We start from the raw sequence: 69458 nt of genomic DNA on the forward strand, positions 1-69458 counted from the left end.
CTGTTTCTTTCATTTCAACACTCGGCTCTGGACCCTGGCTACAGTATGAACAGAACTTCCCTGGTGACTGGCTCCCACAGTGGCTGCTATCTAGAACCTAAAAGGGTTCTTCGGCTGTCCCCATCGGATAACTTTTTTGGTACCATGTAGAACCATTTTGGGTTCCATGTTAAACCCTCTGTGTAAAGGGTTCTACATGGAACAAAAAAGGGTTCTACCTGGAACCCAAAAGGGTTATCCTATGGGGACAGCCGAAAAATACTTTTGGAACACTTTTTTCTAAGAATGTAGAGTTGGCATGATACAGTCTGAAGTGTAATGAGCAGATTTAGTTTGGTCTTGTGTTGTTTATCTCATAACTCAGTCAGCCACAGTGTGATCTAATCTCAATTGATGATGTAATAAAATGGAGATTACGAAATGGTAGATTGCAGAAAAGAGGATTATCAGTAATAGTATTGGTGCTCTTTCCCAAATCATAATCCAATGGTCCCTACATCCAAAACTCCCTATCAGACATTCAGTGAGAAGGAATAGAGAATGACAGTAAAGGTAGAGGATATGGAAATCATGTTGCCCTTTCCTGCCTCACAAGACTCAAAATAAATACATGAGATCATAGTTGACTTCCCTCAGGCAAGTCTGGGGATCCCACCCCAATGACCTGTGTGTGTGTGTGTGTGTGTGTGTGTGTGTGTGTGTGTGTGTGTGTGTGTGTGTGTGTGTGTGTGTGTGTGTGTGTGTGTGTGTGTGTGTGTGTGTGTGTGCGTGTGCGTGCGTGCGTGTGCGTGTGCGTGTGTTTGACAGCGATGGGGCAGTAGACAGACAGAAACCTGTCTCAATGTTGCATGAGGAAATGTCATGCATGAGGAAATGTCATGCATGTGCTTTGAAACAGAAAGCAAATAGGCCTACACATTGTACACTCTTAGAATTAGTGGTGACTCGAGGAACCCTGGAGAACCTCAAGGAACGCCTAGAGTTCCTCATATTTGCATCTTTGACAAGTTGAGGGGTTCTTGGAGGAACCTTTAATGTTTCAATGTAGCAAATGGTTTCTGGAGGAACCCTGGACTGGAGGTGTGGGGTCATGGCTTTCAGATAGATTTTTTTATGCCACCTGTGGGAGTAAATGTCATTCCAGTTCATCTGTTTTGTTGTATTGTCATCACATACTAAGGTTGAACACTAACAGTTTTGTAGCTTCAATGAGGCTTATAGAGGTGTATGACATGCAAATTCGTGAAGCATTCCTTATTTTTACCCCCTCACCTCACAGCTCCAGCTCTTAGACGATGACCCAAACTGGTCAAAAATGTCAAAACGGAAAAGACCAGACAAACAACAGACCAACAACAGACCAGACCAGAAGACCTGTACTGTTTGTCCATTTTGAGACGCCGTAGCCAGTATACACTTCCTCAAAATAGTCCGAATTAATCTACGATAACTCAAGAAATTTGTCATTAACTTTGATGTTTTTGCAGAGGAGATCTTAGTGACTCCATTTTACAGCTAACGAAGATGTTTGGTGCAGTGTTTCGCAATGAAGAAATGTGCATGAAAACGAGTCGTCTCTTGTTGAAAGACAACAAAGACTTTACTGAAAAATCCCTACTGTTGACCTATCACAGATGAAGGGGTGTGGCCTCAAGAAAAAAAATGTATGCACGAACAACCGAAAAAAAAACTTACCAAAGTCCAAAACTAACAGAATGTTGTAATATATGCACAAACTCTTCCGAACGGTTTTGGCTGGTACTCCCCTGGTCTGGTTCCCTCTCACAGAACCAGACCAGAACCATTCATCACCACACAAGAAGAGGAGGAAGGTCCAAAACTCTAAACCTACGCTTAAAGCAGGCGACAGGGGAGTACCATCAGCACCAGACCACCAGAAGAGGCGTGGAGAAGGGACCAAACACCAGACCTTCACTCGAAGCGAGCAGGCCACAGGGAAATTCACAGGGAAATTCCACCATTGACCTGCAAGTCTAGGGCTCCCTTGTGTGTCTGCTTGCTCCTCAGGTTGTCCTTCCTGCCCTCTATAGATGCCAACCCAGCCCCCGTTCCTGGTTCTTGATTCCCAATTCCTGTTTTTCCTGTTTCTTCCCAGGTCCCCAGTCCCAGCACCAAAACCAGCACCAAAACCAGCACCAACCCCTGGTTTCCAGCCCTGGTACCAGCACAATTTCCAACCCGGCCCCAACACCAACCCAGGTTTTCCTGGTCCCAGCCCCAACAGCAGCACCAACCCTGGACACAGCACCGACCAACCACAACTACCACCTCCATCCAGCAACTGCCAGCCCAGACCCCCCCCCACAGCTTCTCCTCCCCAACACAAAGACACTAACACACCGGCAACTACTCCACCAGACCAACCATGACTGACTGACTAACTAATATATGGACTGATTATTGATACCTGTTAATTCACTGAATATATTTGTTTTTTTTCTTGCTGTTGTTTATTTTGATCTGTTTAGCTTAAGTTGGTTTGATTACTTATTGTTTGAATTGTTTATTGTTTCGAATTTTTACCAAATTGATTTGACATTTTTACTTATAATGTATTTTGAAACACTGCACTGATAAGTGAAATTAAATCTTTACACAGGAGTTCCTCAAAGACCCGTTTCAGAGGGTTTTTGAAATATAAAGGTCCCGCCTGTATGGCAATTTTTGCAACCCCCAAAGGGTCTTCCTTTACTTCTAAGCGTGTATGCTACAGCATCACGGATGCAATACTATCGGCTTGTCACCGTGGGCTGTACAGTCGAAATCATGTTTTGAAAAATTTAAGTGTGCTGGTTTGAGGCCAAATGCAATCCTCTCTCATTATTCAAATCCTATTTTCCCTCGAATAGTCTACACAATGTGCATCATATCATAGATTTGGCATCTCCAGTAGAAAACTCTAAATGTTAAGTTTGTAATTCTCTGCACTTTTTTTAACAGTAGCCTAACAAAGCATGCATAGTCTCATAATTGCCAGAACACCTACCTTACTGAAAATGCTCCGGTCCTCAACAGCTTGCTCCACCTTGTTGGTCGGACTCGGATGAACAATATACCGTGTAAATCAAGTCACTTCATGACTCAATCATGCAACTGACATATACAATATAACCTATTTTAAAACTGCATCCGAAAGGGGGGATTCTGTCACTCTCACAAACTGTGTCCTCTTCGTTGCTTTAACAGAGACACTCTCCCACCGCTGGCTCTCACGAGTCGGCTCTGCTAATTCCGCGGGGAATTTCAGTCCGTCGGTACAGTTTCACTCCCGGGAACCGGCAACGGACACGCGAGGTTGAATGTGCTGTGCTGGAGAGAAACCGAGAGTTGTCAAACGTCACCGCCAAACGGTGTGCCCGCGCTATAGCAGGCGCGCGTGCGTCTTCTTTACGCGTGAGTATGAAATAGAATACACCGTTCTACCATAGAGAGCCAGCCATATGTGGTTAATGTAGTCGTGAGAGCATGTTATATTTGTCCTTATCCTTTAAAAACTCATTGCAGCCCCTCACTTCTGATGGGCCATGGATACCTCCAGATACTAGATATTCTAACCAGTGAAGCCAAGAATAACACCACAGAACCCCTCCTGGCAAAACCCTATCCAGGTGGGCTCTCTTCTCCCTCCTACAGAGCCTGCGGGCTGGGTGTCCATAGGTTTTCTGTTCTGTCTAACGGTCCTCCTTTATATCTGGTTTACTATTTCTGTCAAATCAAAAAATCTAAAATCAAATCAAATGTATTGCTCACATACACGTGTTAAGTAGATGTTATTGCGGGTGTAGCGAAATGCTTGTGCTTCTAGCTCCAACAGTGCAGTAATATCTAACAGTTTCACAACATATACCCAAAATACACATAAATCTATGTAAGGAATGGATTAAGAATAAATACATATATGTCAGAGCATCATTGGACTAAGATACAGTGCCATAGTATAGAATACAGTATATACATATGAGATGGGTGATGCAATATTTACACACAATTAAAGTGACTAAGATACCGTAGAATAGTGTAGAGTACAGTTTATACATATGAGATGAGTAATGCATGATATGGAGGCATTATTAAAGTGGCTATGTCACGAATTTCAAGGTAGCAGGAAACGGGTGAGTCAGGCGCAGGAGACTAGAGGTCCGTAGAATATATGTTTAATAAAGTCCAGAGTGAATACAGCGACTAGGCAGGGTGCAAACCACAAACAGGAGGGAGAACAGCTCCAAACTCCAAAATACACGGGGCGCAGCCCGGCAACCCTAAAGCCTATCAAAATAGTCACGTACACAAACACATAGAAAAATAATCCAGCCCACTACCATCGACGTAACACAAAACAATCCCGCACAAATCCCAAACAAAAAACGGACAAACGAAATACCCCCCCACTAATTACAAACAAGGAACAGGTGCGTAGTAAACAGACATAACCAACAGACACATGAAACATGGATCGGTGGCAGCTAGTAGGCCGGCGACAATGACCGCCGAGCGCCGCCCGCCCGAGGAGTAGCGCCACCTTCTGTGGACGTTGTGACAGTACCCCCCCTGACGCACGGCTCCCGCAGCATGCCGACGCCGGCCTCGGGGACGACCCGGAGGATGAGGAGCAGGGCGATCTGGGCGGAGGCCGTGGAATCTCTGCAACAGGGCTGGATCCATAAATGTCCCCCACCGGGACCCAGCACCTCTCCTCCGGACCGTACCCCTCCCAGTCCACGAGGTACTGCAGGCCCCCTACCCGACGTCGGGAGTCCAAGATGGACCGGACTGTGTACGCCGGGGCCCCCCCGATGTCCAGGGGGGACGGAGGGACCTCCCGCACCTCAGCGTCCTGTAGCGGACCAGCTACCACCGGCCTGAGGAGAGACACATGAAACGAGGGGTTAATACGATAATGTGAAGGAAGTTGTAACCTATAACACACCTCGTTTATTCTCCTCAGGACTTTGAACGGCCCCACAAATCGCGGACCAAGCTTCCGGCAGGGCAGGGCAGGATGAGGGACAGGTTCCGGATCGAGAGCCAGACTCTGTCCCCCGGTTTGTACACGGGGTCCTCACTGCGGCGGCGGTCAGCGCTCTCCTTGTGCCGTCCTACAGCTCGTTTAAGGCACTCCTGGACGGCACTCCAGGTCTCCTTCGAGCTCTGAACCCATTCCACCACCGCAGGAGCTTCTGTCTGGCTCTGATGCCAAGGCACCAGGACCGGCTGGTATCCTAATACCACCTGGAAGGGCGACAGGTTAGTAGAGGAATGACGCAGAGAGTTCTGCGCCATCTCGGCCCATGGCACAAACTTCGCCCACTCCCCTGGCCGGTCTTGGCAATAGGACCGCAGAAACCTGCCCACATCCTGGTTAATACGTTCCACCTGCCCATTACTCTCGGGGGGAAAACCCGAAGTCAAACTGACCGAGACCCCCAGCCTCTCCATAAACGCCCTCCATTCCCTGGACGTGAACTGGGGACCCCGATCAGAGACGATGTCCTCGGGCACCCCGTAGTGCCGGAAGACATGCGTAAACAGGGCCTCCGCGGTCTGTAGGGCCGTAGGAAGACCGGGCAAAGGGATCAGAAGACAGGACTTAGAGAACCAATCCACAACGACCAGGATCGTGGTGTTCCCCTGACAACGCGGGAGATCCGTAAGGGAATCCACCGACAGGTGGGACCACGGTTGCTGTGGAACAGGGAGGGGCTGTAGTTTCCCTCGCGGCAGGTGCCTAGGAGCCTTACACCGGGTGCACACCGAACACGAAGAGACATAGTGCCTGACATCCTTAACCAAAGTGGGCCACCAGTACTTCCCTCTCAGGGCCCGCATTGTCCGTTCCACACCAGGATGACCCGAGGAGGGTAGAGTGTGCGACCACCGCATCAAACGATTGCGAACACCGAGCGGGACGTACTTCTGACCAACGGGACACTGAGTTGGAATAGGTTCTGACTGCCCCGCCCGCTCGATGTCCGCATCCACCTCCCAAACCACTGGTGCCACCAGACAGGAGGCAGGGAGGATGGGAGTAGGATCGATGGTCCGCTCCTCAGTGTCATGGAGACGCGACAGTGCGTCGGCATTCCGGTTCCGGGAACCTGGAATGTACGACAAGGTGAATTGGAACCTCGTAAAAAACATGGCCCACCTGGCTTGACGAGGGTTAAGTCTCCTCGCTGCCCGGATGTACTCCAGGTTACGGTGATCAGTCCAGATGAGGAAAGGGCGACGTGCCCCCTCAAGCCAATGTCTCCACACCTTCAGGGCCTCGACCATAGCTAACAACTCCCGGTCCCACACATCATAGTTGCGCTCTGCCGGACTCAGCTTCTTAGAAAAGAACGCACACGGGCGAAGCTTCGGAGGCGCGCCCAAGCGCTGCAACAGCACCGCTCCTACCCCAGCTTCGGACGCGTCCACCTCCACTATGAATGGCAAAGAGGGGTCCGGATGAGCCAGCACCGGGGCGTCGGTAAACAGAGCCTTCAGACGACTAAAGGCTCCGTCCGCCTCTGCCGACCACTGCAGCCGCACCGGCCCCCCCTTCATCGGTGAGGTAATGGGAGCCGCTACCTGACCAAAGCCCCAGATAAACCTCCGGTAGTAATTGGCAAACCCCAAGAACCGCTGCACCTCCTTCACCGTGGTTGGAGTCGGCCAATTACGCACGGCTGTAACGGTGTCACATTCCACTTATACCCCATTGGTGGAAATGCGATATCCCAGAAAAGAGACGGCTCATTTGAAGAACTCACATTTGTCAGCCTTGACGTACAGGTCATGCTCCAGCAGCCGCCCAAGAAATGTACGCACCAGAGACACATGCTCGGCGCGTGTGGCGGAGTAGATCAAAATGTCATTGATGTATACCACCACACCCTGACCAAGCAGGTCTCTAAGAACCTCATCTACAAAGGATTGGAAGACGGCGGGAGCATTCTTTAACCCATACGGCATGACGAGGTACTCATAATGCCAGATGTGGTACTAAATGCGGTTTTCCACTCGTCTTCATCCCGGATACGCACCAAGTTATACGCGCTCCTGAGATCTAATTTTGTGAAGAAGCGTGCCCCGTGAAAAGACTCCACTGCCGTGGCAATGAGAGGTAGTGGGTAACTGAAACCCACCGTGATGGGATTTAGACCTCTATAATCAATGCACGGGCGCAGACCTCTCTCCTTCTTCCTCACAAAAAAGAAGCTTGAGGAGAGGGGTGACTTATATGGCCGAATGTATCCCTGTCTCAAGGACTCATCGACGTATGTCTCCATAGCCGTCTCCTTCTGAGACAGAGGATACACGTGACTCCTAGGAAAGGCCGCGTCAGCCTGGAGGTTTATCGCACAATCCCCTTGACGATGAGGGGGTAATTGAGTCGCCTTCTTTTTACTGAAGGCGATAGCCAAATGGGCATATTCAGAGGGAATGTGCACGGTGGAGACTGGTTCTGGACTTTCCACCGTGGTCGCACCGATGGAAACTCCTATACACCTGCCTGAGCACTCCCTCGACCACCCCTTAAGAGCCCTCTGCCTCCATGAAATCTTAGGGTTGTGAGTGGCCAGCCAGGGAATTCCCAGTACCACCGGAAACGCCGGGGAATCAATGAGGAACAGGCTGATATGTTCCTCATGACCCCCCGCGTCACCTTGACTAGTGGCACTGTGACTTCCCTCACTTGGCCGGACCCTGGTGGTCGACAATCTAGGGCGTGCACAGGAAAGGGTTGGTCCAGCTGAACCAGGGGAATACCTAACTTAGTGGCGACCCCACGGTCCATAAAACTCCCAGCTGCACCTGAATCGACTAGTGCCTTATACTGGAAGTGAGGGGAAAACTCAGGGAAACAAACAGAGGTGTACATGTGATCGACAGGGGGCTCTGGGTGTGACTGGTGCTGACTCACCTGGGGGGTTGATGTGGTGCTCTGCCTGCCATCCAAACTCCCGGGTGGACCTCTCCAGCCCCGGTCCGCAGTGTGCGCTCTATGACTACAATGGGCGCAGGAGAGGCCCCCCCCTCTGGCCCTCCTAGCTGCAGCCCCTCCGATCTCCATGGGCGTTGGAGCAGGAGGGCTGGGAGGTGGAACAAACAGACCCCGACTAGAACGCCCCCGGGCAGCCAGCAGGTTGTCCAGCCTGATGGACAAATCAATAAGCTGGTCCAGGGTGGTCGTATTGTCCCGGCAAGCAAGCTCCCGGCGGACGTCCTCACGAAGACTACATCTGTAGTGGTCAATCAGGGCCCGCTCATTCCACCCCGATCCGGCGGCAAAAGTCCGGAAATCCAGGGCAAATACCTGAGCGCTCCTCGTCTCCTGCCTCAGGTGGAATAATTGATCACCCGCCGCCTTGCCCTCCGAGGGATGATCGAATGCCGCCCGGAAGCGGCGGGCGAACTCCGGGTAGTTGCTCCTAGCCGAGTCTGGGCCCTCCCAGACTGCACTGGCCCATTCTAGGGCTCTACCCGTGAGGCATGAGATGAGGACGCTCACCCTCTCTTCGTCCGAGGGAGGGGGCGAACGGTCACCAGGTACTGATCTAATTGTAGCAAAAAACCCTTGCACCCGGCGGCCGCCCCATCAAACTCCCTGGGAGCCATGATCCAGATCCCACTTGTGCTGAGTTCGGTGGGTGCTGGTAGGGGCGGAACTCTAGGGAGCAACTCTCTCCCAGCTCTCCAAACGGGCCAGCACCTGATCCATGGCTGTGCCCAGGCATTGAAGGAGGCTGGCATGTTGTGACACTTGATCTGCCATGGATGGTGCTTCGGCTCCTGCTGACTCCATCTTGTGGTGCGGGATTCTGTCACGAATTTCAAGGTAGCAGGAAATGGGTGAGTCAGGCGCAGGAGACTAGAGGTCCGTAGAATATATGTTTAATAAAGTCCAGAGTGAATACAGCGACTAGGCAGGGTGCAAACCACAAACAGGAGGGAGAACAGCTCCAAACTCCAAAATACACGGGGCGCAGCCCGGCAACCCTAAAGCCTATCAAAATAGTCACGTACACAAACACATAGAAAAATAATCCAGCCCACTACCATCGACGTAACACAAAACAATCCGTTGCCATACCAGGCAGTGATACAGCCTGACAAGATGCTCTCAATCGTGCATCTGTAAAGGTTTGTGAGGATTTTAGGTGTTAAGCCAAATGTATTTAGCCTCCTGAGGTTGAAGAGGCGCCTTCTTCACCACACTGTCTGTATGGGTGGACCATTTCAGTTTGTCAGTGATGTGTACATCGAGGAACTTGAAGCTTTTCACCTTCTCCACTGCGGTCCCATCGATGTGGATAACACCTGAGAGCAGAATACCCCATTTAATCTATTCTGATCACTGTTACTCGTCATCTTGACCAATCACTGTGTGACTCACACAAGGGCATCATGCAACCCCAAAATCTGAGGTGGTACAAAGTACGTAATGGTCCAGAAGTATCATTTTTTTTCATTTTTCCAAAAGACTGAAAAAAAAAAATTCTGCAATCTAGAGCCATAATCATTATGCTTAATTCTATGTAATATATAAGCATACCTCTTAAGCTGTCTGTATCCTCCTGATTGGATTATTTTTTTAAAGTAACTATGTTTCTCTGCATCGCTGATAAAATCTGGGTAAAAGATTGAAAGGAATGTCTTATTCAGTACATTTAGTAATTGGTTGATTTTCTGAAGTCTACCAACCTTGCCAGCAGCAGTGGCGATTTTAGCATGTAAATCTTGGTGGGGAAAAAAATATATATTACAAGTTTGATGCATGCCAGCAGTCCCAACATCTTACCACTGCTACATCTGGCTATCAGCGAGCCATGTCTGGCAGCGAAACAGTTTATTCAGCCTCATTTACTGCCTTTAAAAAAACATAGCTGATATGGCTGACCTGCTTAAACAAACGTGGTTTCTATTGACAATTGAGATGTACAAACCTTTTTTAATATATATATTTTTTGCAAAGAATGTGGGGCTCAAATCAGGTGGGGCTCTGCCCCCTCCTGCCCTGAATGACGGGCCGCCACTGGTCAGCAAGCATGTCAGCTAAGATTGTTAGACAAGCTTGAGAAAGAAAGAAAGAAAGAAAGAAAGAAAGAAAGAAAGAAAGAAAGAAAGAAAGAAAGAAAGAAAGAAAGAAAGAAAGAAAGAAAGAAAGGACAGAGGCAAAGCAGGGACTTGATCCAATTTAAAAAATCTGTTTGTGTCTCGGGAAAACAAACATCTGCTTGTTAAGAATAATATCTGTTTTAATGTCTCTACAAGCCTGCCAGGTGCATTGAGTGCATGACTGCTTTTGGAGCAGGTGTCAGAGAATGTTTCTGAGAGAGAAAACATGGATATGGCATGGAGAGAGGGAAAATTATAAACATCAGCCAGACACCGCCTCCAAATGCTCTGTAGCATGATACCATCCTGGCTGCATGGTAACACAAATATTGTATCTTAAAGAGTGGCCGTGTCCAGTATAAATATTTTAATTCTTCACTGTACAAATACTTCAAGAGCCTCTCCAACCATTTCCTTTAACATCCGCTGACAGGGTGATAGAGTCATAGTGAATACAGCACAGACTCATTTCTAGAGAAATGTAAATCACATTGAGCCTCTCATGCAATTTGCTCTGACGTCTACTGAGACTGTGGGACAGTCAAAGAAAATAATAGCTTTAAAGTAAAATACACCTCATAACAGGTTGTTATACTATTACCCTATGAAGACAGGCCCAACCAATCATCAGGTTGACCTTGCGAACTCTGTCAGAACCTAAATATAAAGAACCAGGGAGACTTCCAACAAATGATTTAAACCTCTTTACATCCTAGCATCTATACCCCCAGGACTGCTGAGTGTGTGTGTGTGTGTGTGTGTGTGTGTGTGTGTGTGTGTGTGTGTGTGTGTGTGTGTGTGTGTGTGTGTGTGTGTGTGTGTGTGTGTGTGTGTGTGTGTGTGTGTGTGTGTGTGTGTGTGTGGTGTGTATTCTACTTCCTCCCTGCAGACCTGTTTTGGGATGCCTGATGTTCGGTAACACACCGCTGTGCGACCGCTTCAAAGCTCCCTTCCTCCTGCCGGAGCTCTGAGGCTCTGAGCAGGAAACAGCTCTGGCAGCCCTTCATAGAACACAGGGTCAGAGAGCTGGGGAACTGGGGCTGCTGCAGTGTGGCTACACACATACACCACCACCAACCACTACAAATATACACTGAACAAAAAATATAAACGCAACATGTAAAGTGTTGGTCCCATGTTTCATGAGCTGAAATATAAGATCCAAGACATTTTACAGATGCACAAAAAGCTTATTTCTCTCAACTTTTGTGCACAAATTTGTTTCCATCCCTGTTAGCGAGCATTTCTCCTTTGCCAAGATAATCCATCCACCTGACAGGTGTGACATACCAAGAAGAAGATTAAACAGCATGATCATTACACTGGTGCACCTTGTGCTGGGGACAATAAAAGGCCACTCTAAAATGTGCAGTTTTGACCATTTTTTTAAGGTGTCTGTGACCAACAGATACATATTTGTATTCCAGTCATGTGAAATCCATATATTAGGGCCTAATGAATTTATTTAAATTGACTGATTTCCTCATATTAACTGTAACTCAGTCAAATCAATGTAATTATTGCATGTTGCGTTTGTATTGTTGTTCAGTATACATACAAATGCACACACAGATACTGTATACACAAACACAGACATACCATAATTAACCAGAGCCCTCCGATGTCTGTGGAGTATGTCCTGTCATCATACAGTAGATTTACTGGGAACCTCTGCTGCTCAGATAATTGGCCAGAACAGAGAGAGAACTCTAGTTTCTGATGGTTTATGGTTCTATGGTGGTTGGAGGGCCACGTCTGTGAAGTACGAGACAGAGCCACTTGGACAGGCCAGTCAGTCCCAGTGGAGCGCAGCTGAACTGGAATAACAAAGACCCACAGAGGTCAGAGAGGGAGCAGAGGGGAGAATTCTCATGCTTTATGGTACCTGTTTCTCAGCCGTTGTCATTGTGTGTGACCCACACACACACATGCCAGGGGGTGGCTGGTCTGGTCTTTTGAATAGTGTATGGTCATGTCATCACAAGCAGCCACATTCACGGCCTAACTGTCTACTGTCAGACCCATAAAATACTGGGGCCAGTGGTGACAGAAGGGACGAGATGAAACCAACCAGAAGTCCATGCAAGGGACTACCATAATGTATTCTACAAGTCAGCTTTTACACAGTCACATCCATTGATTATTAGATCATTTCAAATACTTTATGGCCTAATGCTAGCCTACAATATTTCCTTATTATATAGTGCAGCTTGAGATGTTAATGAAAAGCCTATGTAAGAGATATTATGGCTGCAGGGTAGATAGTAGCTAGGGTCTGAGAGACTTACCAGACTACATTAAAACCTAACAGAGCAACTACCTTCTCAGCAGAATCCCGCCCTGACTTTTTTATTGAGGAAAAATGTACTTGCTACAACTGTGATTTGTGGTTGTCTTACCGAGGTATCTTAAGATGAATGCCCTAACTGTAAGTCGCTCTGGATCAGAGTGTCTGCTAAATGACTAAAATGTAAATGTATTACCCAGAGTCAATAATCCTCAAGGGACACCACTTTGTTTAGTTATTTTTAAAACTTTTTTCCCCTCTCTTCTCTTTCTCTTTTCATCTCTCCATTTCTCTCTCCCTCAACTTCTCTTTCTTTCTTTCTTTCTTTCTCTCTCACTCTCTCACTCACTCTTTTTCTCTCTCTGTATAGACACATTAACTGAGGAAAGAGAGGGATAGTGAAATAGAATGCCTGACAGAGAGAGAGAGAGAGAGAGAGAGAGAGAGAGAGAGAGAGAGAGAGAGAGAGAGAGAGAGAGAGAGCAAATTTAACCGTGTAATAGCTTTTATAAGGCATGCAGGCCTTTCCCCTCCCTTTTAATTGTTTTGTAGCCTGCATGAGCCCTAAACTACGTGCAGGAAATTCAGAAAGCCACTTCCCTTTTGAATAAGCTGAATACAATGCACAACCAGAACAAATGAGCTTTCAGACCAATCTATGTTGGTCAGGATGGAGTGAAGGCTTACAGGATATAGTGGAGGAAAACACATTGAGATATTTTTTCTTTGTAAATTAGAGGAGTATAATTCTTCCATTCTAAAAGTTACCGTACAGAGATACGTTTGCTATAGCTTTCTAGACACTTCTCCTCAGTGGTCCTCCTCAGTATAACAGCTAAAAACTAAAGTGTTAATCCAATAAGAAAGGGTTGGACCAAACCATCAAGTATTCCTGTTATTTGTTTCACATAAAATCCAGTTATTTGTTTCAACTTCAATCCTGTTATTTGTTTCAACTAAATGTCTGTTATTTGTTCCAACTAAAATCCTGTTATTTGTTTCAACTAAATTCCTGTTATTTGTTTGTGGGTCCCACTTTGCTCTCGAGATCCCAAGGCGTTAACAAGGCATTCTGCCTTATCCCAAGGGTTCTCAGCTATAAGCACTGCTTACCAGTGGGACGATGTGAACTACAATCCCGACGCTCTGTTTTAACGTTTGGAAACTTTAATAATCATGATACGGTGATACGGTTTTCAAAACATATGGAACTATGTTTCATATCAGTGAGAAATAATCTTTCAAATAAAGATGTACACTTACTGTAGCAGGTCAGATCCATACGGCGTGTACCTCCAGCCGATGAACTACACTTCCGCTACACTTCCTCCCAAGTTACGCTTACACACAGGTGTTAGTAGTTAATAGATTGTTAATTACCACAGGTGGTCATCTCTGTCTTCCGTCTGTCTTTTGTAAACAAGCACTGTAACATGGAGATTTGGCACTGTGGGAACACTAACCCTAACCCTATAATTTAACCTTGAGTTCATTTTAGGGTATTTTTCATTGATATGAAAGATACGTTTCCAAAAACTTACCGCAAGCGATGCATGTGAAGCGTTGGGGCTCTTAACAAAACTCCCCCGGCCATACGATACCTTCATGAATAGACGCTGAAGGTACTTAGCGTCTATGAAGGGCCTAGGTCCCACCTATCTTAACGTTTAAAGTCTATTTTTAGCTTTCAAAGTGGGTTGTGTGGGTTTGTGTTTTCGATGCATGACTAGCACATTTAGTCGCACATGGGTGGACCGTGAGATGAGTCATCACCTGACAGATACTGAGGTCGCCAGTTGACACAGAAAACTAGGTATCACCTCACCTCTCACTAAAGGAGAGACCAGGCAGGGAACGCAGTTAGAGAGAGAGATAATTAGAGAGTGGGAGAGAGGAGAGAAGGGGGAGAGGAGAGAAAACAAGATAAAGAGAGAGAGAAGGAGAGAGAAGGAGAGAGACAGGAGAGAGAGAGAAGGGAGAGAGAGAGAGAGAGAGAGAGAGAGAGAGAGAGAGAGAGAGAGAAGGAGAGAGAGAGAGTGAGCGAGGAGAGAGAGAATGCATTCCACCTGTTTCTTACATTTCAACACACGGCTCTAGCCCATGGCTACAGTATGAACAGACCCAACCCATCCAACAGCAACACAATAGTGAGATAGTCATCTTGATTAGGGGAAAGGCTGGCTGTTGTTCAGTCCTCCTCCTTCTCCTCCTCCTTCACACTCCCTCTATGATGCAGGAAGAGCTAAGAGAATGCATAGCACGCTCTCACCACTGATTTTGTGTGTGTGTGTGTGCGTGTGTGTCTGTGTGTGTGTGTGTGTGTGTGTGTGTGTGTGTGTGTGTGTGTGTGTGTGTGTGTGTGTGTGTGTGTGTGTGTGTGTGTGTGTGTGTGTGTGATCTCACACATAGCAAAATCAATGGTGTACATTTAACTCTGAAAAAGTTAAATGTACATTATTTTCAATTAACTTATGAGTCCCACTGTACTGGTGTTAAAATAACACTTTTGAAAGTGTTAAATATATAACTCTGTTTTCCTCTTAAAGTGTTCAAAGGAACTTGATAGTGGTGTTTGCATAGTACTACTGTAGAGTATTACGCAATACCTACAGTGTAAAATATAACACTCAATTTAAATTCAACTGGACTCACTTTTCTTAGTGCTGATGCTGTTACACTTTCTCAGTGTAGTAAATGAACACCTGTAATGTTACAGTAAATCTTTTTGGGGGTGTTGTTTTAACACTGTATGGTGTAAAGCATAATTTGCATATTTCCAAGGGTGCCTTTTCTTTTTGAGTAAATTGTAGAGTTAACACCCATGACTGTTAGTGACAGAGACATCATTGTTGAATTCTTTCCTTTTAAAGACCTGTGGCTTTCATCAAGTGAGTTCCTAGGCAAATGTTATCAATAAAAATGGAACTCTGACAATACGTGTTAGGAAACTCATAGTTTGCAGGCCACATCAGGCTTGCAAGTCACATTATACTGGCTTGCAAAATTATGTGTAATTCCTATTGGAATCCAGCCAAAATTAGGATATCCAACCATTGGAATTTGTATTCAACTGCAACCTGCATTCAGAATGACTGTCAGGGTTAGGAAACCTGATCTAAAAAAAACTACCTAAACCATTTAAACCGGAACAACCATTTCAGTAACGGGTGTAACAAGTCTAACTAACTGATTGGATTAGTTAAGAATGTTATTTATCTTTGTGTAGCATAAGATTAATAATTCAATCAATGTACATAGATATTAAAAACAAAGAAGATTCAACCTGCATTAGAACATGCTGGGAAATATGATAATGATGGGGGTGGTTTTGATGGAACTGTTTTACTCTCCACAGTGTAAAACAATAACTCTGGTTGCTAACACAAACTCGGATGGTTATTTTACACCACTGACTGTTAATTTCACTCTTACAGAGTGAATTTCACTCCTGAATCAACACTAGAAATGTTACACTGAAATATTACCAATTTGCTGTGCACACTGATTGTTCTGTGTCCGGCTGCATGACAGAGGTCAGAGTTAATCTCCTATGGATCAGTCACCAACATCCTTCCTGTCTGCTTCTCATTCTGAAAATCTTCACAGATGTCCCATCATGCCCTCTTTCTTTTCTCAGATATTCCACTTGCTGTTTTGTGTTTGCTATAGCCCCTTGGGAGAGTTAGTTTGTTTTTACGACAGAGAGCCATCTCCATTCCTGTAATAAGTCTTATTTACCTGCAACTCTTATGATTAAATTAGACAGATAGAATTATGTAGACGGAGGAGAGAGGACAATTCTCATACACCAGCGATATGCCGAGCAGAGGTCTGTCAAGGACTTGGAAGTCTTAACACAATGGTGTCACCTGTTGGACACTCATTGTAACTGCACTTTGTTTTTGCATCCCAAATCGCACCCTATTCACTAAAAAGTGTGCTAATTTTAATGCCTTTAATAAGGCAGCAAAGCTAGACCTTGACCTGAAAGGTACAACAGAAACCTCCATCAGCAGGGAAATATAGTGAGACTTTTTTCTCATGAAAGTGCAGTTTTTTAACAACAATATCACGTTGCAGGATTCATCTCATGGCTGTCCTCTTTCTCCATGCAAGTTGATGGGTCAAGTGGGCTCATGACTGTATCCATCCTGGCGGGTCTACGAGCTACAGGCAGGAGCAGGCAGACTCCGCTGTAGGTGATGCTGTAGGTGACTGCAACTAAAACAGTGTGGATACAAATGCTATGACAGAGTGTTAGATGAAAACACAGTATTAAACATTAGGATTAGATAATAAAATTATACAATGAAATAAAAAGGTTGTAGATTGGGCTAAAATAACATTAGGCTAAAATCAATCTAAAAGCTTGAGTGCCAAACAATTCAGAACATCGGCAAACATCAGCCAGACATGAGTTAGATCACTAGCTATAACTAGCTAACTTTATGAGGCCTAAAATCATGGTTGAATTACAACAATTGAAGCATTTTAAAACATCTAGAAGCTACTGTATGCATCTGTCTTTATGTGTTTCCCAGAGTTCATTTTGACAGTCTCTGTTCAGTAGCTTGAGATGTGATGAGAAAACAGTGAAGTGAGAGTCTGTATGAAGGACATCTGCACCATCTGTATAACTCATCTCTGTATTTCATTTATTTATTTAATCAGGGATCTGTCTGAATTATCTTCCACTAGCTGTGAAACACAAAATACACTGAGAATGTAGGTTTGACATGAAGTCTGGGGTTGGCTTTCAGTACATGGAAAGTACTCTGGAGAGTGGAGTGTTGGTGGGTGGGGTCTGATTAAACGCAGACAGGGCCAGGCTCAGCTGGGCATTGGTTGGCATGAAATGATGACAGACAGCCAATGTGGAGGGGCTAGATGCAGTGCTAAAGACAAAACTAGCTTATAATGGAATTGTCATTTTGACCAGGAACAGCAGCTCATCCAACTTGTAAGGGATTTCTTAATTAACTCAATGTTACAGGAAAATATGGATTTTTGTCAAGCGATTTGATCTCTATTTTCATGGATATGGATACTGTGCTTTCAGACTGAGGAAACATTTAAACAGATGACAAACCAGAAACATGTACATATTCTGTCTTATAGCATTGGATATTTAGTCATTATTTTGTTGTTTTTAAGTTGCTATTTAGTCAGGATTATGTAATTATTTTGTAATGACCTTTTAATTTCATTTAGAAGTCAATATTAAGTAAATAGAAACATAGCAGTATGTTATTGTTTCATCTGGCTCATCCCATGCTCTGTAGTTAGGGTAGCAGAGAGATCCCTCTTTCTGCTAACTCATGCTTCTGCCTGTAAACACAGAATATGTAGAAGTTGCCCTAACCACTGATCTAGGATCAGATAAGGTTTAAACTCCCTAGGGGTTAGGGTTAGAATTGGAGTTAGGGGTAATCTGATCCTAGATCTGTGTTCAGGGACTTCAACCTACTTCTACACAGTGCGTCACAGCGCCCTGGCCCCCTGCCCCGCCCTGAACAGAGCCCCCAGTCTGGTGCTGCTGATAGGGGCAGCTGTAGGCCTTTATCAGCCCCCTCCCTCCCTTTCTGAGAAACCTGGGCTGACTTCTCCCATACCTGGGCCGTGCCCACTGGAGTTCCAACCATAGATATACAGACAAATGTAAAATAGGTACATCTGGTTTTAACAAAAAGTGTGTGGTTCTATAGTAAATAAAGCAATAAATACACACATAAATGTATCTTAGAGCAGCTTATTTGTTGTTTTCTCCATTAATGTCAGTATAAGATCTAACCCTGGGCTGCTGTTGTATCAATACGTATGATGTACATGTAGAGCCTATGTATAGCCTACTGTACACTACTGTAGAAGAAAGACTATGATCCTACAAGAAGTTGCAAGCTCTCTTGGATGTTGGTTTTATTGTAATATGTTTTGTTGGGACCCTTGAATTGGACTTATGCAGATGTTAAACATTTTGTGGAACATTGAAACATGGGCAGGGCAAATATCTTAACCACTAGATGGCGCATTGTTGATCCAGAAGATAAGCATACCTTTACTACAACCTGGCTCTGGTTGAAGACCTATATAGAGACATGTAGTAAGGCTCATATATGGGTTATTCTACAGAAGTGGTAACAATACAGGGTTGAAAAAAATTGCTAGTTTGTATCCTATTTCTCCCAAATCAGATAGAGATATTTACTACTCACACAGTTTGTTTGTATTGCATATATGACATTTTGTCCTGAATTCCTTACCATCCCATTAAATTTGTCACTACTGAAACATAGTGTAAAAGTTGCAATAAAGGGAGAACCATGCACAGTAGTGATGATTTTGATTAACCTTCTATTAATGATTCATCTTCGACATTTTATTAGCATGCAACATTTGTGTTGATTTTATTAGTCTGAAGCGTATTGATTGATTTAATTACTTATGCATCTAATTAATTATGTTGTTAGACATTTAATTGCCACTTTTCCTATCTTCATTGTAGCAAATATCAGGTGTTTTAGTAGTGACATTGTTTTGGTTGTGACCTGACGTATACATTCTGAACTTAATTGCTTACTTAATTAATACCATATCGAATGAGGCATGTGATTGACATATTCATGACGATCAATAAAATACACAATTCTTTCTGTCTGTGTCTTTCTGCCTTTTCACTGCTGCCCTGTGTTCTTGGTCTTGTGTACCTCTTCTCCTTTTCAGATAAATATTTTACCACCGTTCTAACTGCTCCTAACATGACATGAGGTGGTAGGATGTTGTCATGGAAACCTGGTTCTGGTTGGTGAGTTGTGCATAATGAAAAGAAATCTGGGCTATCTCTGAATACAAATGTGTGCCCTGTTTTACTCCCAAAATGCTAATTTTATTGTATTTTTCTCTGACTGTCTGCTGTACTTTTCAGCATGTTGGCACCTTATGGATGTCCCTTTCCTTCAACAACTCTACAAATAATCCAAAATAGAAATAATGATCTACGTGATTAATGTGATGTTCATTTCAGATGGTTTTTTCAAGAAACGTAAAAAAATACAGTGGAATAACAATCATGTGTCAATCATAGAGATAGATAGAGGACTCTTGATGGATATAACCCCTTTTAGTATAGACATTGTAATTGAGGCCTTCCACCATTTTAAAGTAGTCATCTGGGTGGGGAATCCTATGGGTTAAAGATGATAGTTTAGTACAGTACAGTACAGTACAGTCAATTTGAGTATAGTTCAGTAAGTACAGTACAGTAGAGGACAGTACAGTAGAGCACAGTACTGTAGAGTACAGTAAAGTACAGTACATTATATATGTCTATGTTTGGACCAAATAGACGTCAATGTTTGTGCTCTTGGAGGGTTGAAGCCCCCTGCTGGCTATGCATCTCAATACTCTACACTTTTTCCTGAAGTGTGCACTTGTCAACTACCCACAACAACGGAGCCGAAGGAGATGGCAGCATCGCGACTAGCTCTTAGGAAACTTTGCATTATTTTTTTTGAATGTAATATTTTTTACATTATTAGCTCAGGAAATGTTTTGTGTCTTTACATACAGCCGGGAGGAACTATTGGATATTAGAGTGGCGGTAACTCACCAGATATTCCAGCATTACGACCAGGAATACGACTTCCCTGGAGCAGATCCTTTGTTCACTCTCCCCAGAGCAATTGAACTTATTCCAGAGGCCGACCCAAAACATCGCCGGCTGAGGAGAGGCACTCGAGGCGGCCTGCTGGTTCGATTTAGAAGGAGCGCACACCACCCACCGCTTCCGAGTATATTACTCGCTAATGTTCAGTCTTTGGATAACAAAGTTGATGAGTTTAGCGTAAGGATTTTTTTCCAGAGAGACATCGGGGCCTGTAACACACTTTGTTTCACAGAAACATGGCTCTCTCAGAATACTCTGTTGGTAAAACCAGCAGGATTCTCAGTACATCGCACAGACAGGAATAAATATCTCTCCGGGAAGCAGAAGGGCGGAGGGGTGTGTTTCATGATTAACAACTCATGGTGGAATTCTAAGAATATACAGGAACTCAAGTCCTTTTGTTCACCCGACCTTGAATACCTCACAATAAAATGCAGACCATATTATCTCCCAAGAGAATTCTCCTCCGTCATTGCCACGGCCGTTTACATCCCCTCTGAAGCCGATACCACAACGGGCCTCAAAGAACTTCACTGGACTTTATGCAAATTGGAAACCACATCCTGTGGCTGCATTTATCGTAACTGGGGATTTTAATTAAGAAAATCTGAGGATTAGGCTGTCGAAGTTCTATCAACATATCGACTGTACTACTCGTGCTACTAGGACTCTCAACCATTGCTATTCAAACTACCGGAATGCTTACAAGGCCCTCCCCCGCCCTCCTTTCGGCAAATCTGACGACGACTCCATCTTGCTCAAATCAAATCAAATGTTATTGGTCACATACACATGGTTAGCAGATGTTAATGCGAGTGTAGCGAAATGCTTGTGCTTCTAGTTCCGACTGTGCAGTAATATCTAACAAGTTATCTAACAATTTCACAACAACTACGTTATACACACAAGTGTGAATGAATTAATAAGAATACGTACATATAAATATATGGATGCGCGATGGCCGAACGGCATAGGCAAGAAGCAGTAGATGGTATAGAGTACAGTATATACATATGAGATGAGTAATGTAGGGTATGTAATCATTATATAAAGTGGCATTTTTTAAAGTGATTAGTGATACATTTATTACATCCAATATTTAATTATTAAAGTGGCTAGAGATTTGAGTCAGTATGTTGGCAGCAGCCACTCAATGTTAGTGATGGCTGTTTAACAGTCTGATGGCCTTGAGATAGAAGCTGTTTTTCAGTCTCTATGTCCCGGCTTTGATGCACCTGTACTGACCTCGCCTTCTGGATGATAGTGGGGTGAACAGGCAGTGGCTCGGGGGGTTGTTGTCCTTGATGATCTTTTTGGCCTTCCTGTGACATCGGGTGGTGTAGGTTTCCTGGAGGGAAGGTAGTTTGCCCCCGGTGATGGGTTGTGCAGACCTTACTACCCTCTGCAGAGCCTTTCGGTTGTGGGTGGAGCAGTTGCCGTACCAGGCGGTGATACAGCCCGACAGGATGCTCTCGATTGTGCATCCTTTCCTATAGACAGAAACTCAAACAGGAAGTGCCCGTGCTAAGAACTATTCAACGCTGGTCTAACCAATCGAAATCCACGCTTCAGGATTGTTTTGATCACGTGGACTGGGATATGTTCCCGGTAGCTTGCGAAAAAAATCTAGACACATACACGGATATGGTGACTGAGTTTACAAGTAAGTGTATAGGAGATGTAGTACCCACTGTAACTATTAAAACCTACACTAACCAGAAACCGTGGATAGATGGTAGCATTCGCGCAAAACTGAAAGCGCAAACCACCGCATTTAACCAACAGCAAGGTCACTGGGAATATGGCAGAATATAAACAGTGTAGTTATTCACTCCACAAGGCAAGCAAACAAGCTAAATGTCAGTATAGAGATAAAGTGGAGTCACAATTCAATGGCTCAGACATGACACGTATGTGGCAGGGTCTACAGACAATCCCGGAATACAAAAGGAAAACCAGCCATGTCGTTGAGACCGATGTCTTGCTTCCGGACAGGCTAAATACATTCTTCGACACGCTTTAAGGTTAACACAGTGCCACCGACGCGGCCCACTACCAAGGACTGTATGCTCTCCTTCTCCGTAGCCGACGTGAGTAAAACATTTAAACATTATAAACCTCGCAAGGCTGCCAGCCCAGACGGCAACCCTAGCCACGTCCTCAGAGCATGCACAGACCAGCTGGCTGGTGTGTTTACGGGCATATTCAATCTCTCCCTATCCCAGTCTGCTGTCCCCACATGCTTCAAGATGGCCACCATTGTTCCTGTACCCAAGAAGGCAAAGGTAACTGAACTTAATGACTATCGCCCCATAGCACTCACCTCTGTCATCATGAAGTGCTTTGAGAGACTAGTCAAGGATCATATCATCTCTACCTTACCTGCCACCCGAGACTTACTTCAATTTGCTTACTGCCCCAATAGATCCACAGACAATGCAATCGCCATCACTCTGCACACTGCCCTATTCCATCTGGACAAGAGGAATACCTATGTAAGAATTCTGTTTATTGACTATAGCTCAGCATTCAACACCATAGTACCTTCCAAGCTCATTAAGCTCGAGGCCCTGGGTCTGAACCCCACCCTGTGCAACTGAGTCCTGAACTTCCCTACGGGCCGCCCCCAGGTGGTGAAGGTAGGAAACATCACCTCCACTCCGCTGATCCTCAACACTGAGCCCCACAAGGGTTCGTGCTCCGCCCCCTCCTGTGCTCCCTGTTCATCCATGACTGTGTAGCCAAGCACGCCTCCAATGACACAACAGTAGTAGGCTTGATTACCAAGGATGACGAGACAGCCTACAGGGACGAGGCGAGTGCTCTGGGAGTGTGGTGCCTGGAAAACAACCTCTCACTCAACATCAGCAGAGGGTGCACCCCCCATCTACAGTGAGGGGGAAAAGTATTTGATCCCCTGCTGATTTTGTACGTTTGCCCACTGACAAAGAAATGATCAGTCTATAATTTTAATGGTAGGTTTATTTGAACAGTGAGAGACAGAATAACAACAAATAAATCCAGAAAAACGCATGTCAAAAATGTTATAAAATTATTTGCATTTTAATGAGGGAAATAAGTATTTGACCCCTCTGCAAAACATGACTTAGTACTTGGTGGCAAAACCCTTGTTGGCAATCACAGAGGTCAGACGTTTCTTGTAGTTGGCCACCAGGTTTGCAAACATCTCAGGAGGGATTTTGTCCCACTTCTCTTTGCAGATCTTCTCCAAGTCATTAAGGTTTCGAGGCTGATATTTGACAACTCGAACCTTCAGCTCCCTCCACAGATTTTCTATGGGATTAAGGTCTGGAGACTGGCTAGGCCACTCCAGGACCTTAATGTGCTTCTTCTTGAGCCACTCCTTTGTTGCCTTGGCCATGTGTCTTGGGTCCTTGTCATGCTGGAATACCCATCCAGACCCCTTTTCAATGCCCTGGCTGAGGGAAGGAGGTCCTCACCCAAGATTTGACGGTACATGGAAAAAAATCTAGATCACCTGTACTCCACACACAGAGACACGTACAAAGCTCTCCCTCACTCTCCATTTGGTAAATCCGACCACAACTCTATCCTCCTGATTCCTGCTTACAAGCTAAAATTAAAGCAGGAAGCACCAGTGACTCGGTCTATAAAAAAGGGGTCAGATGAGGCAGATGCTAAACTACAGGACTGTTTTGCTATCACAGACTGGAACATGTTCCGGGATTCTTCCGATGGCATTGAGGAGTACACCACATCAGTCACTGGCTTTATCAATAAGTGCATCAATGACGTCGTCCCCACAGTGAGCGTACGTACATAACCCCAACCAGAAGCCATGTATTACAGGCAACAGTCACACTGAGATAAAAGGTAGAGCTGCCGCTTTCAAGGTGCGGGACTCTAACCTGGAAGCTTATAAGAAATCCTGCTATGCCCTGCGACGAACCATCAAACAGGCAAAGCGTCAATACAGGGCTAAGATTGAATCACACTACACCGGCTCCGACGCTCATATTATGTGGCAGGGCTTGCAAACTATTACAGACTACAAAGAGAAGCACAGGCGAGAGCTGCCCAGTGACACGAGCCTATCAGATGAGCTAAATCACTTCTATGCTCGCTTCGAGGCAAGCAACACTGAGGCATGCATGAGAGCATCAGCTGTTCCGGACGACTGTGTGATCATGCTCACCGTAGCCAACATGAGTAAGACCTTTAAACAGGTCAACATACACAAGGCTGCGGGGCCAGACGGATTACCAGGACATGTGCTCCGGGCACATTGGTTTTTAGAGTGAAGTACATCGGAAAAAAGCAAAAGAGAACTGCAAGACTGAAGAGGAGAAAAAACAAGCAACAAACAAAGAAGATAGGCTTTTGAAAAATAACTATTTTTCATAACATTGTAGTTATCTTAGCTAGCTGAATTGTTTACCAGTTGCTAAGCAGTTGCTAGGGACTCTTTTGGAAGAAGCTAGCTAGCTAACGAAGAACAACAAAGAATATCTAGTTAACAGAAGAAAAGAAAGAGAAAATCAGGACAGAAGAAAAAGGATATCAAAGTGAAACAGTTCTCTAAAGACACAAGAGACAATAATACAAGAAACAACACTTCTGTAGCTTGTCAACTATGTGTCTGTCTATCCCTGTTCTCTCCCCTCTGCACAGGCCATACAAACGCTTCACACCGCGTGGCCGCTGCCACTCTAACCTGGTGGTCCCAGCGCGCACGACCCACGTGGAGTTCCAGGTCTCCGGCAGCCTCTGGAACTGCCGGTCTTCAGCCAACAAGGCTGAGTTCATCTCAGCCTATGCTACCCTCCAGTCCCTAGACTTCCTGGCGCTGACGGAAACATGGATTACCACAGATAACACTGCTACTCCTACTGCTCTCTCTTCGTCTGCCCACGTGTTCTCGCATACCCCTAGAGCATCGAGCCAGCGGGGTGGTGGCACTGGAATCCTCATCTCTCCCAAGTGGACATTCTCTCTTTCTCCCCTGACCCATCTGTCTATCTCCTCATTTGAATTCCATGCTGTCACAGTTACCAGCCCTTTCAAGCTTAACATCCTTATCATTTATCGCCCTCCAGGTTCCCTTGGAGAGTTCATCAATGAGCTTGACGCCTTGATAAGTTCCTTTCCTGAAGATGGCTCACCTCTCACAGTTCTGGGTGACTTTAACCTCCCCACGTCTACCTTTGACTCATTCCTCTCTGCCTCCTTCTTTCCACTCCTCTCCTCTTTTGACCTCACCCTCTCACCTTCCCCCCCTACTCACAAGGCAGGCAATACGCTTGACCTCATCTTTACTAGATGCTGTTCTTCCACTAATCTCATTGCAACTCCCCTCCAAATCTCCGACCACTACCTTGTATCCTTTTCCCTCTTGCTCTCATCCAACACTTCTCACTCTGCCCCTACTCGGATGGTATTGCGCCGTCCCAACCTTCGCTCTCTCTCTCCCGCTACTCTCTCCTCTTCCATCCTATCATCTCTTCCATCTGCTCAAACCTTCTCCAACCTATCTCCTGATTCTGCCTCCTCAACCCTCCTCTCCTCCCTTCTGCATCCTTTGATTTTCTCTGTCCCCTATCCTCCAGGCCGGCTCGGTCCTCCCCTCCTGCTCCGTGGCTCGACGACTCACTACGAGCTCACAGAACAGGGTTCCGGGCAGCCGAGCGGAAATGGAGGAAAACTCGCCTCCCTGCGAACCTGGCATCCTTTCACTCCCTCCTCTCTACATTCTCCTCTTCTGTCTCTGCTGCTAAAGCTACTTTCTACCACTCTAAATTCCAAGCATCTGCCTCTAACCCTAGGAAGCTCTTTGCTACCTTCTCCTCCCTCCTGAATCCTCCTCCCCCTCCCCCGCCCCCTCCTCCCTCTCTGCGGATGACTTCGTCAACCATTTTGAAAAGAAGGTTGACGATATCCGATCCTCGTTTGCTAAGTCAAACGACACCGCTGGTCCTGCTCACACTGCCCTACCCTGTGCTTTGACCTCTTTCTCCCCTCTCTCTCCAAATGAAATCTCGCGTCTTGTGATGGCCGGCCGCCCAACAACCTGCCCACTTGACCCTATCCGCTCCTCTCTTCTCCAGACCATTTCCGGAGACCTTCTCCCCTACCTCACCTCGCTCATCAACTCATCCTTGACCGCTGGCTACGTCCCTTCCGTCTTCAAGAGAGCGAGAGTTGCACCCCTTCTGAAAAAACCTACACTCGATCCCTCCGATGTCAACAACTACAGACCAGTATCCCTTCTTTCTTTTCTCTCCAAAACTCTTGAACGTGCCGTCCTTGGCCAGCTCTCCTGCTATCTCTCTCAGAATGACCTTGATCCTAATCAGTCAGGTTTCAAGACTGGGCATTCAACTGAGACTGCTCTTCTCTGTGTCACGGAGGCTCTCCGCACTGCTAAAGCTAACTCTCTCTCCTCTGCTCTCATCCTTCTAGACCTATCTGCTGCCTTTGATACTGTGAACCATCAGATCCTCCTCTCCACCCTCTCCGAGTTGGGCATCTCCGGCGCGGCCCACGCTTGGATTGCGTCCTACCTGACAGGTCGCTCCTACCAGGTGGCGTGGCGAGAATCTGTCTCCGCACCATGCGCTCTCACCACTGGTGTCCCCCAGGGCTCTGTTCTAGGCCCTCTCCTATTCTCGCTATACACCAAGTCACTTGGCTCTGTCATATCCTCACATGGTCTCTCCTATCATTGCTATGCAGACGACACACAATTAATCTTCTCCTTTCCCCCTTCTGATAACCAGGCGGCGAATCGCATCTCTGCATGTCTGTCAGACATATCAGTGTGGATGACGGATCACCACCTCAAGCTGAACCTCGGCAAGACGGAGCTGCTCTTCCTCCCGGGGAAGGACTGCCCGTTCCATGATCTCGCCATCACGGTTGACAACTTCATTGTGTCCTCCTCCCAGAGTGCTAAGAGCCTTGGCGTGACCCTGGACAACAACCTGTCGTTCTCCACTAACATCAAGGCGGTGACCCGATCCTGTAGGTTCATGCTATACAACATTCACAGAGTACGACCCTGCCTCACACAGGAAGCGGCGCAGGTCCTAATCCAGGCTCTTGTCATCTCCCGTCTGGATTACTGCAACTCGCTGTTGGCGGGGCTCCCTGCCTGTGCCATTAAACCCCTACAACTCATCCAGAACGCTGCAGCCCGTCTGGTGTTCAACCTTCCCAAGTTCTCTCACGTCACCCCGCTCCTCCGCACACTCCACTGGCTTCCAGTTGAAGCTCGCATCTGCTACAAGACCATGGTGCTTGCCTACGGAGCTGTGAGGGGAACGGCACCTCCGTACCTTCAGGCTCTGATCAGTCCCTACACCCAAAGAAGGGCACTGCGTTCATCCACCTCTTGCCTGCTGGCCCCCCTACCTCTGCGGAAGCACAGTTCCCGCTCAGCCCAGTCAAAACTGTTCGCTGCTCTGGCACCCCAATGGTGGAACAAGCTCCCTCACGACGCCAGGACAGCGGAGTCAATCACCACCTTCCGGAGACACCTGAAACCCCACCTCTGTAAGGAATACCTGGGATAGGATGAAGTAATCCTTCTCCCCCCCCCCCCCCCCCCCCCACCCTCCCCCCCCAAAAAGATATAGATGTACTATTGTAAAGTGGTTGTTCCACTGGATATCATAAGGTGAATGCACCAATGTCTAAGTCGCTCTGGATAAGAGCGTCTGCTAAATGACGTAAATGTAAATGTAAATGACTAACCGGTGTCTGTATGTAGCCTCGCTACTTTTATAATCCCGCTACTGTATATAGCCTGTCTTTTTACTGTTGTTTTATTTCTTTATCTACCTATTGTTCACCTAATAACTTTTTTGCACTATTGGTTAGAGCCTGTAAGTAAGCATTTCACTGTAAGGTCTACTCCTGTTGTATTAGGCGCACGTGACAAATCAACTTTGATTTGATTTGATTTGAGATGCACAATTGAAAGCTCGACAGTCCACTGCCTGCTCACCCTGCTATCATCCAGAAGGTGAGGTCAGTACAGGTTCATCAAAGCTCATTTTTCAACCACTCCACAAATTTCTTGTTAAAAAGCTATACTTTTGGCAAGTCGTTAAGACATCTACTTTGTGCATGACACAAGTAATTTTCCCAACAATTGTTTACATACAGATTATTTCACTTATAATTCATCTTATGACAATTCCAGTGGGTCAGAAGTTTACATACATGTCATGGCTTTAGAAGCTTCTGATAGGCTAATTGACATAATTTGGGACAATTGGAGGTGTACCTGTGGATGTATTTCAAGGCCTACCTTCAAACTCAGTGCCTCTTTGCTTGACATCATGGGAAAATCCAAAGAAATCAGCCAAGACCTCAGAAAAAAAATGTAGACCTCCACAAGTCTGGTTTATCCTTGGGAGCAATTTTCAAACGCCTGAAGGTACCACGTTCATCTGTACAAACAATAGTACGCAAGAATAAACACCATGGGATCACGCAGCCGTCAAACCGCTCAGGAAGGAGACGCTTTCTGTCTCCTAGAGATGAACGTACTTTGGTGCGAAAAGTGCAAATCAATCCCAGAACAACAGCAAAGGACCTTGTGAAGATGCTGGAGGAAACAGGTACAAAAGTACCTATATCCACAGTAAAACAAGTCCTATATCGACATAACCTGACAGGCCGCTCAGCAAGGAAGAAGCCACTGCTCAAAAACCGGCATAAAAAAAGCTAGACCACGGTTTGCAACTGTACATCAGGACAAAGATCGTACTTTTTGGAGAAATGTCCTCTGGTCTGATGAAACAAAAATAGAACTGTTTGGCCATAATGACCATCGTTATGTTTGGAGGAAAAAGGGGGACGCTTGCAAGCCGAAGAACACCATCCCAACCGTGAAGCATGGGGGTGGCAGCATCATGTTGTGGGGGTGCTTTGCTGCAGGAGGGACTGGTACACTTCACAAAATAGATGGCATCATGAGGCAGGAAAATTATGTGAATATATTGTAGCAACATCTCAAGACATCAGTCAGGAAGTTAAAGTTTGGTTGCAAATGGGTCTTCCAAATGGACAATGACCCCAAGTATACTTTGAAAGTTGTGGCAAAACGGCTTAAGGTCAACAAAGTCAAGGTATTGGAGTGGACATCACAAAGCCCTGACCTCAATTCCATAGAAAAATGTGTGTGTGAGCAAGGAGGCCTACAAACCTGACTCAGTTACACCAGCTCTGTCAGGAGGAATGGGGCAAAATTCACCCAACTTATTGTGGTAAGCTTGTGGAAGGCTACCTGAAACGTTTGACCCAAGTTACACAATTTAAAGGCAATGCTACCAAATACTATTTGAGTGTATGTAAACTTCTGACCCACTGGGAATTTGATGAAGGAAATAAAAGGTGAAATAAATCACTCTATATTATTATTCTGACATTTCACATTCTTAAAATAAAGTGGTGATCCTAACTGACCTAAGAAAGGGAATTTTTACTAGGATTGAATGTCAGGAATTGTGAAAAACTGAGTTTAAATGTATTTGGCTAAGGTGTATGTAAACTTCCGACTTCAACTGTATATACTGTATTCTATACTATTCTACTGTATCTTAGTCCGTTCCGCTCTGACATCGCTTGTCGATATATGTATATAGTCTTAATTCATTCATACATAGATTTGTGTGTATTGGGTATATGTTGTTTAATTTGTTAGATATTACTTGTTAGATATTACTGCATTGTAGGAGCTAGAAACACAAGCATTTCGCTACACCCGCAATAACATCTTCTAATCACGTGTATGTGACCAATCAAATTGGATTTGATTTGACATGGTGGTCTTCTTGTAGCTCAGTTGGTAGTTCATGGTGCTTGCAACTTTAAAATGAAGATAGCCTCGATGGCGCTGCCTGTGCTGTCACAGACGTCATAATGGCATAGATACAAAGGTGAGACCTCTATAAATGTTTATGGTGTAAATTTTTTAGGTTGTGACCATTTCGGTTTGGACAATAGCTAGCATATGGCTGGATAGTTTTAATTTGGACAGATGTACATCACAGCAAACATATATATTTTAGTCCCAAAACCATACTTTACGTATTTTATGAAATATTAGATGTTCGGTAATGACACTTCTTAAAAATATATGAAGCTTTACCAACTTGCTCACTCATTTTTTCCCCAAAATGATTGCAGACAGACTACTCGCCATGTGGCCATGCTGGAGAGGGGTGCAATCCCATCACCTGGTGATATTTGTAGGGGTGTGGTTTAAGGCACACATTCATTCTACAGTCAGTTAAAGTCTGTGTTTAGGTAGTGGCATCAAAAGTTGGGACAGCATTTTTCAGAGAAAGATGTTTAAAAATAAACAAAACACTAATAAGATCAGTATCTTTCAATGTGGTAATAGAATAACTCAATATGTTCTATTGAAATAATAGTGTTAAAAAAAATTAAAATCATGAATTGTTTTATTTTCAAACATGAATTTTAAGAGTCGCTGTGGGGCAGCCACTTATGAATAGAAATCGGTGTATAAACAATGACTTTGTACTATATTAATTTAACAATACGTTTGTTATTGCCTTGGAATTAATTAGAACATATCATGATGAAAACAAAATCTCCATTTGGACACTTTTAGATTCTGTAGATTCACTTCTGTAGATTCACTCATATACATGAATATGTTTACAATATGTGTCAGTTGCCTGGCCCTGGCTGGTATGTATAGATTACGATAAAGGGAGCAGAGATTAGGTCAAAAATCAGTAACCACAGCAAGGAATTTCTAAGGGGTAGGTTAACTTCGTGACACACCAACTGCAACATACAACATCACACATTCACCCAAACCACTGTATTCGGTGCATTTTAAGTCCATTTTATTACAATGCATTAGGCTTAATGCCTTACATTTTACTTCATTACATTATTATTTTCTTATGTTTTTTATGGTCAAGTTAAGTGTGTGTGTGTGTTTCAAAAGAGGCCCCCAGTAGACCACATGACGCATATCAGAAGATGTTGGGTCTTCTGCGCAACTTGCCCACCCTCAAGTGGTTATCTCTCCTCAGCATTCAGAAGGAAAACAACCCGAAGCAAGGAGTAGGCCTACCGCAAACGACCATTTAGTTGACCTCATTTAGACAATTGTTGTAAATACTGCCAGAAAACGTGATTTGCTTGCATTTTGACCGGTTATAGTGGTGCAAAAAATGGTTGACTAACACCTTTACGCAGACCTGTGCCTTGCGCCCGTCCAGACGTTCAACTTCTACGCATAGCACCAGCGCAACGGGTTACAATATGCTCACAGACCACGAAAAGGAGCTGATCGCTAAAATTTGGGACAAAATGATTCCCGTGGCTTCCGACATCGGAGCTGAATGTCTTCTAAGGTAGGCCTAAGTTAATTGTAAATAACATACAAGCAACACACACATCTGAACATAACTTCCTTTCTGATAAGATGCCACTTTCGATATGGTAGGCTAAACGGTGTTAAAACTAAGACATTTCGTTGGCAAAAACTGTCTTTGCTTCTGCTATTGGAAAATGTATTTGTGAAAGGTGTCATGTATTTGAATGAAAACAAAACGTATATGTTTTTTGTGTTGTTACATTTTTGTTTATTATATGGTTAGCCTGTTACAATAATTTAGCAATTAAATTGGGTTCATGGTCCATTTACCCAAACTTGGTGGTAATGGAGGCAACAACAGAGGTCTCTCTTGGACCTGTTGTCAGTCACAAATATAATGCCCACTTGCAGACCTATACTTTATCACTGTATCACAGGATGATGACGACTTTTCCCGGGACGAAAACATACTTCGCCCACCTGGACATCAGACCCAGGTCCACGCACCTGCGTTCCCACGGGAAGAAGATAGTTCTCGCGATAGCTGAGTGTTCCAAAGACATCAGCTCGATGATGGTCACCCTGGCACCGCTCCAAACACTGCATGCCTACAAACTGAGAATAGACCCCTGCAACTTCAAGGTGCCTTCCCTATTTCTCTTGATGAACTGTTCCATCAGATATTAGTCCTAGTACATCCCTATCCCTACTTATATAATCTGCTGGAACACACTCATTGTGTCCTAATAATCTTTACTCCTTGAATTGTGCACTCATTCACTACTCCCCACAAATTGGTGTTGGCATAGACTGGGAGTTTCCACCATATTTCTTATACCAATAATTTCATTTCTAATCTATGAAGGGAACTTAACAAATGCACTTGTGGTTTATTTTATGATTTTTTTTCCTTTGTGTTTTGTTTATTTCTCTCATAGCTTCTTTGTCACTGTATCCTCGTGACTTTGGCCGCTCACATGGGTGATGAGTTCGATCCTGTCGCGCACGCAGCCATGGACAAGTACCTCTCGGCCTTCGCAGCCGTCCTTGCAGAGAAATACAGATAAGGAGCGTCATAGCCCCATCATAGAAATCAAATGTTGCTGTGCCGTTAACTTATTATAGAGTATTTTATTTGTGTGTTTTTCTTTTGTAATAAAACCTGACAGAAACACCTGAGTGCTTGTGTCGTTAACTCTCTGTAATAAGGAGGAAATCGTTACATGTTCAGCTGTATTAAGTTCTGTCGGTTAGTTGTGACAGAGTTCCCTTTGGGTATAGAAATGTGTAAACTAAACCATCTGCTGCGGACCATACATCCCAAGTACATCCCAAGCAGTGGCGACCGTCATATCTTTTTTTTTGGGGGGGGGGGGGGGCTTGCCTGTTTTGCATGTTATTTTGGCATTAATACGTGTCACATATCAGTTTGCAAACAATGTAAAAAATATATATTATTTAATAAAGCCGCATACAAACATGGTCTTGAGTAAGGCAGCTCCAAAAGGCAGGTGTTTCAGCCTAACTCAGTGCTTTCTGTGGTGGTGGTGTTACGCGGAGTGGAACAGGGGAACCCAAGAGCAGACTCAGACGAGGAGACTGGGATGAAGTAATCAAGGTATTTATTGAAACACGGGGAAGATGGAGTGCAGGCCAGGGGAAACTCAGATGGGTTGCAGGAAACCAGGTGCGGAGGCTGAGGCTGGAGCGAGAGGGGTTGAGACAGGGTAAGCAGGTCCGGAGGGGAATCCAAGGGAGTAGTAGAGTGGGGAATCCAGGACAGAGTAGCAGGATGACGAGACGTGGGACTGGAGACAGGGACCAGAGTCAGAGCAGGCAGAACTGTAGCGGAGAGGAAAACAGAGTCAGGCAGGGAAAACAGGCACAACAGGATAACAGGATCTGAATAGTAACAAAACGGCCAGAAACGTAGACTGACTGAGCAGAGATTACGATCTGGCACCGTGTAAGTGGCACGGCTGAGTATTTGTAGTGGTCTTGATTATGGAACAGGTTGCAGCTGTTGGGGATCTGCTCTGACTCCAGCACACCTGTCTCCGCCCACACAATCACACAAACACAGAGAGAGGGGGAGAGGGAGAGAGTACTGGGGAAGTGGTGGCAGGTCAAGGAGACACAGGATGCGCAGTAGAGGGCGTTGCAGGAGCAGATGTGACAGGTGGGGCAAGCCAGCAGAAAATACGGAGCGTTGCGCTGTGATTGGCTCAGTTTTCTGTCACTCATGGGGACACTACATCACCACCAAGTCTGAGGGTAGAGCTCGACAATTCAAGCCCCTCGGGTGCTGCCATAGAGTTACATTAGAAGTGCACATCTAAGAAGGCTCAAGTCAGTGGCCACAGATAAAATGATGTGAAATCACCTTATATCTACAGTAGCTTTGATTGGACTGATCATGTCAACATCATACTTTCAAAATCTTAGCTAGCAGTCATCATGAACCATCATCATGAATAAAGTCGACAATCTACTGGCAAATCCTTTTTAATCCTTGTCATATGAAGAGAAATAATGAAGAGAAATTAAAGATAAAACGTATCGGTACTCATCGGCCATTCAACATAAACATTACACAACAAGTTGGAAATCGCAAGTTCAACAATGAGGGGTTTGGAAGGAATCAGTGGCTAACTGCAAGCACTGCAAAGCAATCATTAGCCCGCTATTCAGTGGAATGGCTGTGTGGTCCCAAGTCTAAGATTAAGGGCCTCTTTTCCTAGTTTAAAATGATAAACATTAAACATTGGCCATGCTGTCAATGAAGCATGATTAGTCATTTAAAAATCATGTTAACCACTATTATTAAACACGGAATGAGTCCATGCAACCTATTATGTGACTTCTTAAGCAAATTTTTACTCCTGAACTTATTTAGGGTTGCCATAACCAAGGGGTTGAATACTTATTGACTCAATACATTTTAGCTTTTATTTTTGTATTATTTAAAAAAAATGTTCTACAAACAAAATTACACTTTGACATTATGCGGTAGTGTAGGGAGATCAGTGACACAACATCTCAATGTAATCAATTTTAAATTCAGGCTGTAACACAACAACAAAAGTGGAAAAAAAGCAAAAGGGTGTGAATACTTTCTGAAGGCACTGTAAGTATAGGCTATGACCTGAGAGTCTCAGAATCTATATTTGCTTTCCTCAAATGTTTTTTGCTGTTTCACGGAAATCCACCTAAAGGAGAACCTATTCGACAATGTTCAACTATGTCTTATCTAAAGCGTGATGGGTTATCTCCAACCAATCATATTACATTTTTCGTTTTGGGGGCGGAGTGCACAAATACCATAAAACTAAAGATTTTTCCGAAATGTTTTCATGATTCCTATTCTCACTAGAAACTAAGCTAAATCTTCACGAGCAAACATGGTTGAGTGGACAGACGAAGAGCGCGCGGCCATCTCCAACATCTTCTCCAAACTAGACTATGACGAAATTGGCCAAAAGTCCCTGTCAAGGTAAGACAAGAAACTTTGGTTTACTTTAATTTTGATTGTTAGTCCCCCTAATTTTCATCTTCTTCGTCATTTTCTGTTGTTGTTCAGCATCACACTGTTCTCTCCGCTCCTCTCTCCGCTCCCCTCAGGTGTCTGATCGTGTACCCCTGGACCCAGAGGTATTTCGGGGGCTTCGGCAACCTGTACAACGCAGAGGCCATCATGAACAACCCTCTGATTGCTAAGCACGGCACCACGGTGCTGCGCGGTCTGGACAGAGCTCTGAAGAACATGGACGACATCAAGAACACATACGCCGAGCTGAGCGTTCTGCACTCTGAGAAACTGCACGTGGATCCCGACAACTTTAAGGTAAGATAGGCGACAAAATAACATTGAAGTCCACTCGATCAAGCTACCCCCAAATACATTCTAAACATATCACTTTTGCTGTGATTTGTTCTCTTTCACAGCTGTTGTCTGACTGTCTGACCATCGTCATCGCTGGGAAGATGGGCAACGCATTCACACCCGAATATCAGGCATCCTTCCAGAAGTTCTTGTCAGTGGTGGTGTCTGCTCTGGGCAGGCAGTACCACTAGAGTCAGTCTCCATATAGCTGACCGAGGGGACAGCCTGTGTGCTCATGTGTTTCACTCCTCAATGAAGAAATAAAATAAGCATATAAGCATCTGTTTGTTGATCATGTGTGTTTATTTTACGCGTGCGTAATTGTATCCATACAAGCCTAGACAAATTGCACTTTAAGGATAGCTAATATAATAACACATTTAAAGGTTTCAATGGTTATTTCATATATAGATGTTCGATCATTATATTATATTAGATCATTATAAAAATGTGAATTCAATAATACATTAGACAACATGAACAAGTTAGCGAATGGATGCATATTGCCTACAAGCCTACAGAGTCGGCCAGGCTGAATTGTATTGTTGCTGGCTGTAAAACACGTGGCAAATATTAACATGACTATTTATGCATAAAACATACAAAAACAAAACTGTGAAGTGAAACACCTCTATGTATAGACTGAGAAGAAAAAGAATGGTTATAAAACACACATCGCTGCTTCATGGATGGAATGGGCAATTTCAACGATTATTTTTTACTGTTTAAATAAATAAATTATTGTCGTTTAAGTTTTAACAGTTAATATTCATTTGTCAAAAGTATTTACTTTACATTTTCTTTAGTTTACTGTAGCTGTTGTCATATTGATATCCGTCATGCAAAACAGTATAATTCCAGAAACTTTTAATCCCCTGTTAAGGTTGTTTTTCGTTTCGTTAGATACAATTGACCTCCACTTGTAGGTTACATTTAGAAAAAGCTAGTTTGTTTGGTGCAGGAAACGACCCCATATACATATATATATATTTTTAAAGTTTTGCATATTGGCCAAAGTTTTTTATTTTCTACTGTATATAAAGGGATGAGTTTCGAGATTCCTACACCAGATCCATACATGATTAAACGTCAGCAGGTAGCCTACATGACGTGACCCACAGCCAGTGGTGTAAAGTACTTAAGCAAAAATACTTTAAAGTACTACTTAAGTAGTTGTCAGGGTATCTGTACTTTATCTTGCTATTTATATTTTTGTCACCTTTTACTTCACTACATTCTTCTTACTCCATACATTTTTCCTGACACCCAAAAGTAGTCGTTACATTTTGACAGGAAAATGGTCCAATTCACACACTTATCAAGAGAACATCCCTGGTCAGCATTACTGCCACTGATCTGGCAGACTCACTAAACACAAATGCTTCGTTTGTAAATGATGTCTGAGTGTTGGAGTGAGCCCCTAGCTATCCACCAATAAATAAAAAAGGAAGATCATGCGGCCTGGTTTGGCTAATATAAGGAATTTGAAATGGTTTATACTTTTACTTTTGATACTTATGTACATTTTAGCAATTATATTTCATTTTGATACTTAATTACATTTAAAACCAAATACTTGTAGACTTTTACTCAAGTAGCATTTTACTGGGTGACTTCCACTTTTACTTGAGTCATTTTCTATTAAGGTATCTTTACTTTTACTCAAGTATGACAATTGAGTACTTTTTCCACCACTGCCCACAGCAACCTGTTCCATGCAGGCCCCTGCAGCAGCTGGTCGGCCTCTCCAACTGTGACCTATGTGCGGTTTTAGAAGATAAGAATGGCAACACCTAGTGTTATCTATAAACACATACAGTAGGCCCACACATGATCTGAGAAAGTCTATGAGTGAAAGGCGAATATATGCGTTTTACATTTATTTCATGAAGGCATCCCGATAAAATGTATAACCATATGTCTCTCCACTGTGGCTATACTGTTCCCAAGCAGATTACTCCTCATCACACAGGCAGGTGTAGGAGAAGGCAGCTGATACATACATACATACATACATACATACATACATACATACATACATACATACATACATACATACATACATACATACATACATACATACATACATACATACATACATACATACATACATACATACATACATACATACATACATACATACATACATACATACATACATACATACATACATAACATTCCCCCCAGTATCACGATATCAAGCACTTCATTCCAGAAATCATTATATTCGTTGAGAACCTATCGAATGTTGGTCTTCATTCAGTTTTTTCCCCATCTGTTAATATCCAGTCACCACTCCTCTGTTAGCAACTCAAATCAATTATTAAACGGTCACTTTCTATCATCTTGATTGTGCACCATTTTTAGAAAGTAGAAATTGGTGCAAAGTATTATCTATTTTCATAAGAACAGATCAATTTTCATACTTAAGTTATTGTCAAAAAGCAAGCAGCAGTAAGTCTTCATCATCGCTTGATTGTGTGAGATATATTATTGCATTATAACAGATAATATGGGTTACATAGTAAGATATCAAAATCCTTATTCTATGAAATGTTTCTAGGCTATATTTAGCCCTAATAGATATGGCGGCAACGCCTTGCAATGAACTTGGTTACTCCTATACGCCTATGTCAAAAGCATTGGGATTTTCTGCGTTACCATGTATAGCCCAAAGCGATAAGACAAGACAACACCCTAAATTCACAGAACTGATGCTCCATCTCACTCCATCATTTTACTCAATTATCTCATCATAGCCAATAGAAAACGAGTAGAGGTGGGGTTTGGTGACGTGTGTCTTGGGCCATAAAACAGGTGTCAGGATCCGTCTAACTTCAGACCCTTCTAAAGCTTCATTCATCCTCTGAATATCTTCTTTGGTACAGCAGAACCTCTTGCCAAAATGAGCCTGTCAGCTAAGGAAAAAGTCATCGTCAAGGACTTCTTTGCGAAAGTCTCCAGCAGGTCCGACGAGATCGGCGCCGAGGCTCTCGCGAGGTAAAGATGAACATACTTTATCATCAGTTTGGCTACAACGGGGTGGAGTCTATCTACAATTATTCGATTTATGGATATTGTATTAGTTAGAACATTATTGTATTAGGCAACTCTAATAGAAAATGATCTAACAGGCTTATATACATTTCTAAAAATACAAACCAGTTCCTGAAATTGACTGCATGACTGATACTTATCAGATACAGAGTGTTATTGGTACTGAGTATTGATATGTTCGACAGAGCAATTACCACGTACCCTAACCAATCCTTTCTCTCCTTCCTCCATGCAGGTTGATCGTGGTGTACCCCCAGACCAAGTCTTACTTCGCCCACTGGAAGGACCTGAGCCCCAACGGCGATCCCGTTAGGAAGCACGGCATCACGGTCATGGGTGGCTTGTACGAGGCGGTGAGCAAGATCGATGACCTGACCGTTGGTCTTCTGACCCTGAGCGAGCTGCACGCCTTCGTGCTTAGAGTTGACCCCGTCAACTTCAAGGTAATTTTCACGAACTATAGCCAATGTAACCATATGCTCTATAGGCATATGGGCCATGTATTAGCCTACCTACTACGTTTGCAGAAGGTGTCATTGCACTTTTCTCAGCATAATCAAACTGACTCTTTGCTCTGTTTGTCCCTCGTCAGATTCTGTCCCACTGCATCATGGTGGTCTTGTCCATGCTGTTCGCCGAGGAGTTCACCCCTCAGATCCATGTTGCCGTGGACAAGTTCCTCGCCCTGGTGGCCCTGGCTCTGGCCGAGAAGTACCGCTAAATGACCAATCAGCACCAACACGCCAGCACTCACACCTGATGTGGTCCTCAGTGTGGAAATAAAAGGTCTTTACTGAGAAATAAAAAGTGCAATCAATGAAATCAATGAAAGTTTCTATGGTCTTTCTTCGTACTTTTGTAAAAAAAAAAAAAAAAAAAGGTATGCTTGTGAGTTAGCTAGCGGTAAGAGGATGAGATTGTCGACAATAAGAGATAAAAATAAATTGGAGTCAAAAACTCTAAAGCAAATACAACTACTTTCATTAAAAAAGCAAAAAAGTCTTATGAATGACACTATTAAATTACAATACAACTTATTCCAATAAATTGAAATGATCGCAAATTGACTTATAATCAATATTAATACCTATGCTATACTAATAACAAAAAATCGATTGGTAGTGCATGCTGGATGCTTTTCGAATGCTCAAAGAGCTTTACATAATAATTTATAGGGGACATTTATTTATACCTCATTCACTAGGACTGTAGTAGATCAACGTGACTTGTAAAACGATTCTGTTGTAGACATCTTTTGTGCTAGGCCTACATGAATAGGTCCAACAGCCGCAACCTCCCAGTTCCTCAACTATAGGCCTACTAAGAAGATGTCAGGAAACATATCTGCGAAAGAAGTGTGTAATTCCAAGCAAACAAAACGAATTAAAGCTCATGTGAAATTGTAATGGAGTCACATCAACAATAACAGAAACGAACAAATACACTGAGATACATTAAATGTATTGAAAATTACCTCAATAAAGAGTATTTCTGAATGATTAAAATAGATTTAGCATAGACTTCTGTATTTCATATGAGTGGAAACCTTCAGATTAACATATATATATATATTTTAGTAATAATGATTCAAAAAAAGTATTTAGATAAAAATAATAGATGACAAACATGTAATTTTTTATACATGTAATATTTTTGATTTATCACATTGGTTGCCTTACAATAGAATAATGAAATTAAAGCCTGTCTGTTTTTGACATAGGCTATTCTTATCAACATTTGGAAGGGTAACTGTACGTTTACTGTACTTACTGTACTTAGGCTACTGTATGGGTCATACTGAGCCAGAACATCAACGTATAGCCGTTTTGAACTAAACACAAGGGGTTGCTATATTGTATTAAACAATTTACTATATGTATTTAAATATGTATTTTGTATTATTATATATGATTATTTATAATCATATATTGCTACCCAAGACTTCTGGTCGTTCATTCTATCGGTTCGGTTGCCAGAAACGTGACCCAGTCATTCAGTCTTTTTTGTTCTGTATCTATGGAGGCGACCCAGTCATTCAGTCTTTTTTGTTCTGTATCTATGGAGGCGACCCAGTCATTCAGTCTTTTTTGTTCTGTATCTATGGAGGCGACCCAGTCATTCAGTCTTTTTTGTTCTGTATCTATGGAGGCGACCCAGTCGTTCGTTCTAAATGTTCCATTGCCATACTGGCTGGCAACGTTCTTATATCGGAGAGACAGACAGCAAGGGGGCGACATAGAAGCCAATATTCAAGGAATACTACTTTTCTAATTTGTTCCAGCTGCAGCACAAATAGGAAAAGGCCGGGTCGCTCAGAAATGGATTTAGGCAGCATTTTTATAATTGCCATAACGTATGCCTATAGGCCTACGCGTCATGCCTGTAATATTCGTTCATTTTATGCATAGCTAAAGTAGCATTTAGCTTGAGGTCAGAAATGTAGTCAAAAATGTAAAAGATCCAATCAGTTTTCGCCGATATAAATTGACCTCTCTTTTAATGACGCATTATAGGCCTAGTACAGTATGGGGCTTACTTAGCATTCATCACCACCAATGTACACCCAAATAAAGCATGTAAATATGCTTACTTACATATTTGATTGCGTATATGATTTGCTTTATGAAAAATATCGCGATATTTTCGTTATTTCGTTATTTCTCCATTTTTATTTGCTTCGAAGTAGGTCTACCAAGAGGCACACTTTTGAATAGAGTTAATTTTCATATAGTTTAATTTCCTGATAGACCTAAAGCTATTCATCATGAAACAATTTAGGTATATTCTCACTTCGACTTTTCTTAGCTTGTCAAACATTCTCATCAAACAACATCAACAAAGTCAAAAGAAACCAACAAGTTATTTTAAACGTTGTCGTTGTTGATGCTGTTGCGACTAGACAGAGACATCTCTCCAGCCAATCCTAGTCGAGAGAATGGAGGGAAGGGGCTTTTAGTGGCACGGCCTGCCCAGAGCGGACACGACCACGGACAATAACTTCTGGAAATATGCCTGATACTCTGGGAGGATGGGAAGTTGTTGCCCATCCTCCCAGCGACTACCTCGGTCAGAACATCAGCCAGCAGCTAGAGGACAGAACACATATATAGGCGAAAACTGATTGGATCTTTTACATTTTTGACTACATTTCTGACCTCAAGCTAAATGCTACTTTAGCTATACATAAAATGAACGAATATTACAGGCATGACGCGTAGGCCTATAGGCATACGTTATGGCAATTATAAAAATGCTGCCTAAATCCATTTCTGCCCTACCCGCCCTTTTCCTATTTGTGCTGCAGTTGGAACAAATAAGAAAAGTAGTATTCCTTGAATATTGGCTTCTATGTCAAATACCAGGCGCCAGGTAAAGTTTGACGTGCGGTGCTGCTATTTCAGCACCTACACAGCGGACAGTGCTGGTTTTGTGTTGTTGCCGGAGACCAATACATCCAGAAATACAAAATGAAACAACAAATGGACCAGTTGGATCGTGCCCAACGGGGGGCGCTTTTGCAGCACGGTAAGTCAGCTTGCAGTTGCAATCATCTTTAGAGGAAATCCACATCTTTATCTTTTCATTTAAAGGAAAAGCACGAAAGCAAACTGGAATCAGAGAGTACAATAAAAGTTATATTAGTACAATATGACATCTCCTACTATCTGCTGACATTTACAAACCAGATTCATAGTCTTTCAAATAAACCGAAATTCCAGTCTAAATTCACGTTTCTTAGAAAAAAAGCTTTATAATATGCCAAAAAGTACAACGTAGTTGGTGAAATGTTTTCCACAGTGACTTGCATAGGACATGTACAGTAGGACGTCACTTCATGATGATTCGTGTCTTCTCATCTCCAAGCACAAGTCTGGAAAAGAAAAGGGGTTCTTTTAGTCAAAATCACAACAGAAACTAGACACTGATAAAGATATCACACTAGCAACATAAGGTATTGTGGGGGCCGACCAGGATGCCGACCAGGATGCCAAGACAACGACCAAGATCGACGACGACCATATCCTCACATATTTTTGCTTAATATGAATAGCCTGCTTAATATGATTAGCCTGCCTAATATGATTAGCCTGCTTAATATGAATAGCCTGCCTAATATGAATAGCCTGCCTAATATGAATAGCCTGCCTAATATGATTAGCCTGCTTAATATGAATAGCCTGCCTAATATGAATAGCCTGCCTAATATGATTAGCCTGCTTAATATGAATAGCCTGCCTAATATGAATAGCCTGCCTAATATGATTAGCCTGCTTAATATGATTAGCCTGCTTAATATGAATAGCCTGCCTAATATGATTAGCCTGCCTAATATGATTAGCCTGCCTAATATGATTAGCTTGCTTAATATGAATAGCCTGCCTGTTTTTCATAAATCCCATTGACACAGATGTCAGGACAGAATTCTGGGCCTCAGGAACTGACAATCCAACCTTGAACATGCTAAAATGCTGAACACCACTCTCTGTTCCGGACAACATGACAAAGTAGCAGAAGTCTAACTGTTGTTAGACAGTTCAACTTAAAGTTGTATCAGTGTCATATCTACAATGTCTTCAGAAAGTATTCATACCCCTTGACTTATTCCACATTTTGTTGTGTTACTGTCACGTCCTGACCCTAGTAAGATGTAATTTTCTATAGTAGTGTAGGGCAGGGCGTGACAAGGGGTGTTTTTGGTTTATCTATGTTTTCTATTTCTATGTTTAGGTTCTAGTTTGTCTATTTCTATGTTGGGATTGTTTGGGGTTGATCTCTAATTGGAGGCAGCTGATCCTCATTGCCTCTGATTAGAGTTCATATTTAAGTAGGGGTTTTTCTCATTGTGGTTTGTGGGTTATTGTATTTTTGTGAGTGTGTTTGTTCCTCCTGCGTCACGGTTTGTTGTTTTTGTATTTTCAAGTTATTTATGTATTGCATGAAGTTTCACGTTTAAATAAATATGTGGAACTACGAAAACGCTGCATCTTGGTCCGCTCCTTCAAACAGCCGTGACAGTTACATCCTGCCTGACTTTAAAATGGATTACATTTATATTGTTTCTCTCACCCGTCTACACACAATACCCCACAATGACATAGTGAAAAAGTGTTTTTAGACATTTTTGCAAATGTATTGAAATCTGAATGCAGAAATAACTCATTTAAATAAGTATTCACACCCATGAGTCAATACTTTGTAGAAGCACCTTTGGCAGTGATTACAGCTGTGAGTCTTTCTGTGTAAGTCTATAAGAGATTTGCACACCTGGATTGTACAATATTTGCACATAGTTATTTTAAAATTCTTCAAGCTCTGTCAAGTTGTTGTTGATCATTGCTAGACAGCCATTTTCAAGTCTTGCCACAGATTTACAAGCCAATTTAAGTCAAAACTGTAACCAGGCCACTCAAGAACATCCAATGTCATCTTGATAAGCAACTCCAGTGTATATTTGGCCTTGTGTTACAACTCTTCAATCTCTGTCAAGTTGGTTGTTGGTCATTGCTAGACAGCAGACTTAACCAGGTTTTCCTCTAGGATTTTGCCTGTGCTTAGCTCTAGCCCGTTTATTTTTATTTAAAAAAAACCCTCCCTAGTCCTTGCCGATGACAAGCATACCCATAACATGATGCAGCCACCACCATGCTTAAAAATATGAAGAGTGGTACTCAGTGATGTGTTGTGTTGGATTTACACCAAACATAACACTTTGTATTCAGGACATAAAGTTAATTTATTTGGCAAATTATTGGCAGTTTTACATTCGTGTCTGATTGCAAACAAGACACACGTTTTGGATTTTTTTAAATTCTGTACATGCTTCCTTCTTTTCACTCTGTCATTTTGGTTAGTATTGTGGAGTAACTACAATGTTGTTGACCCATCCTCAGTTTTCTCCTATCAGAGCCATTAAATTCTGTAACTGTTTTAAAGTCACCATTGGCCTCATGGTGAAATCCCTGAGTGGGTTCCTTCCTCTCCAGCAAATTAGTTAGAAAGGACGCCTACATCTTTGTAGTGACTAGGTGTATTGATACACCATCCAAAGTGTAATTAATAACTTCACCATGCTCAAAGGGATGTTCATTATCTTATTATATATATTTTTTAATTACTCATGTACCAATAGATGCCCTTTGCAGGCATTAGAAAACATCCCTGGTGTTTGTGGTTGAATCTGTGTTTGAAATTCACTGCTCAATTGAGGGACCTTACAGGTAATTGTACTGTATGTGTGGGGTACAGAGATGAGGTAGTCATTAAAAAATCGTGTTAAACACTATTATTGCAGAAAGAGGGAGTCCACGCAACTTATTATGTGACTTGTTAAGCAAACGTGTACTCCTAAACTTATTTAGGCTTGCCATAACAAAGGTGTGGCACGAGAAATTTCAGCTTTTCATGTTTAATTCATTTGTAAAAATGTGTAAAAACATAATTCCACTTTGACATTATGGGGTATTGTGTGTAGGCCAGTAGTATAAAATCTCAATTTAATCCATTTTAAATTCAGGGTGTTTCACAACAACATGTGGAAAAGTCAAGGGGTGTGAATATTTTCGGAAGGCACTGATTTTTATTAATTCAGAATGATTATATAGTCTTGAGACTCAGAAGCATATTTTGCCTTTTGGCCATTTGCGTTTTAGCCATGCTCTTTAGCCACCATGCTAATGGCCTTGGTCTTTTAGCCCCTGGTACTACTAGCCTATGCAGTTTTACATAACCACCTGTATCCAGAAAGTTCTGTATTCAACCTTTTACCTTTAAAAAGTCAACTTGCTACTACAAAATTTGATCTTCAGTATGCAGGATATCAAGTACATTGTAGAAGGATGTATATATTTTTGTAAATGTAAATGTATGGAATTTGAATACAGAAAAAAACACATTACAGGTTTGAACATATTTTATGTGATGGCCTATCTTCTGTATCTCTCACCTCACTAGTCCTGCTGCCAGTAGACCTCCTGCGATAGGCCCAACCCAGTAAACCCAATGGTAGGTCCAGTAGTTGGCCATTACCGCTGGCCCCAGAGCCCTGGCTGGGTTCAGACAGGTCCCAGACACATCCCCCCTGCACCAGCACACAGACAGGTTAAGTGCTTAAGTACTAATATCTAGGATAACAGTCCACGTCAACTTTAGAGCAATCAGAGATGCGGTTTGGTAAAGGGGATATTATCTGGCACATGATACAAACTTGGCAATGTGAGTGAAACTGACTATTGGTGAATTCTGATCATGTGGGTATTGCAATAGTCTAGAATTCTTAGGGCAGGCTTAAAAATGTAATATTGTATTCTTAAATATTGTACAATTCAATAAATATGTTCTCTCAACTCACCCTGCCAGAATGTTGATGATGACAGTACAGCCTACCAGGAAAGGCACCATTGGGCTTTTGCTCTTTGCATTGACCGCCCCTAGCAATACTACCATGGAAACCAGGCACGTCATGGCGATCTCTCCAAATATGGCTCCCGCCAGCTGGTCCTCTGATTGGAGGATAGTAAACGCCGCTCCTGTGGCGTTGGCATAGTTCTCCTTTGATGTCATCATCTGAGGGACAGTATACATCAGTCAACTGCTGACCTGCATATTGCAGGAGGTAAGCACAGCAGTACACCACTTCACATTAGTGACAAATGTATTCATAAATTGTTCCCCAATTGTACCACTGTACCTGTTCATTAGAGGTTACCGCAGGTGAACATTAATAACTCAGCTGACCTTTGACATGGCAGCTCCCAGCACCCCTCCTAATAACTGGCTGATAAGGTATGGGATGACCATGAACAGTTTCATGCCACCACACAGGTAGATGGCAATGGTGAAGGGAGGGTTGAAATGGGATCCACTGCATGAAGAGAAGGATCTAGTCAGCTGCATTAAACATAAAAGCCTACACACTGATTTCATTATTCAAATTCAGTTGTATAAAATGATTTCCTTCTATAACAAACTATTTTTCATATATATATTTTTTTCAGAGAATTTGTATTCCAAAATACATTTTATTCCAATTTATATCTTGAGAAAATAAGAAATAGTTATCTGCACAGTAGACCATTAGCTTGCTGCAAGCAAAGCTTTAAGTTGCATGAAAAAGCCAGGTGAGGTAAGATCACACAGTTAAGATCAACCAGAGCAGTACAGGTGAGTCCTACCTGATTTGATCCATGCATGCCACCATGACAGCCACAGCCAGGCCATGGACCAGCGCCGGCTGTACCCTGCCTGCAGACTCAACGTTCTCGATGACCGACACACACCCAATGAAGACGAAGAACATGGTTCCCACCACCTCTGCCAGGCAGGGTTGGATGATGCGCTCAAACATGTTGGGAGGCCGAACCGGGGGAGGCTTCTTGGTGCCACTCATCAGAGTCGAGTGTCCCTCATCCAGCTCCATTTTCTCAACTCCCATTGTGTCTGTCTGGATCTCAAGAGTAAATCTGACTGTCCGTCTGACTGCCTAGTTGAAGTGTCTGAGATGCAAGTGAGCGACTTATGATAGTGTCTTGACAATTTATAATCACTGGCGGTCTATATTGATATTGCCTCTTTGTTTGACCCACTGACCATAAACCTTGTCAGGGTAATTTAGACATATTTTAATCTGCTCCTTGACCCCATTCTGACAGAGGCTGTTCATACCAGTTCAACAAAGGACTTCTTAGCCTGAAGTGTGCCCAACAGCTTTACAAGACAGCATGAGGGGGAGGCAACGTCATATTCATGCCTTGCAAATCGATAAGGGTAAACTTCAGTTGCTAAGTTGGCTGAGGCTACCAGAGGTTAGAAGTGTCTCGATAAAGGTCACTATGTCACAATCTGAAAGTTAAATGGGAGGACATTGACAAGGTCACCTACTCACAATACTTTCTATATTGACATATTTTACATTTGAGACACTGTCATAGACAGGGATGCATTTATTGTCAATAAATGATATATATATGCATGCAAGTTGAAGTGTGGTTTGACCAAATTTGGTCAGTGAGTTCAATGCCTCTGTTGAGTTTTGGAAGTTATTACACCACCTATCATGTAATAAAATAGTCATAAACTATTAATGTTTTCCATTTAAGAACTTTGAACCAAACATATCAACAATGATTGATGGACTGAATGGCCAGAAGTGATCATAGGTTTGAATGTAATGTATTTATGCAAACAGTTTTTGTTTTATAGTTCACTACAGTTCAATACAATATGATGTGTATGACAAGATGTGAACTGCAAAGGTTCTGCTAGCTATAGAGGGCAATACAATACTTGGGAAGACAATGACATTGTTTTTGAAAAAACAGCATGGCAAAGACGCTGTCAAAAAGGCTCCCATTGCTCCGAGGCGGCAAATTTACTTCAGAACAAGACGAGTTTTCTGGTCTCCCAACAACAACCTGTGTACAAAAATCGGAATGAAATAGTAAACAATACATGAATTACAATGTGATGAAGAAATATTCTCCTAGTGACTGTATACAGTATGACTATAACATGCTGAAACCGTATGGAAATGCAGTGCCATTTTAGTGCCTATTTTAGACAATAATCAAAGGCCTAAGGGTAATACAATCTATAAATGGGTAATGAAAGCTGGGCGTGCTGTATCCTACCTGACCAAGCTGCCAGTGATAAGGGCCCCTGCCATCGGTCCCACCCAGTAGATCCAGTGGTACTCCCAGTAGTTAGCTACCACTGCAGGGCCAAACGCCCGCGCTGGGTTCATACACCCTCCAGATACTGACCCTCTGAAAGACCAATGGGACAAACACATCTGGTTACTATATTGATAGAACAATGCATTGCATCAGATCAATTCATGTATTAATATAATTAATCATTATCAGGCAGGCAGCGATGTCAGTGTCAATGCCGTCTTTGTTTCTGCTGTGACATTTCTTGTTGTCGTCGATAACAACAAATAGCACAGCAGAAATAGTATTGAAACTGTTCTGCTGCGAACACTTGTCATTTCAAAACACCATCACAAAACCATTTGATGTTGCAAATTATTTGAATGGTTACTTCATTGTCAAAGTGGGCAAACTTAGGCAGGAAATGCCAACAACGAACAGTGAGCCATCGCACTCATGTATCAAAAAACAAATAATGAAAGAAAAGCATTGCAGGTTAGAATTCTGTAAAGTTAGTGTGGGAGAGGAGGAAAAATTATTGTTGTCGATTAATAATGACAAACCTCCTGGCATTGCCAACAGATGGAAAGCTACTGAGGATGGTAGCTGACTCTATAGCCTCTCTGTCACGACTCCTACCGAAGGTGGCTCCCCTTCCTGATCGGGTGGTGCTCGGCGGTCGTCGTCACCGGCCTACTAGCTGCCACTTATTCCTTTTTTCGCCTTTCTGTTTATTGGTTGCACCTGTTTTGGGTTAGGCTGAATAGTCGGGTTATTTTAGCCAGTAGGACCGCCTGCTCTGTGTGTGGGATTGTTTGTGTGTTGCATCTGTGCACGCTCGTGTCAGGTGTTTCGGTCGTGGGTTTTCTCCGGCTGTTTCAGTCCCCAGTGTTTGGGGCATTTATTTTGTGTGCGCCCTGTGTCTTAGTGGGGTGGCTTATGTTCGCCGTTTGTGCAATAAAGCACTACCCTGTACTCTTTGCTTCCTGCGCATGACTTCGCACCCACTACACCCAGAGCCTTACACTCTCCTATCTGTCATATATTTAATCTGAACCTAGAGGAAATTCTTTGTCCTCAGGTCTGGAGTGAAGCCAAAGTCATTCCGCTACCCAATAGTGGTAAACCGGCCTTTACTGGTTCTAACAGCATATCTATCAGCTTGCTATCAGCTCTTAGCAAACAGTTGGGAAAAAAAGGTGTTTGACCAAATACAGATACTATTTCTCTGTAAACTATTTAACAACAGAATTTCAGCATGCTTATAGAGAAGGGCACTCAACATGTACTGCACTGACACAAATGACTGATGATTGGTTGAAATAAATTGATAATAAGAAGATTGTGGAAGCTGTACTGTTAGCTTTCAGTGCAGCCTTTGATATTATTGACCATAACCTGTTGTTGAGAAAACGTGTGTGCTGTGGCTTTTTCAAATCTGCCATATCGTGGATTCAGAGCTATCTAGCTAATAGAACTCAAAGGGTTTTATTTAATGGAAGCTTCTCTAATGTCAAACATGTACCGTGTGGCTCAGTTGGTAGAGCATGGTGTTTGCAACGCCAGGGTTGTGGGTTTGATTCCCACGGGGGACCAGTACGGAGAAAAAAATGTATGAAATGTATGCATTCACTACTGTAAGTCGCTCTGGATAAGAGCGTCTGCTAAATGACTAAAAATGTAATTTGTGGCGTTGTCACGTCCTGACCATAGTAAGAGGTTATTTTCTATGGTAGAGTAGGTCAGAGCGTGACAGGGGGTGTTTTGTATTTCTATGTTTAAGTTCTAGTTTTTCTATTTCTATGTTGTTGTTTTTTGGGTTGATCTCCAATTGGAGGCAGCTGGTCCTCGTTGTCTCTAATTGGAGATCATATTTAAGTAGGGGTTTTTCTTCCTGGGTTTTTGTGTGTTATTATGGTTGTGAGTAGTGTTTGTTCTCCTCTGCGTCACATTCTTTTTTTTTGGTCTATTCAGTTATTTTTATGTATTGCATGAGTTTCACAGAGTAAATAAAATGTGGAACTATCAACACGCTGCGCTTTGGTCTGCTCCTTTCAACAGCCGTGACAGGTGTACTGCTGGGCAGTGCTCTAGGCCCTCTACTCTTTTCTATTTTAACCAATGACCTGCCACTGACATTGAATAAAGCATGTGTCCATGTATGCTGATAATTCAACCATATACGCATCAGCAACCAAAGCTAATGAAGTCACTGAAACCCTTAACAAAGAGTTGCAGTCTGTTTTGGAATGTGGCCGGTAATAAACTGGTCCTCAACATCTCTGAAATCTCTAAGAGCATTGTATTTGTTACAAATCATTCCTTAAGTTCTTAACCGTAGCTGAATCTGGTAATGAATGGTGTGGCTGTTGAACAAGTTTAGGAGACTAAATTACTTGCTGTTACCTTAGATTGTAAACTGTCATTGTCAAAACATATACTGTAGATTCAATGGTTGTAAAGATGGGGAGAGGTCTGTCCGTAATAGGCTCTAGTTTTATCTTATCTTGATTATTGTCCAGTCATATGTTCAAGTGATGCAAAGAAAGACCTAGTTAAGCTGCAGCTGGCCAAAAACAGAGCAGCACTGACACACACACGTACCCCACCAGACATGCCACCAGGGGTCTTTTCACAGTCCCCAGGTCCAGAAATAATTCAAGGAAACGCACAGTATTATACAGAGCCATGAGTGCATGGAACTCCCTTCCATCATATATAGCGCTAGTGGACAGCAAACCTGGTTTCATAAAACAAATAAAGCAACACCTCTCCTCCATGTGACCTACTAGTTGTGTGAATGTACTGACATGTATGTGGAACTGATAGATGCACACACACACGCTACATGTTAATGCTTTTAAATGTATGCAAATTGTAAAGTCTTTTGTCTGTAATGTCTTTTTCGTTATATGTCAGACCCCAGTAAGACTAGCTGTCACCATTGGCGTCAGCTAACGGTGATCCTGTTAAATCTAAATCTAAACCATCTATCATGACAATGCATTACGTAGGCCTCAAGTGTTTCCAAACCATCTGTATCTATTGACATTCATGGGTCTCCATAGATTTTCCTCAGCCCTTACCCAGCCAGTATGTTAGCAGTCACAGTGAGCCCGATGCAGAGTGGGGCCAGTGGGGTACGGGTCCTGCCGTTGACAGCCCCCATACAGACCACCAGGGACAGGAAGAGGGTCATGACTATCTCTGCTACGGTGGCACTGCCGATAGCTCCGCTGGTTTTAACCACGTTGAACACTCCCCCTGCTGCACTGGCATAGCTGATGATGGAGGATACTGCCTGAGGAATATCACAACATCTGTACGATTAGATTGGGATTACATTGGGTTATATTTCCTTTTATTAAACACAATCTGAAAGTCTTTTGTTTCTTCATAGATCCGAATGCTTTTGAAAAATGATTAGGTCTATTTTAATATCCAAGCTGAATGTACATCATTCACATGTTTTATTCCAAGAAAATAACATATGGAGACTGTTTCTCAAACAAGTTTGTTTGCTATCGTTCGAATCAGAGTTTGATTATTTGCTACATTGTGTTTTGGTCATTTGGTCCAGTTGGTTTCACATTGCCAAATGTCGAACAAACTAAAATGAGTAGGCTTTACAAAACTATGTGTGATGCAAGTCATTTCTTTATTTGATTTTATACCCTTGTCAGCAACGGGTGTGGCTGAAATAGCCAAATCCACTAATTTGAAGGGGTGTCCACATACTTTTGGCCAGTGTATCAACCCACTGGGCACAGACGTCAATTCAACGTCTATTCCACGTTGGTTCAAAGTAATTTCAGCCAAATGATGTGGAAACAACTTTGAGTCAACCAGTGTGTCCAAGTGGGAAGTTATGATATTCCATGCATGCTTACAGTCAAACAACCAATAGCTTACTGCACGCCTCTGGTTCTTTTCCTGTGTTTGGTCCGGACTGCATTTTCACTTGCAGCAAACTGCACCAATGTACCAATGGAATCGGGACCGAGACTATACTTTTATGCGAACCACAGTGCATTCCAACTCGGCACACCACATCATTTTAATGTGGATAATTGGGTAATATTTGGTTGAGTCTGTCACGTCCTGATCAGTGAGAAGGGTCATTTTGCCTTAGTAGAATGGTCAGGGTGTGGCGGGGGGGTTGTTTTGTGTGTTTTGGGGTTGGTTTGTTTCTAGGGGAATTTGTTCTAGTTTTCTGTTTCTATGTTTCATTTTCCATGTGTGGCCGAGTATGGTTTCCAATCAGAGGCAGGTGTCTTTCGTTGTCTCTGATTGGAAGCCATACTTAGGCAGCCTGTTTTTCTTTGGGTTTTGTGGGTGTTTATTTTCCCGTTTAGTTGCTGTACCTGACGGAACTGTTGGTCGTTTGGTTATTTTGTTTAAGTGTTCTCATATAATAAATTAAGAATGAACACTATCCACGCTGCGCCTTGGTCTAATCCTTTCGACGCCTGTGACAGAGTCGTTGATCAATGAGATTCCAACCTATATTCACCCACTCAAAAAGACACCCACAAGTTAGTTAGCACTATGCATTCAACCATCTAAAAGCTGTGTTACAGCCTGAATTAAAAATTGATTAAATAGATTTTTTTCAAATGTATCAAAAATTAAATACAGAAATATCTCAGGAACATTCAATGTCTTGGTCAGCAACTCCAGTGTAGATTTGGCCTTGTGTTTTAGGTTATTGCCTGGCTGAAAGGGGCATTTGTCTCCCAGTGTCTCTTGGAAACCAGACTGAACCAGATTTCCCCCCCTGTGCTTAGCTCTATTCCGTTTTATCCTAAAAAAAAACACCCTAGTCCTTGCCAATGACAAGCACACACATAACAGGATGCAGCCAACACCATGCTTGAAAATATGAAGAGTTGGACTCAGTGATGTGTTGTGTTGAATTTGCCCCAAATATAAAGCTTTGTATTCAGGATATATTTCTTTGACACATTTTTTTGCAGTTTTATTTTTGTGCCTGATTGCAAAAATGATGCTTGTTTTGGAATATTTTTATCGTGTACAGGCTTTCTTCTTTTCACTCTGTCATTTAGATTAGCATTGTGGAGTAATTACAATGTTGTTAATCCATCCTCAGTTTTCTCTAGAAGTGTGAGTACTTTCTGAAAGCACTGTACTGTATTACAAAGGTAATATTTACATTTTAGTAGACACTCTTATCCAGAGCAACTTACAGTAGTGAATGCATACATCTCATACATTTTTTTTTTCGGTACTGGTCCCCCGTGGGAATTGAACCCACAACCCTGGCGTTGCAAACAACATGCTCTACCAACTGAGCCACACGAGATCAATATTGAACTGTGGTTGACAACACAACCAAATATCAACATTATAAGGAGATGTATCTATTGCTTGGATAGTTCCTTCTGTGCCACTGACTCAGTCTGGCTTTAATTCCAGTTTGTCTACAAATGAATAACTGATATGATGGATTCATGTCTCCACCGCAACCAAAAATCCAGAGGACAGAACAAAATCAAATCAAAATTTCATTGCACTTTAAATAAAGTTTTGATTTGATTTATTCCTATTCTTTAACTTAGATTTTTGGTTTTGATGGAGACGTGAATCCTGAAATCAACAGTTTACCTTGATTACTTTTTTCAAAATCAATGTATTTTCCACATAGAACCTGTCCAATCTAACCAAATTTAGGGGTTAATCGCTCCAGAGAAGAAAGAAAAAAACTTGATGTGAAAGCCCCCTTACCTTTGCCAAGCCAGCCCCAATCATTCCCCCCACCATCTGGGAGAGTATATATGGCCCCAGTAGGATTACGTCCAGTCCTCCACTGATGCACACACTCACAGACACAGCTGGGTTGAAGTGGCCACCACTGTATTCAGAAAGAATAAGGAGGTGTAAAATCACATTGCAATAATGTAAAACATTGATAAAAGACAATCATATACGTGTTACAGCTGTAAATCTCAAGTCACGTGAACAAAATTCTATTTTAGGCCAAAGTTGAAATCATTCATAAAAACATCCTAATACTTTCTGACCTTAGAGGAGGGAGATGTTAACAGGTGTCAGCACGTCCTCACCTGATCTCTCCCAGCACAGCAATAACAATCACCAGCGCCAGCCCATGAGCCAGAGCAGGCTGGATGCTCCCCACAACGCCGGCATTCTCAATAACAGACCCGCATCCCACGAAGATGAAAAGGGCGCATCCCACCACCTCAGCCAAGCACGGTTGGATATATCTCTCAAAGGTGGTAACTATCTTTCTGGAGTTGAAAACCTCTGATCCTGGCCCTGACTCCACCGTGTCAGTCCCAGCCACGGTGAAGAGCTCTGTCTTTGACTCTTTCACGGACATGTTGCTCAGCTGACTCCTGCTGCTCTCTGTGTGTCACTTACACCTGCTCTGTTAAGTGGTCAGCCAGAGCATGATACATGCCCTGATAAAAGTGCAGACAGGAGAGGCAGGGCTGTCATACTGGGGTGGTCTCAGGGTATGTATGGGAGTATTCATATGTGTGTTTTGGCACACATCCCCATTTCTGGGTATAGTAATAGCCGTAGTGTTAGTGGTTATTGTAGTGGATGAAGCATTGATGATGGAAAGACGAGGATTAGCTTATCAGGGTAACACCGCGGTAATAAATCTTGTTCATAATTAGCCTAGTATGTAGGCATAGCTGCTAAAGAACAGTATAAAGTGTGTTGAATTGTCCTACTTGCCTACTTAAAGGGGCAATCTGTTGTTGCTACATCTATTTTGGACGTATAAATTAATAATATGTACCCATCGATTTTTGAAGACTATAACTTACAAAAGCTCATGAGCTTAGTCCAACTGAAGTACCCCATCAGAACCCAACATACAAGCCTGTTTTACTCCAATGTTTGTAAACAAAGTAAATCTTAACATACACTATATAGCCTCAAAACATGGTTAAAACTAAAATGTTGATATAATGGATGGTCAGTCCTTGCATCCATAGCTCTGTCTATGAGTGGTTCTTCAGGCCCATCCCTTAGCTTTTTACCAAAACAGAGGCAGGGAATCCTCTTTGTCATTATTTCAATTAAGGACTCTAGCTTTAATAACTTTAAATAGGCCTAATAGAGCTTAATAAGCAAAAGTTATGTTGTAAGTATTCAAGGCCATTTAATATGTTCTCAGCAGCACTATCTACAGTGCCTTCAGAAAGTATTCACACCCCTTGACTTTATCCATATCTTGTTGTGTTACAGCCTGAATTTAAAATGCATTCAATTAAGATTTTTTTGTCACTGGGCTACACACAATACCCCATAATGTCAAAGTGGAATTTGTTTAACATGTTTACAAATTAATTTAAAATGAAAAGCTGAAATGTCTTGAGTCAAAAGCTATTCAACCCTTTGTTATGGGTTTAAAAAAAAAAGCAGAGATTGAGTATCCCTTTAAGCATGGTGAAGTTATTAATTACACTTTGGATGGCGTATCAATACACCCAGTCACTACAAAGATACAGGCGTCCTTACTAACTCAGTTACTGGAGAGGAAGGAAACTGCTCAGGGATTTCACCATGAGTTCAATGGTGACTTTAAAACAGTTACAGAGTTTAATGGCTGTGAGGAAGGATCAACAACATTGTAGTTACTCCACATTACTAACTTAATTGACAGAGTGAAAAGAAGGACAGCTGTACAGAATAAAAATATTCCAAAACATGTATCCTTTTTGCAACAAGGCACTAAAGTAATACTGCTGTAACGTTCGTCAAAAGGAGTCGACCAAGGTGCAGCGTGGAATATGTTCATCTTGTGATTTATTTACTCAGAACACGATAAAAAGTAATGAACAAAGAAAATACGACCGTTACGTTCTGTAGGCACACAAAGCAATACAAAAATAAGATCCCACAAACACAGGTGGGAAAAAAGCTGCCTAAGTATGGTTCCTAATCAGAGACAACGATAGACAGCTGCCTCTGGTTAGGAACCATACTCGGCACCAACACAAAGAAATACTAAACATAGAATGCCCACCCCACACCCTGACCTAACCACATAGAGAAACAAACCCTCTCTCTCAGGTCAGGGCGTGACAACTGCAAACCCTTTTTACAAAGCAATTCAGTTTTTGTCCTGAATACAAAGTGTTATGTTTGGGGCAAATCCAATATAACACATTACTTAGTGCCACTCTACATTTTTTCAAGCATAATAGTGGCTGCATCAGGTTATGGGTTCAGCGGAAATTTTAGCATGTAAATCTTGGTGGGGCAAACTCCCCAAAGCCACTACACAACACAACACAACACTAAACAAGACAAGAATTGCACTATAATAGTGACAAACGGTGCCCACAAACTGTTAGGGCCTACATAAAGCTGTCCCAACAGCAGTCCCAACATCTTACCACTGCTACACCTGACTATCAGTGGAGCCTTGTCTGGCAGCGAAACAGTTCATTCAGCCTCATTTACTGCCTTTAAAAAAACATAGCTGATATGGCTGACTTGCTTAAACAAATGTGGTTTCTACTGACAATTGAGATGTACAAACTATGGCATAAGGGGATGACGAGCGGATAAGAGGCAATCCGATTAAGACATTAATGAGCGAGCTAGGACGGACATTGTCAATATAACTATTTGTTTTGCACTTTGAAATGTACAGCGACAGAATTCAGAACATGGGCCGTACTTACAGTATTCTCCCTGTACACCGAGTCAGAACCATAGGATAAATAAAGGGGGCATATAAGCAGACAATGAAACTCTTACAATATTCAATGATAGCGTTTCTCTAAAACAGGCTATAGGCTACATGTGTACCACCAAGTCAGAACAGTAGGCTAAATGATGAGGGAAAAGAGACCAAATTATTAGGGTGAGTCACATGGGCTACTAACAGCTTACTACACAACATACACTTAGTATTACTTTCTTAGCTACAGTATACATATCTCCCTGGCATATTACATAATTTATGCAGCAGCATAAAATAGATTTTGGACTCACCTTGTTGTGCTGTGCTCACTTGAACAGGACGGTGGCACGGCAGTCCTTTATTTATTTAACTAGGCAAGTAAGTTAAGAACAAATTCTTATTTACAATGATGGACTACCCCAGACAACACTGGGCCAATTGTGCACCACCCTATGGGACTCCCAATCACAGCCAAATGTGATACAGCCTGGATTCAAACCAGGGATGGTAGTAATGCTTCGTGCACTGAGATGCAGTGCCTTAGACCACTGCACCACTTGGCTGGCATTCTGGCATTCTCTGGATTTATGGTGCTTTCAAGACAACTGGGAATTCTGAAAAAAACAAGGTCAATTCATGAACACGTCAGTGATCTTCAAGTCTGAGCTATAGAATGCGGCATGAATTGTCGACTTGCAATTCCGAGTTGGATGACCTTTCAAAACGTGTTTTCCTAGTCGGAGCTCGTTTTTTCCCGAGTTCCCAGTTGTCTTGAACCCACTGAATATTGAGCTTTCCCAGTTCAGAGTTTCCAGTTGTTTTGACCGCGGCAGAAGTCATGCTGGATTTACAGCAAGGCCAATGCTGAATGTTTATCATTTTAAGTTTGTAAAAGAGACCCTTAAACCCAGACTTGGAGCAAACACCCCCTCCACTGAATAGCAGGCTAGTGATTGCTTTACAATGCTTGCAGTTATCCACTGATTACTTCCAAACCACTCATTGTTCAATTTGCAATTTCCAACTTGTTGTGTAATGTTTATGTCCAATAGCTAATGAGCCCCGATATGTTTTATATATCATTTATCTTGATTATTTCTCTTCATATGACAAGGATTGAAAGGATTTGCCAGTAGATTGTCGACTTGATTCACGATGATGACTGCTAGCTTGATCAGTCCAATCAAAGCTACTGTAGATATAACGTGATTTGACGTAATTTTATCTGTAGCCAATGACCTTGCACCTTCATGGATGGGCACTTCTAATATAACTCTATGGCAGTACCCAAGGGGCTTGAATTGTTGAGCTCTACCTGTAGATTTTGCGTTGACGTAGTGTCCCCATGAGTGACAGGACACTGAGCCAATCACGGCGCAACTAGAGAACATTACCAAAACCCCTACGCTTTGTATTTTCTGCTGGCTGCCCCACCACCACAGAAAGCACTGAGCTAGGCTGAAATACCTGCATTTTGGAGCTGTCTTACTCAAGAAAACAAAAAAGGGACCAAGTGTGTATGCGGCTTTAATAACTCAATATTTTTTTTCCTGTACATTGTTTGCAAAATGATATGTGACACGTATTAATGCCAAAATAATTTTAGCTAAACAGGTGGGGCTCAAAACAGGTGGGGCTCTGCAATCTGAAAACAGTCTGCTTTCCACCAAACACTGGCAGGTTAATTCATCTTTCAGCAGGACAATAACCTAAAACACAAGGCCAAATTTACACTGAAGTTCCTTACCAAGAAGACATTGAAGGAGTGGCCGAGTTCCAGTTTTGACTTAAATCTACTTGAAAATCTATGGCAGGACCTGAAAATCATTGTCTAACAACGATGAACAACCAATTTGACAGAGCTTGAAGAATTTGAAAAAGAATGATGGGCAAATGAGACTTAGCCAGAAAAACTCACAGCTGAGTGCTTCTACAAAGTATTGACTCACTATTGTTTTCACTATATATTTTACCTCTTCGGGATGTCATTCGAAAACATAATGTTAAATTTCACTGCTATGTGGATGACACACAGCTGTACATTTCAATGAAACATGGTGAAGCCCCAAAATTGCCCTCGCTAGAAGCCTGTGTCTCAGACATAAGGAAGTGGATGGCTGCAAACTTTCTACTTTTAAACTCGGACAAAACAGAGATGCTTGTTCTAGGTCACAAGAAACAAAGAGATCTTCTGTTGAATCTGACAATTAATCTGGATGGTTGTACAGTCATCTCAAATAAAACTGTGAAGGACCTCGGCGTTACTTTGGACCATGATCTCTCTAATGAAGAACATATCAAGACTGTTTCAAGGACAGCTTTTTTCCATCTACGTAACATTGCAAAAATCAGAAACTTTCTGTCCAAAAATGACGCAGAAAAATTCATCCATGCCTTTGTTACTTCTAGGTTGGACTACTGCAATTCTCTACTTTCCGGCTACTCGGATAAAGCACTAAATAAACTTCAGTTAGTGCTAAATACGGCTGCTAGAATCCTGACTAGAACCAAAAAATGTGATCATATTACTCCAGTGCTAGCCTCCCTACACTGGCTTCCTGTTAAGGCAAGGGCTGATTTCAAGGTTTTACTGCTAACCTACAAAGCATTACATATGCTTGCTCCTACCTATCTTTCCGATTTGGTCCTGCCGTACATACCTACACGTACGCTACGGTCACAAGACGCGGGCCTCCTAATTGTTCCTAGAATTTCTAAGCAAACAGCTGGAGGCAGTGCTTTCTCCTATAAAGCTCAATTTTTATGGAATAGTTTGCCTACCCATGTGAGAGACTGCAGACTCAGTCTCAACCTTTAAGTCTTTACTGAAGACACATCTCTTCAGTAGGTCCTATGATTAAGTGTAGTCTGGCCCAGGGGTGTGAAGGTGAACGGAAAGGCTGGAGCAACGAACCGCCCTTGCTGTCTCTGCCTGGCCGGTTTCACCTCTTTCCACTAGGATTCTCTGCCTCTACCCATATTACAGGGGCTGAGTCACTGGCTTACTGGTGTTCTTCCATGCCATCCCTGGGAGGGGTGCGTCACTTGAGTGGGTTGAGTCACTGACGTGGTCTTCCTGTCTGGGTTGGCGCCCCCCCCCCCCCCCCCCCCCCTTTGGGTTGTGCCGTGGCGGAGATCTTTGTGGGCTATACTCGGCCTTGTCCCGGGATGGTATGTTGGTGGTTGGAGATATCCCTCCAGTGGTGTGGGGGCTGTGCTTTGGCAAAGTGGGTGGGGTTATATCCTACCTGTTTGGCCCTGTCCGGGGGTTTCATCGGATGGGGCCACAGTGTCTCCTGACCCCTCCTGTCTCAGCCTCCAGTATTTATGCTGCAGTAGTTTATGTGTCGGGGGGCTAGGGTCAGTCTGTCACATCTGGAGTATTTCTCTGGTCTTTTCCGGTGTCTTGTGTGAATTTAAATATGCTCTCTCTAATTCTCTCTTTCTCTCTTTCTTTCTTTCTTTCTTTCGGAGGACCTGAGCCCTAGGACCATGCCTCAGGACTACGTGGCTTGATGACTCCTTGCTGTCCCCAGTTCACCTGGCCGTGGTGCTGCTCCAGTTCCAACTGTTCTGCCTGCAGCTATGGAACCCTGACCTGTTCACCGGACGTGCTACCTGTCCCAGACCTGCTGTCCCAGACCTGCTGGAACCCTGACCTGTTCACCGGACGTGCTACCTGTCCCAGACCTGCTGTTTTCAACTCTCTAGAGACAGCAGGAGCAGTAGCAATACTCTCAAAGATCGGCTATGAAAAAGCCAACTGACACTTACTCTTGTGTTACTGACTTGTTGCACCCTCGACAACTACTATGATTATTATTATTTGACCATGCTGGTCAGTTATGAACATTTGAACACCTTGGCCATGCGCTGTTATAATCTCCACCCGGCACAGCCAGAAGTGGACTGGCCACCCCTCATAGCCTGGTTCCTCTCTAGCTTTCTTCCTAGGTTTTGGCCTTTCTAGGGAGTTTTTCCTAGCCACCGTGCTTCTACACCTGCATTGCTTGCTGTTTGGGGTTTTAGGCTGGGTTTCTGTACAGCACTTTGAGATATCAGCTGATGTAAGCAGGGCTATATAAATCAATTTGATTTGATTTGATTTATGTAAATTCAATATTTCTGTATTTCGTTTTCAATAAATTTGCAAACATTTCTAAAAACATATTTTCAATTTGTTGTTATGGGTTATTTTGTGCAGATAGGTGGAAAAATATATATCTAATCCATTTTTAATTCAGGCTGTACCACAAGGAAATGTGGAACAAGTCAAGGGCTACAAATACTTTCTGAAGGCACTGTATACAAAGTACACTGAGTGTACAAACACCTGCTCTTTCCATGACATATACTGACCAGGTGAATCCAGGTGAAAGCTTGTAATGGAAATGATATGATTAAAGGTTTGACTAAATGATTTCACTCAGATAACCATATAACCTGTTGAAATGTATTAGCTATTATAAGGCTATAATAATATGTTAAAAACTATAATCCAATACTGTGTGTGAGTAGACTGTTTAAGACTAAGACACTGTTACTACTTCAAAATGAGCAGGACAGAGTTGATAAGACGACCTTGGGAAAGGAACAGGAGAAGAGGCCTCCCTAAGTTAGGGAGAGAAACAACGGCCTGAGAACGGCTTAGCTGGCAGGAGATTAGAAGACAGGTTGCAAGGTTTGATAATGAATGTATGTGTACTGTGGAAAAATACAGCCGCCTAAAGCGGGGTGGAGTTCTCTACTGATGTAAGTTCATTTGTATGACGAAATGTGTAATATAAAAGGCTGTGTGCATTGTATGGATTTTAGAGCTCTTGTAAATAAACGTTCTGACCATTGTTAGCTGGGCCTCAGTCTGTTTCTTTCAACCGGAACCTTACACCTTCTGGTATACAAACTGAGTAGTTAAACTGAAGTTCGGTTTAAGAACATTGATAACTTAATTCCCGTAACAAAGCTATGATCCATTAGTTAAATCCACTTCAATCAGTGTAGATGAAGGGGAGGAGACAGGTTAACAAAATGTTTAAGCCTTGAGACAATTGAGAAATGGATGTGTGCCATTCAGAGGGTGAATGGGCAAGACAAAATATTTAAGTGCCTTTGAACGGGGTATGGTTGTAGGTGCCAGGCGCACCAGTTTAAGTGTCAAGAACTGCCACGCTGCTGAGTTTTTCACGCTCAACAGTTTCCTGCGTGTATCAAGAATGGTCCACCACCCAAAGGACATCCATCCAACTTGACACAATTGTGGGAAGCAATGGAGTCAACATGGGCCAGCATCCCTGTGGAATGCTTTCAATACCTTGTAGAGTCCATGCCCCGACTAATTGAGGCTGTTCTGAGGGGAAAATGGAGTGCAACTCAATATTAGGAAGGTGTTCCTAATGTTTTATACACTCAGTGTATATACGTACAACCTTGTTTTATAAAGAGTTATTTAATCTTGTCCAATGAACCAAAAGGTTTTATATAGAACCCCAAATAACATTTTTTTCGAAGTGTACAGCTCATTTTCTATATTAACGCGTTCGGCCTCAGATTTTCACTTTATCACATAAAGTCGAGCGGTTGCTGATGAGTTATTAGCAATTGCGGGGGGCGGGTGAACAAACAGCTGACCCGCGCACCACAAGTGTGCATGCCTGCATATGTCTCTTCACAGTCCGCGTTGCACCGTGTAGAATAGCGGACCCAGAGTAGCCAAGGGAGATGATAGGTGGGAATGAGGAGGACCCGTGGTGGTAGAAAAATAGTACTTGACTTAATGCAGATGAAAGATTTTAGGAAACATTATAGTTGTATTTTATCTTGATTATTGTCCAGTCATATGGTCAAGTGCTGCAAAGAAGGACCTAGTTAAGCTGCAGAGAAACATTAATGTGTTGGATAATCAAAATTGTTTGCGTAGTCAACTTACACAGCACTGACACACACACTTACCCCACCAGACATGCCACCAGAGGTCTTTTCACAATCCGCAGGTCCAGCACAAATTCAAGGACATTTACAGTATTATACAGAGTAATGATTGCCTGGAACTCCCTTCCATCTCATATAGCGCAAGTGAACAGTAAACCTGCTATCAAAAAACGAATAAAGAAACACCTCACGGCACAACGCCTCTCCCCCATGTGACCTACTTTTTTGGGTGTATGTACTGACATGTATGTGTAACTGATAGATGCAAACACACACGAATAGTACATGTTAATGTTTTTAAATGTATGCACACTAAATGTTTGTCCATTAAAATGACATCAAGTTGATCAGAAATACAGTGTAGACATTGTTAATGTTGTAAATGACTATTGTAGCTGGAAACGGCTGATTTTTAATGGAATATCTACATAGGTGTACAGAGGCCCATTATCAGCAACCATCACTCCTGTGTTCCAATGGCACGTTGTGTTAGCTATAAAAGGCTAATTGATCATTAGAAAACCCTTTTGCAATTATGTTAGCACAGCTGAAAACTGTTGTTCTGATTAAAGAAGCAATAAAACTGGCCTTCTTTAGACTAGTTGATTATCTGGAGCATCAGCATGTGAAAGAGATGTTGCTGATCAAGTAATATATTTTTGCTCCCAAAGATGTAGGGCTCTTATAAATAAAGCATTTGGTCCCATATTCCTAGCATACAATGAATGAATACATCAAGCTTGTAACTCTATAAACTTTTTGGATGCATTTGCAGTTCGTTTTGGTTGTGTTTCAGAGTTCAAAAATCATACTCCCGTGCTAACCTCCGCTGTTATTGGTAAATGTGAGAGGTTAGCATATCTAGGGGATATGATCTTTGACCTCTGTAACTTTCTTACTCATTCTCTCTTCACGATTCTTTCATTAATATCCATAATCATGTTAGCATCCACATGAATGTAGAAGTGTTTAGAATCATATATTATTATTTATAAAAAAAAGTGACAAAAATATGACACAATACATGATTTACCATTTATATTGGGCACAAAATAAGATGAAAAACAACCAAAACTAACTGCAAATGCATCCAGGTTTGTAGAGTCACAAGCTTGTAGTTGTTGTGCGATAGGAATATGGGACCAAATACTGAACTTTAACTTCTTTATTTATAAGAATCTTTAGGGGTGTCAATAATTTTGACCCCTACCTTTTTGAGGAAAATAATTATATTTTAATTATATCTTTCTCTGAGCAATTATATTACTATAAAATAATTTCCCAATATTATGAGCATTCAATAAAGCTCAATATTTGAATTATTTTATGCAGTGATTATTGCTCATCTCTATGAAGGGTGTAAAAACATTTAAACCCCACTGTATGTCACCCTAATTTCTATTTATTTACAAGTCATTTGGAAAATGTTCTATAATTTGTAGGTTGAGTACATAGGGAGGGGGAAAAAAGTAATTTAATCAATTTTTGGGGTTACATTTTAAGGCAGTAAAATGTGAAGACTGTGCAAGGGGTGTGTAGACTTTAACTAGACACTGTATTTGTGTTATAAACATCTCTCTTCTAACATCACTATGTCTTCAGTGTTCTAGTGCTGCTATCTGTATCTCTACCACACTGTATACAAGGTCATATTGGGTTAATGTTTCTCTGTAAAACACAGGATCTGACCAGAAGGACATAGGGATCTCAGAGGGTGACTCAAACTATTCAATGTGTCTTCCATGTGGAATATTACATATTACATATATAATATTACATATTATTTATATTTTATCTTTGAACTTTCTTCAAACTACAAATCTACCATTCCAGTGTTTTTCTTGCTATACTTTATTTACTTTGCCACCATGGCATTTTTTTGCCTTTACCTCCCTTATCTCACATCATTTGCTCACATTGTATATAGTCTTATTTTTTTATTATTTTTTTTAATTATTATTATTATTATTTTTTCTACTGCATCATTGATTGTATGTTGTTTTACTCCATGTGTAACTCTGTGTTTTTGTATGTTGTCGAACTGCTTTGCTTTATCTTGGCCAGGTCGCAATTGTAAATGAGAACTTGTTCTCAACTTGCCTACCTGGTTAAATAAAGGTGAAATAAATAAATAAATAAACATTGACTTTCATGGTATCTCATGTACAGTCTGTTGACCATAGTTATTAATGAAATGATGGAGGTCAGGTTTTCAAAAACAAATATTAACAGCTTTTTTCAACCTCTATATACCTGCATTGTGGTGTCATTGGTAATGTTGTATCACCTGCAAGAACTTGAAATTAGTTTGCTCTGATTGAAAATGCCCCCCCCCCCTATTTCTTTCAGACTAGAATACTTGTTACATGCTAATGTATCTTTTTCTATTGCAAATCCAGCAATTTCCTAATTGAATCAAATAAATCTTTAAGTGCATTCGATGTATTCACTTTTCATTTCTATTCATAAGAAAATAGCGGTATTGGCAATACAGGATGGCGCCGAAAGAGGTGGTCGCCTCGCTTCGAGTCCTTAGGAAACTATGCAGTATTTGTTTTTTTATGTATTATTTCTTACATTGTTACCCCAGGAAATCTTAAGTGTTATTACATACAGCCGGAAAGAACTATTTGATATAAGAGCGACGTCAACTTACCAACATTACGACCAGGAATACGACTTTCCCGAAGCGGATCCTCTGTTCGGACCTCCACCCAGGACAATGGATCTAATCCCAGAGGCCGACCCAAAACAACATTGCCGCAGAAGAGGTAGTCGGAGTGGCCTCCTGGTCAGACTTCGAAGGTTTGCCCACCACCCACTGCTTCCGAGTATATTACTCGTCAATATCCAGTCCCTAGACAACAAGGTGGACAAAATTAGGGCAAGGGTTGCCTTCCAGAGAGACATCAGAGGTTGTAACATTCTCTTTTTCACAGAAACATGGCTCTCTCTGGATATGTTGTCGGAGTCGGTACAGCCACCGGGTTTCTTCATGCGTCGCGCCGACAGAAATAAACATCTCTCTGGGAAGAAGAAGGACGGGGGTGTATGCTTCATGATTATCCACTCAGGGTGTAATCATAACAACATACAAGAACTCAAGTCCTTCTGTTCACCTGACCTATAATTCCTTACAATCAAATGCCATCCATATTATCTCCCAAGAGAATTCTCGTCAGTTATTATCACAGCTGTGTATATCCCCCCTCAAGCAGATACCACGACGGCCCTCAAGGAACTTCACTGAACTATAAGTAAACTGGCAACCATATGTCCTGAGGCTGCATTCTTTTAACAAAGCAAATTTGTGAACAAGGCTACCTAAATTCTATCAGCATATTGATTGCAGCACTCGCGCGGGCAATACACTGGACCACTGCTACTCTAACTTTCGCGATGTATACAAGGCTCTCCCCCGCCCTCCCTTCGGCAAATCCGACCACGACTTCATTTTTCTCCTACAGTTCTATAGACAGAAACTCAAACAGGATGTACCCGTGACTAGAACCATTCAATGCTGGTCTGACCAATTGGAATCCACGCTTTAAGATTGTTTTGATTACGTGGATTGGGAAATAATCCGGGCAGCCTCAGAGAATAACATCGATTTATACGCTGACTCTGTGAGTGAGTTTATAAGGAAGTGCATTGGAGGTGTTGTACCCACTGTGACTATAAAACCTACCCTAACCAGAAACCGTGGATAGATGACTGAAAGCGCAAACCACCGCATTTAACCATGGAAAGATGACTGGGAATATGGCCGAATATAAACTGTAGTTGTTCCCTCCGCAAGACAATCAAACAAGTGAAATGTTGGTAAAGGGAAAAAGTGGAGTCGCAATTCAATGGCTCAGACACAAGACATATTTGGCAGGGTCTACAGGCAATTACGGACTACAAAAAGAAAACCAGCCACGTCACGGACACCGACGTCTTGCTTCCAGACAACTAAACACCTTCTTTGCCCACTTTGAGAATAATACAGTGCCACCGACGAGGCTACCAAGCCCTGCAGGCCCCCCCTCTCCTTCTCCGTGGCTGACGTGAGTAAGACATTTAAACTTGTTAACCCTCGCAAGGCTGCTGGTCCAGACGGCATCCCTAGCCGCGTCCTCAGAGCACGCACAGACCAGCTGGCTGTCTGATAGACTAGTCAAGGATCATATCACCTCTACCTTACCTGCCACCCTAGACCCACTTCAGTTTGCATACCGCTGCAACAGGTCCACAGACGATGCAATCGCCATCACACTGCACACTGCCCTATCCCATCTGGACAAGAGGAATACCTATGTATGAATGCTGTTCATTGACTACAGATCAACATTCAACACCATAGTACCCTCCAAGCTCATCATTAAGCTTGAGGCCCTGGGTCTCAACCCTGCCCTGTGCAATTGGGTCCTGGACTTTCTAACGGGCCACCCCCAGGTGGTGAAGGTAGGAAACAACATCTCCACTTCGCTGATCCTCAACACTGGGGCCCCACAAGAGTGCATGGTCAGACCCCTTGTGTACTCCTTGTTCACCCATGACTGCGTGGCCATGCATGCCTCCAACTCAATCTTAAAGTTTGCAGATTACACAACAGTAGTGGGCTTGATTACCAACAATGACGAGACAGCCTACAGGGAGCAGGTGAGGGCACTCGGAGTGTGGTGTCAGGAAAATAACCTCTCACTCAATGTCAACAAAACAAAAGAGACTTCAGGAAACAGCAGAGGGAGCACCCCCCTATCCACATCGACGGAACAGTAGTGGAGAAGGTGGAAAGTTTTAAGTTCCTTGGCATACACATCACAGACAAACTGAAATGGTTCCCCCACACAGACAGCGCCTCTTCAACCTCAGGAGGCTGAAGAAATTTAGCGTGTCACCTAAAACCCTGACAAACTTTTACAGATGCACAATTGAGAGCATCCTTCCAGGATGTATCACTGCCTGGTACGGCAACTGCATCACCCTCAACTGCAGGGCTCGCCAGAGGGTGGTGCAGTCTGCCAAATGCATCACTGGTGGCAAACTACCTGCCCTCCTGGACACCTACACCACCCAATGTCACAGGAAGGCCAAAAAGATCATCAAGGACAACAACCACCCGAGCCACTACCTGTTCACCCCGCTACCATCCAGAAGGCGAGGTCAGTACAGGTGCATCAAAGCTGGGACCGAAAGACTGAAAACAGCTTCTATCGCACAGCAATCACTAAGTCAGAGAGGCTGCTGCCTACATACAGACTCAAATCATTAGCCACTTTAATAAATGGATCAGAAGTCACTTTAAATAATGCCACTTAAATAATGTTTGCATATCTTTCATTACTCATCTCATATGTATATACTGTATCTTATACCCTCTATTGCATCTTGCCTATGCCGCTCGGCCATCGCTCATCCATATATTTATATGTACATATTCTTATTCCATCCCTTTAGATTTGTGTGCATTAGGTAGTTGTTGGGGAATTGGTAGATTACTTGTTAGATGTTACTGCACTGTCGGAAATAGAAGCACAAGCATTTCGCTACACTCGCATTAACATCTGCTAACCATGTGTATGTGACCAATAACATTTGATTTGATTTGATTTCTAAATTCTTAATACATAGAAACACTTTTTAGTTCACAACACAATGGCACATTTAAAAACTTGACCGGTTTCCAGCTTTTACTTTTCTCCGACATCCAGCAAACCTGCTCAATGCTGTCTGAAGGTACATTAGAAACAGGCCGTGCCATTTCAGACAAATGGATTCAATGAAATGAAGGCTAGGGATTTCTTCCTTTCCAATGTCTTATTATTCATATCACACTTCCAGCACAAACTTCCCTTTCCTTTCACAAAAACATGCTGGGAGACAGTGGGTGCACTTATGCAATGCAAAGGAAACACATTAAGTAGAATTCTGCTGATGCCAGAAGTTTCCAACACCAGATTGATCCAGATTGTTTCACCTCTAGTACTTATGGAGGGGACACTTCACACAATAAAATAATGGAGTCACGCTTCCATTCCACTTTCACTCAGACTAAAACTGAAACTGCCGATTTAAACAGTGTAGAGTTGCATTTGGGACGCAAAATTACACACAGTCAGCAAGATTTAATGCATTAAACAAGATAGTGTCTAATGCCTGAGATAAGTATGACATGATAGTGCCTCAATGTCTCTTCTCACTCTCAACCATAGTCTAGGGCCCCTGGCCTACTCACCAGTAATGGAACTACCCTTGAGAGAGCAGCCCTTTGAATAAGTGTAATCTTTGGGATTATCTTGGCAATGGATCACTAATTCCATAGGCTTTTATCCATGGAGAGAGATATAGAACCTCCCTGTAACAGTATCCTTGAAAAGGAGAGGCCTGCCTCCCTTGCAGACAGTAGCTAGTAGAATACACAGCCAGTGTTGTTGTCTGGCCAGGGCCAGGTTTTCCAAAAGCATTTTAAGGCTAAATTCATCGTTAGAAGCTTTGTAGGAGCATCGTTTAATATCTGAGTGGTTTCCCAAAACCATCGTTATTAATGTTGCACTTGAAAACGCTCTTAATCTAACGCCTGCCTCAGACCACTCGTAATCTACCGCCTGCCTCAGACCACTCGTAATCTAACGCCTCAGACCACTCGTAATCTACCGCCTGCCTCAGACCACTCGTAATCTAACGCCTCAGACCACTCGTAATCTACCGCCTGCCTCAGACCACTCGTAATCTACCGCCTGCCTCAGACCACTCGTAATCTAACGCCTCAGACCACTCGTAATCTACCGCCTGCCTCAGACCACTCGTAATCTAATGCCTCAGACCACTCGTAATCTACCGCCTGCCTCAG

At 42.8% G+C, this 69458-nt stretch overlaps 6 protein-coding genes across 7 annotated transcripts in view; 3 read left to right on the forward strand and 3 right to left on the reverse strand.

Annotated features, from left to right (window-relative positions):
- The window catches only part of rhbdf1b (rhomboid 5 homolog 1b (Drosophila)), a 52645-nt gene extending 49088 nt beyond the window's left edge, over positions 1 to 3557 (reverse strand). The window contains exon 1 of one of the 2 annotated variants that reach the window (XM_014179679.3): positions 3008 to 3540. The gene's annotated coding sequence lies outside the window, so the exon portion shown is untranslated. Of the gene's footprint in view, positions 1 to 3007 lie in introns of both variants that reach the window. The other variant, XM_082970495.1, reaches the window with a different exon arrangement.
- Positions 3558 to 31140: 27583 nt separating this feature from the next.
- On the forward strand, positions 31141 to 32597 carry hbae4 (hemoglobin alpha embryonic-4). The gene is given in 3 exon segments (NM_001140720.1): positions 31141 to 31456; positions 31857 to 32061; positions 32358 to 32597. Coding segments are annotated over 3 exon segments (426 nt in total). The 5' UTR covers positions 31141 to 31364; the 3' UTR covers positions 32487 to 32597.
- Positions 32598 to 34703: 2106 nt separating this feature from the next.
- LOC106589556 (hemoglobin subunit beta-2) lies at positions 34704 to 35582 on the forward strand. Its single transcript, XM_014179681.3, has 3 exons — positions 34704 to 34912; positions 35041 to 35263; positions 35365 to 35582. The coding sequence occupies exons 1-3, from the start codon at positions 34821 to 34823 to the stop codon at positions 35491 to 35493; spliced, it is 444 nt and encodes a 147-aa protein (XP_014035156.2). The 5' UTR covers positions 34704 to 34820; the 3' UTR covers positions 35494 to 35582.
- A 2528-nt stretch (positions 35583 to 38110) lies between these two features.
- Positions 38111 to 39181, forward strand: hbae5 (hemoglobin, alpha embryonic 5). The gene is made up of 3 exons (XM_014179682.3): positions 38111 to 38302; positions 38595 to 38802; positions 38952 to 39181. Exons 1-3 carry the CDS (start codon positions 38208 to 38210, stop codon positions 39078 to 39080), a joined length of 432 nt encoding a protein of 143 aa, XP_014035157.1. The 5' UTR covers positions 38111 to 38207; the 3' UTR covers positions 39081 to 39181.
- A 561-nt stretch (positions 39182 to 39742) lies between these two features.
- On the reverse strand, positions 39743 to 46903 carry aqp8a.2 (aquaporin 8a, tandem duplicate 2). Its single transcript, XM_014179685.3, has 5 exons — positions 46531 to 46903; positions 46094 to 46220; positions 45708 to 45922; positions 45303 to 45437; positions 39743 to 42230 (listed from the first exon to the last, which is right to left on the reverse strand). Exons 1-5 carry the CDS (start codon positions 46788 to 46790, stop codon positions 42188 to 42190), a joined length of 780 nt encoding a protein of 259 aa, XP_014035160.1. The 5' UTR covers positions 46791 to 46903; the 3' UTR covers positions 39743 to 42187.
- A 123-nt stretch (positions 46904 to 47026) lies between these two features.
- On the reverse strand, positions 47027 to 54416 carry aqp8a.1 (aquaporin 8a, tandem duplicate 1). The gene is made up of 5 exons (XM_014179683.3): positions 54090 to 54416; positions 53752 to 53878; positions 51093 to 51307; positions 47986 to 48120; positions 47027 to 47769 (listed from the first exon to the last, which is right to left on the reverse strand). The coding sequence occupies exons 1-5, from the start codon at positions 54365 to 54367 to the stop codon at positions 47727 to 47729; spliced, it is 798 nt and encodes a 265-aa protein (XP_014035158.3). The 5' UTR covers positions 54368 to 54416; the 3' UTR covers positions 47027 to 47726.
- Positions 54417 to 69458: the final 15042 nt, after the last annotated feature.

The sequence above is a fragment of the Salmo salar genome, chromosome 28 (assembly GCF_965601325.2).
Source record: "Salmo salar chromosome 28, fSalSal1, whole genome shotgun sequence".
Taxonomy (NCBI): Eukaryota; Metazoa; Chordata; class Actinopteri; order Salmoniformes; family Salmonidae; genus Salmo; species Salmo salar.

Excerpts from the sequence above, each read along its gene's own strand:
- hbae5 (XM_014179682.3), top strand. The coding sequence starts at position 38,208 with ATGAGCCTGTCAGCTAAGGAAAAAGTCATCGTCAAGGACTTCTTTGCG. Across the intron at positions 38,303-38,594 it reads GGCGCCGAGGCTCTCGCGAG|GTTGATCGTGGTGTACCCCC; the intron begins GTAAAGATGAAC and ends TCCTCCATGCAG. Across the intron at positions 38,803-38,951 it reads TTGACCCCGTCAACTTCAAG|ATTCTGTCCCACTGCATCAT; the intron begins GTAATTTTCACG and ends GTCCCTCGTCAG.
- LOC106589556 (XM_014179681.3), top strand. The coding sequence starts at position 34,821 with ATGGTTGAGTGGACAGACGAAGAGCGCGCGGCCATCTCCAACATCTTC. Across the intron at positions 34,913-35,040 it reads GGCCAAAAGTCCCTGTCAAG|GTGTCTGATCGTGTACCCCT; the intron begins GTAAGACAAGAA and ends CGCTCCCCTCAG. Across the intron at positions 35,264-35,364 it reads TGGATCCCGACAACTTTAAG|CTGTTGTCTGACTGTCTGAC; the intron begins GTAAGATAGGCG and ends TCTCTTTCACAG.
- aqp8a.2 (XM_014179685.3), bottom strand. The coding sequence starts at position 46,790 with ATGGGAGTTGAGAAAATGGAGCTGGATGAGGGACACTCGACTCTGATG. Across the intron at positions 45,438-45,707 it reads ATCATCAACATTCTGGCAGG|GGGGGATGTGTCTGGGACCT; the intron begins GTGAGTTGAGAG and ends GTGCTGGTGCAG. Across the intron at positions 42,231-45,302 it reads CTGGCAGCAGGACTAGTGAG|ACTTGTGCTTGGAGATGAGA; the intron begins GTGAGAGATACA and ends TTTCTTTTCCAG.
- aqp8a.1 (XM_014179683.3), bottom strand. The coding sequence starts at position 54,367 with ATGTCCGTGAAAGAGTCAAAGACAGAGCTCTTCACCGTGGCTGGGACT. Across the intron at positions 53,879-54,089 it reads GCTGTGCTGGGAGAGATCAG|TGGTGGCCACTTCAACCCAG; the intron begins GTGAGGACGTGC and ends TTCTGAATACAG. Across the intron at positions 51,308-53,751 it reads TTGGGGCTGGCTTGGCAAAG|GCAGTATCCTCCATCATCAG; the intron begins GTAAGGGGGCTT and ends GATATTCCTCAG.